The sequence below is a fragment of the Dipodomys merriami genome, unplaced genomic scaffold, assembly GCF_024711535.1.
Source record: "Dipodomys merriami isolate MVZ:Mamm:240054 unplaced genomic scaffold, mDipMer1.0.p SCAF_25, whole genome shotgun sequence".
Classification (NCBI taxonomy): domain Eukaryota; kingdom Metazoa; phylum Chordata; class Mammalia; order Rodentia; family Heteromyidae; genus Dipodomys; species Dipodomys merriami.
The window spans coordinates 4,487,445-4,559,533 of NW_027203937.1; positions in this window are offsets into that span (position 1 = coordinate 4,487,445).

Below are 72,089 nucleotides of genomic sequence, written 5' to 3' on the forward strand. Positions count from 1 at the left end.
AAAAAACTAGCCTCTTCAATAATTGGTGCCAGGAAAACAGGGCAGCCACATGCAGAAAAGTAAAAGTAGATCTCACTTTTTGCACTAATATCTGATTCAAAGTGGATCAAAGACCTCAATGTCAGACCCAAAACTTTGAAACTACTGCAGGAGAGAGTAAGACAAACATTAGAACTTACAGGTATAGGTAGAAATTTCTTGAATAGTCTCAGAGTCACAACAGATAGGAGAGTGACTTAACAAATGAGACATCGAAATAAAAAGTTTCTGCACAGCTAAGTACATAGTTGCTAAACAAGAAAGACAGCCAACCAACTGAGAAAAGATATATACCAGCAATACAAAGGCCTAATATCCATCATATACAAGGAACTCAAGAAACTAACCCCTCCCAAAGCTAATAAACCAGTCACTAAATGGGCAAGGAAGCTAAGGAGAGCATTCTTCAAAGAGGAGGTAAGAATAGTGAAGAAACACATTAAGAATTGCTCATCACCCCTGGCCATAAAGGAAATACAAATCAAAACAACTCTGTCTTACTCCAGTAAGATTAGCCAACATTGTGAATTTGAATAACAACAAATATTGGTGGGAATGTGGGGAAAAGAACTCTATCGCACTGTTGGTGGGAACAAAAACTAGTACAACCACTTTGGACAGCAGTCTGGAGGTTCCTCAGAAAACTAAACATAGATCATCCCTACAACTCAGCCATACCACTCCTGGGCAACTACTCTAAACATTATGGGCCAGGATATGATAAGGACACCTGCACATCCATGTTCATTGCCACACTATTCACAATAGCCAAGATATGCAAACAGCCCAGAATCCCTATAATAGATGAGTGGATCCAAAAAATTGTGGTTCTTATACACAATGGAATTTTACACAGCCATTTTCTAGAAAAAAATAGTGTCATCTGCAGAAAATGGATGGAAGTAGAACCAATCATGTTAAATGAGGTAAAACAAGATCAAAGAGACAAATGGTGCATATTTTCTGTGCTATGTGGAAATTAGACATAAAGTATCTTTGCCATCATTGGTGTCTCATGCCTGTAATCATAGCTACTTGGAAAGCTGAAATCTAGAGGATCATTATTTAAAGCCAGATGAGAAGAAAAGTCCATGACACTCTATCTCCAATTAAACACCAGAAAGCAACATGTGCAGGGCACTGATGGTTCACAACTATAATCCTAGCTACTCTGGAGGCTTAGATCCAAGGAGCAGGATTCAAAGCTGATCCAGCAGAAAAGTAGCCCAAGCAGGAAATACATGATGCTCTAATCTCCAATTAAGCATCAAAAAAAGCCAGAAGTGGAGTTGTAAGACAAGTGGTAGTGCTAGTCTTCAGCACAAAAGCTCACTAAAGCAAGGAACAGTGTCCCGGGCCCTAAGTTCAAGCCCCAGAATCAGCGTACCTGTGTGTGTGTGCACACACACTGCACATGAAAAAGCAGCATGAATTACAATGTAAAGTACCCAGCGTCTGGAACATAGTAAGAGCTTTACAGATGTGGGTTCCTGGTTCTAGCCAAAATTTCATAAACAATCCTGTTTATTATATGATCAGACGATTGGCTTCCTGTGAGAAGACCTTATTGCTCTGACTATTGTTGTTGCTGTTGTTCTTTGTCTTTTGAGGGATTGATAGATTTGTGAATTTCTCCATGTGCAATGCATTCTACCCATCTGTGAAAACTAACTAGATTCTGTCTGTAATCTCCTGGACTCATTTCCATCGCAACTAACAAAAAGGCAATCCAATAGCAAAACAAGAAATTAAATAATATTTATTAATAATAGTAATAGTAATAATAAAATGAAATATGCTTCAAAGCATGATGAGAAAAATGACAATTGACAAGGGAATGCAAACATGAGAGGGGCTATGATGCTGTGAGTGCTGTTAGAGGAGAGCCTTGATCATCAGATTCATGTAAGGGCTGAGGTCTGCTTTGGGCAGGACTTAGCTCTTACAAGATTTTAACTGCCTAGAGTATCATTGCTTAATTTCTGAACTTCCAAATAACCAACTGAGCTTAGCTTAGATATGGTAGTTCATAATATTCTTTACATTTTGACTTAAAAAATAAAAATCATCACTTTTAGTCGTTTTCTAAGATACTTAACTTTTACTCATTGAAAAGGAATCCATGAAAAGAGAGTAAGTCAGAGATCTTATAGAAGAAAAGAGTGACCTTTAGAAGACACCTAGCCAATTTTCTTATACCTTTGAATGAGTCTGGCAGGTGAGTTACTTTTGCATATTCAATTTCAACTCTCCTTCACAATCCGAATATATGCCCACGCCACAGTATCACACAGGAGAGATGTTACTGAGCTCATCTAGGGGCAGAGACAGAATGCTAAATTTTCAGCTCATATAGACCTTCAAAATAGGATTGAGGGAAGAGGGTACATATTATCAAGCTTCCTCTAGGACCAAAAGCATCTGGATCACCAAAAGCAGATTAGAAATCCAGAATCTCAGCTGCCTTCACACAACCATCAAATTTGACACTGAAGTCACTACTTATATGTACCCTAGAGTTTGAGCGTATCTGAATTAATAAGGAGAAACTATTAAGTCTCTCTACTGTAATTATGCCTGGTACTTTACTTTGCTCACTGTTTTAATTTCTTTTTTTTTTTGTCAGTCAGAGGGTTTGAACTCTGGGCCTGGGCACTGTCTCTCAGCTCTTTAGCTCAAGGCGAGTGCTCTACTACTTGAGCCACAGTGTCACTTCCAGTTTTCTGGTGGTTAATTGGAGAAAAGAGTCTCAGGACACCGAAACAAGAACACAAGATGACCCATTGCAACAATGATACCCAAAAGGTAGTATATTGGAAATGAACTTTACAACTTCAGGTTGGAGGGGAGGAGTGAAGGAAGTGGGAGAGAAAAGGGATAGTGGGAGAACAACAATGCTCAGTGAGAAATGTACTCATTGCCTTACTCATATAACTGTAACCCCTCTGTACAGCATCTTTACAACATTTTTTAAAACCTCTCACGAAACTTACTGCCTGGGCTGTCTTTGAACCAGGAGCCTCAGATCTCAGTCTCCTGAATAGCTAGGATTTCAGGTGTGAACCACTGGCACCTGGCTGTCTTAATTTCTTAATAGCAATGAAAGTCCAATTAAAGGAGTGGTTTTCCAAGTTTGATAACCACAGTATAGGAGAGAAAAAAAATCTGGAGGTTCACCTGGTACCACTTATGACATGATGAAAATACTTATTTTCTAAGTTTTGGTTTCTGCTTCTTCACAAGAGATAACAAATGGAATTGTGTAATTATGCTGGGAGACAGAGTATAACCATGTTCCAACTCTTTTTCAAAGCTTTGATGGCTCTTCAAAGACAGATAATTTTAATGCATTTCAAAGTTCTTCACTTCACCCAATCCTACTTTTCCAACTTGATTGTCCATTATATTTATTTTTTGTGAACCCAATGCATCTGTGCTTTCCACAAACATAAACCTCACTTTTTTATTTTTTATTGTGAAAATACTGTACAGAGGGGTTACAATTACATGGGCAAGATAATGAGTACATTTCTTATCAAGCATTGTAGCCTCCTCCTTTGTTTCCCCGTCCCATCCCTTCCAATCCTCCCCCTGCACCCCCATCCAATCCTCCCAGCTCCCCCTCCCCCCACCACCAAAGTTGTAAAGTTCGTTTTCGACATAACGACTTGTACATCTCATTGTTGCAATGGGTCCACCTGTATCCCTATTTAAATGATTTTAAACCTCACTTTTAATAGCCATATCCATTCTGGTTCTTCTGGCATGAAAGGGCTATTCTCTTTCTCTGACTATCAAAATCCTACTCACACTGGAAAACTTAGTTCAAAAGCATATGCTTCACTAAAGAGCTATAGTAATGAAAACTATTTGGTACTGGCACAAAATCAGGCCTGAAGACTAATGGAATAGAATAAAAGACCCAGAAATAAACACACAGATCTACAGATATCTAATATTCAATAAGTAAACCAAAAACAGTGTGGAAGAAAGATCACCTCTTCAACAAATGGTGCTGGGGAAACTGTAGAAAACTGAAACTCAACCCTTGCACTAACATCAATTCTAAATTGATCAAAGACCCCAATAAATTATTACAGGAAGGAGTGGGAGAAGCATTAGGACTCCTTGGCACAGGAAAGAACTTTCTGAGTAAAGATGCAGAAGCACAGAAAATCTAAGAAAGACTTGATAAATGGGACTGCATTTCTCAAACTAAAAATTTCTACATTTTGAAGGACATAGCCAACAAGCTAAAAAGATAGCTTAGAGAATGGGAGATTTTTGCCACATACTCATCATAAAATGGCCTAATATCCTAAATATACAGAGAACTTACAAAATTAAATCTTCACAAAACCAACAGCCTAATTAATAAGTGGGCTAATGAGCTAAAGAGAATCTTTTCAGAAGAATTCAAAATGATACATGAAGAAATACTCAACATTTCTAGTCATAAAGGAAATGCAAGTCAAAACAACATTGTGATTCCACCTAACCCCAGTTAGAATGGCCATTATCAAGAAAACAAGCAATAACAGATGCTGATGAGTGTGGAGTCAAAATGGTTCCCTAATACACAGTCAATGGGAATGTAAGCTTGCTCAACCACTTTGGAAAAATTATACGTAGAACTATCCTATAATCCAGCAATCCTGGGCATTTATCCAAAAGATCACAAACCAGGATACAATAAAGTCACCAGCACAACCATATTCATTGCAGCCCTATTCACAATAGCAAAAATATGGAATCAACCCAGAAGCTCCTCAACAGACAAATGGATCAAGAAAATGTGGCATATGTACACCATGAAATTTTACTCATCCATTAGAATGATAGTGTACCATTTGGAAAGACATGGAAAAATATGTTAAATGAAGTAAGTTCAGCAAAATAAACACCAGGAAGTAGGTATTTGAAAGGGGTGGAGTGGAGTCAAGGGGAAAGAGGAAGATGAATGAGGAGGGGGAGAATGCATAATTCAATGTATAATCTTAAAAACCTAAGAAAAGTGTGAGAAGAGATGAGAAGAAGAGATATGGATGAAAATGTTGCTAAAGATGACATTGAGCAAAATGCATTATATCCACAAACTGCTTGGTTAAATAAACTGCTTTGTAAAACTACTTAAAGGTAATTTTAAAACAAAGCACTGATTCATAATGGACAGATAGCAATGGAGATAGATAGAAATAGATATATACATATAAATACACACTTAGGAATTGTGGACTGCTTTGGGGGGAAAAGGGGAAAGGAGAGAGGAAAATAAGCTGGGTGCCAAGGGCTCACACCTGTAACCCTAGATACTCAGGAGGCTGAGATCTGAGGACCACAGTCTGAAGCCAGCCTGGGCAGAAAAGTCCCTATGAGACTCTTATGTCCAATTAGCCACTCAAAAACTGGAAGTGGCACAGTGGCTCAAGAGGTATAGAGCTAGCCTTGAGCACAAAGAGGCTCAGGGACTGTGCCCAGGTCCTGAGTTCAAGCCCCACAACTGACAAAGAAGGGGGGAGAAAATGGGGGGGAGAGAATGATGGCATGTGAACAATATCAATATTAATATTGTTAAATAATTTTATTTTTCTTTCAAAATCATTTAATTTTACAAAATTTTTCTTCAAAGCTAATTATCTTCTACTATAATCAAGTAGATGACTATTGCTTGTCTTTTTATAATCAATATATTGGGTGGAACAACTCACATCCAGGGTGTCACTGATAAATTCAGCTAACAGGACTAGGTTATACTTGTAATAACTACATTGCAAAATCATGAACTCTTGGGCATAAGAAGATAATTTAAAGCCATTACTCCTTCTGTTGTGAAGAATGAGAGGTCAAAAAGTGACAGCTTACCTATTCTTTTACCTACCTTGGCCCCAAATGATGTTCCTATTTCATCCATCAGGATCAGCAGGACATGAGCTTCTTCGTCTATACTCTGCTGAGTTATTGGAGAGACATCACTGTAAGAGAGAGGCAAAATAGCTTCTAAAATGGCTTAAGGACAGAAAACCAAAAGCAAAGACACCTTCAAGATAAAAGATCTAGACTGTGATTTTCCCTCCCAAAAAAATGTTTTCAACAAAAAGTTTTATAAGGGAAATGAGGCAAAATTATTTTACTCTACTTACATAACTTTACCTTCAAACACACACTTTGTAACATAAAAGACAATGGTAAAGAATATGGATTTTGGAGTCTGACTGATTAAAGTTTGAATCTAGCTTCTGTCAAGACCTATGAAAAGTTGAGATTTGTCTCCTACCTACAAGCAAATAAATTAGCCTGCTATGCATTCACGGATGCTGGTATGAGATATGGGACTCCTGGGAGAGAGGCATAGAGTAGTTTATTACTCACAGCAGTTGCAGTAGATAGGGTATCAGCATTTCTGTCAGATCTACAAGTTCCAATTCCACAGACATATGAGTGTACATCTGCACACACCATGGGTTTTGATAAAGAAGAGAAACTCTGAGTTTGGGGAACAGAACTTATTTATAATAGGTAACAGGCTAAGTTCCAAAGGGAGATCACATCTTATTATATATACTATACTAGACATTAAGCATCCCTGCCTTTTGCTCCAGAGGGAAATCACCATTCATATTTTGAAGCTCTTCACTAAACAGGCATCATTGAAATGAGGCCCCAGTACAAACCTGCCCAAACCTCTGATCAGGGACAGGAGTCCCAGAGAAAATTCTCTCCCAGTAGGTTCTGTAACTTACTGGAGATGACAACAAATAAAATATTGATCCAATCTGTGCACAAAGTTATGGAATTTTTCTCCCTCTGTACAAAGTAGGCAAAAGTAGCATTTAACTCACAAAAATAAATACAAAAATATGTATTAAAGAGTGCTTAGATTACACTGCCTAGTATGTCAATAATAGGTAGTTCATAGCAACAGAATTATAGTTGATATATGTATAGATATTTCTTCAAATCTATTCATAACTTATTTCATTTATATCATAGTTGATTCTAGTTGATTAGCTGACACAGCCTGACTCAATGTACTTCCCAGCCTAAGTATATATGAAGAAGCATGGTACTGAAGAGTATTCTCAACTCTGTAATCTCTCACATGTCCTTAACCAAGTAGTATTTAACTTACCAGTTTCTTGTGTTATTTCAATGACACAAATGTGAGATAAACAGCGTTTGGCACATGACAATGAATGCACAGTAAACCGGGGTCTACTATTAAGTATGGGAATTGTCCAAGTCACTTGGCTTAAGGTAACATGAAATTTGCTTTTAGACAACTTTCACACCCTCCAACACTTTTTCAACAACTGGATCCCCATCCAAAAAGGCCTGATGAGCCATCATGGCATTACAGACCCTTCTAGGTACACAGAAAACACAGTGGTATTTTCATAAGCACATGGGATGTCTCACCGAAAGTCCCATCTTAAAAGTAGACTAAAGATCTACTTATCTTAGAACTCTAGAATTTGAGCAGTGGCTGGGATGAGAATTTTCATTTCTTCATGATATACTTCTTTTTCCACAGAATTGAGTTGTACAACCTCAGCATTCTATAATAGACTTGGAAGCATTAGGAGGTCCTTTCTTCTTCCCCATCAATGCATACACTGCTTGGATCATCTCCTTCTCCTTCCTATCCCTTAATCCATCTATCCACCCATCTATCCACTATATCCATCTTACTCCCATCTCTCCTTTTTAATCTCTTGATCAGTCTTTGCTATATACATGAAATGAGAATTTCCACAGTTTCTTGTATAAAATGTGCAACTCAGGGTACTCCAGGAAAGTCGGTTAAAAAACTCCAAAAGTTGTTTTATGAATGTGAGTCAAGTTCCATGAAGAACACCAACCTAGCTGAGAGCGCAGACATTTATGTAGGAATTTTTTAAAGAAACAGACAAAATCATAATACCATACAAAAGTCATACACAATCAACATGGAGTCAAATGCTGCAGGTGTCACTGCTATAAACCTTGGTCACTAATATTAGCACATGGAATATATCAAGAAGGCAAAGAGATACTATCATGCAGTTTAGACTAAATGAAAGACACATTATAAACAGATACATTTGCTGGTACTTCTATTTGAGGTTGCATAAATAAGGGCAAAGAGCAGTGAACAAATGAATCATTTGATTTTCATTGTCAAGATTGTCTATTGGAGAACAACAAACACCTCAGTGGACCTGGTTATGTTTTTAACACTCAACTCCATAAATGGTGTCAGTCAATGCTAAGTACTTGTTGAATGAAGCTTGGAGTCACTGTGTAGTCTCATTGTCACAGAAACTTTGCTATTTCTTCTTCTTGGCCACTGGCAGAGTCAGGGCAAACAGCCCACAATCAAATGCAAATTGTCCTGTTTCCAATTATGTCTATATTCTGAGTCATGAACATATTTATAAACTGCATGATACAGAATTTATCTGTCTAGATAAATTCTGGAAAATAAGGGAAAGCTGGGGTCAGCTCCAGAGACTCGATATAAAACTAGGCGCCCAAGCATTGTGAGTTATAAAATACCAAGAAAAAAATAGAAGGTTTTTCAGGGTGCTAGATCCATGATTTCTTTTCTCCCTACAAGTTTCTTCTTTTTGGAGATTTGACTGCCTGTCTTGGAAGTTTTCACTAAAGACAGAAGCATTTAACTTCAAAGAAGGAGGCAGATGTTCTGGGGAAAACGGAAAAGAGAATCTGCTTTGATCATGAATCCAACTTGCAAATTTTCTGCAGTACAACTAAGTATTGTGCTTTGTTGTCATGCGAAAGATCCATCAATATCTAGGACGGTGCTCTGCACAGTTGATCATTTATAGACTTCCTTAACAAATACTTAAAGATTTTTTAGAGTTATCAAAATTCTTCTTACTTATTTTACATACACTGTAAACTTCAAAACATCCCTGAAAGCTTTCTAGTATGACTATTACTACAGATATATTTCAGGAGAAAAATGTGAGTTAAAACTCACAAATTGCAGAGTTGGATCTTCAACCTGGGACTATCTAACTCTAAAGGTTTTTTGCCTTGTGTGGAAACACTAGCATTAACTCTAGTGCCTTGGTGTTCTTGCTGTATGTCTCTGAAAACCAAGAAAAGAGTAAGGTTAGGTGAGGAATCATTGAACCTCCATTTAAGCCACTGTTGAGAGAACTCTCAGAGAAGATTGAAAAAACACAATCAGAGGAAAAGAAAACCCAAGGGGATAGGCTATCATAGAAACAAATAATCTTGTTCAGAATTTCTGATTGCTGCTGAGGCCTAGTGGCTCAAGCCTGTTACCCTGCCTACTCAGGAGGTTGAGATCTGAGGATCACAATTTGAAGCCAACTGTGGAAGACACATCTGAAAAACTGTTATCTCTAATTAACCAGCGTAATCCAGAAATGGGGCTGTGGCTCAAGTGGTAGAGTACCAGCCTTGAGAGAAAAAGCTGAGAAGTAATACTGAGGCCTGAGTTTTAAGACAGTACAGCCACCAAAACAAAAAACAGTATTGCTAGCCAGTAACCAACCATTAATGTCTTTCAATCATCTCTAAATGAGAATTTCTCTAGTTCCTTCATACCTTGAACTGTGCAAGTGCACACTGAGTCTTTGTCATCATCTCTCTACCACTCTGACCTAATTTTTTCTGTTCTAACCTTGGCTTACTCTGTTCAAGCTATCACATATTATTCCGCCTGCCTTGAACACATTTTCCCCAAACATCTACATGGCTCCCTCCCTCACCACGTTGAGCCATTTACTCCATTATTCTCTATTTTCAGTGAGGACTTCCTTGTCTAAAATCTAAAATCTAAAATCTAAAATCTTAGAGCTTCAGACTCCAGATCATTTCTCTTTCATGCCTTAGTTTCTTTTTCACATTTGTGATGTCAAGGGTAAAGAACTTATCAACATGTCATCTATTTTGTTTCTTCTGTGAAATGTTGCTTATTCCCATTTGTATTGAAATTGAAGTAATCATTTCTCCATTACCCAAAAAGTATCTTTTTTAATTTTTATTTATTTTTTATTGTGAAAATACTGTACAGAGGGGTTACAATTACATGGGCAAGATAGTGAGTACATTTCTTATCAAGCATTGTAGCCTCCTCCTTTGTTTACCCTTCCCATCCCTTCCCATCCTCCGCCCCTCCCTACCCAATCCCCCCCTCACCAAAGTTGTAAAGTTCGTTTTCGACATGACAACTTGTACTTCTCATTGTTGCAACGGGTCCACCTGTATCCTTATTTAAACGACTTGTTTTTCCCCTTCCCCTCCACAAATTATACCGACATCAAATACAGTGAAAGCAGGGGTTATACTGTGGGGGAGGGACATACAAAGCAACAAAGAAATAATCTTATAAATGCGTTAGAAACAATCGCATGAAAGAAAAAAAACATTTGAATACATATCTTAGGGTTCATTTTCCTAACATCACCTTATCTGACCTTTTCTGCTTGACTGATACATATACTAGATATTGCAAATAAGGGAAACCATGGGACCTATGTTTCTTTGGGCTTGGCTTACTTCACTTAATATAATTTTTTCCAAGTCTTTCCATTTTCTAACAAATGGGCCAATGTCATTCTTTCTGATGGAGGCATAGAATTCCATTGTGTATATATAGCACATTTTCTTGATCCATTCATCTACTGAGGGGCATCTGGGTTGGTTCCATATCCAAAAAGTATCATATATAGAAGATGCTCAGTAAATATTTGCTTAATAAATTCATCAAAGAACTTCCATTATTGACCAGTTATTTTTTATTTATTGCTGTTCCCAGACATCCTCTGTTTCCAAAAAGTTTTATAAGATAATTTTTATCAAAGCTGTCTGATCATTTATTGAGCTTTTCAGAGAGTTTGTCTATCAACTCTTAATATGAAGGATTTACTTATAAATGCCCTGTAATTAAATCATCTCTCACTCTTGAGATAAATGCTACTGACAGGATGATTTGCTAAGTGTGCTTTCAAATTCAATTTGCTACTTTTCAAGTCCTTTCAAATTTTGTTTTTTTTCTTTTATACATGTGTTAAGTTTGTCAGACTTGTGAATAAGCATATACTACCCTTTTAAAAGTGATGAGGATATTTTTGGGAAAAATCCCTAAACGTTTAAACAGCTTATGTAATAAAGATATGTTGCAAAAGAATAATTTGTTCCTTCAAAGTTTTAAGCTATCTAAAATTTTCGATGCTATTCTTTGACAATGTTTGTCCATTTGATTCTTGGTTAATGATATATTCAAGTTTCCTACCTGTTTAGTGTGTGTGTGTGTGTGTGTGTGTGTGTGTGTGTGTGTGTGTGTGTGTGTGTGTGTGTGTGTGTGTGTGTATTTTTTAGAAGTATTACTCAGACAAAATCCATCCATTTCACCAGTGCTTTACAGTTATGGACTTTTGTTATGGGAATGTTTTTCAAACTCTGAATCCATCTTTGTTATTATAAACTTTCATTTCAGTTTTTGTCCAGGCAGGTATTTTTCTTTTTTCCTTATTAGCTTTGAACAAAATTTAACTTTAGATACTATTCAAAGTTATACTTCTTAGACAATTCTGTTGTTGTACAATTGCTACCTTATTGTGTATCATTATTGCTTTTTAAAGAAGTATACATTTCATTGTTGTACATTTTAATCGTGTCACCTCCCCTTCTCCCACTTCTTATTGACATACATAAGAGACAGAGGAATTTCATTTTGGTGTTTCCATATATGCATAGATAATATGTCCTAATCAAATCCACGTCCTCTTTTACTCCTCTTCTGTCCTCCCTTCTTGGAATAACTTCAAAAGGTTTCATTGTTTATTTTCATACATGTGTATACAGTACTTCAACCATATTTTCTTCCTGTATATCCTCTCATTTTTCCCTTTCCCCTCCTTCTGAAACCTAGACAAAAACAGGACCTGGTTTTATCCCAGATATTAATGTTTAAGGCATAGATTTCTCTTTTGTCTTCTTATCTTCTTCATTGGTCTGAATTATCATTTCAGTCATCTTATGGGACATGTTGGCAGAGTCTCCCTTCTAGATTTTTGTTTCTGTTTCATAAAAGCTTGACCTTATTACTTCTTCTAGCTCTTCACACATCTTTCAAACATTCTGGAGACTTCTATTGAAGTCATTAAAGGGATATATTCATCCTTTGAGGCTATAGGTTGCTTTCATATTTTTCTGCTTTCATAAATTTGAATGGGCTTTACTTGCTTTCTTGGTTGAGATTATTTCTTACATAGGCTCATATTTAGAATCTTCTAGAAAAGATTCATAGGTGGTGCCTCCATCTTACACATGGCCACTCAAGAACTAGTGGAATTGTCTTTTCACATTATCAAGAGGAACACTGCTCCACTCATAATTTTTTTAGGTTTTGTAAATTTTTATTTCATTGTCAAGATGGCCTACAGAGGGGTTACAGTTATACATGTAAAGTAATGAGTACATTTCTTGTTGAACATTGTTACCTCCTCCCTCACTTTCTCCCACTTCCCCAATTCCCGCTCTTGGGCTCCCTCCCCTTCCCATCATAATTCTTGTTTCTGGCCTGCTCAATTCTGTTGTTTTTCTATCAGAAAAAATAGGATCCCATGTGTATTTGTGCTATACTACTCAGTACTTTTTTCCACAATATATGTTAACATGTGTGTTCCTCCCATCTCAGACCACGTCTATATAAAAGAGTATTACGTGGCCAACATCTCTTGGAATCATTCATTCCACAAATATTGACTGACCAGTGTGAATTACTGAAGCAAGCATTGTCCTCACCTGGCATCTGAGAGGTATTTTCTGAGTCTTTTTTATCTAGAAGAGTAGTAAAAAATATTTGAGGAGAAAAAGACAATAAGGTGTTTTCTTATGGAGTAAATTGGCCTTTTCCCACTAGAACTTCTGGAGGTATTTGGGCCTGTACTTCCTGAGGACTGAGATTCAGCTGGTTCAGCAAATCCACGTACTCATGTACTACCTGAAGTAACCCTGTATGTGACCTTGGGAATGGGTGCACATGAGTAGCCTTGTGTGACCATCCTGAAGCTGTGCCACTTTTGACTAAAAAAGGTATAAACGGGTACCACTAAAGCCAGGGAAAAGGCAATGGAGTAATACCACTGTTGAACAGGGAACTGCCACTGAGAGACAGGACACAATGGGTACGGTTGCTGGTGAACAGAATGAAACTGCTACTACCATGAAGAGTCTGTGAGCCTATGCCGAGATGAACCAGTGAACACTGTGCTCTTACACTAGGGGATGCTGCTATTGCTCCTGCCAATGATGAGACTGTAGACAGAGAACTGTGAATAAAACCTGACCACTATCCATACCATGCCCCATATCTTCTGCCTGCCTGAATCTTATTTTATTCTACCTGGAACTGAAAACCTGCAACACAATGTGTTTATGCTCCAGAATGAAACAAAGATTAAAGGAGTTCCCTACCTCTTCCAGAGCAGTAGCATGCTTCATTTTACAAGATGACACAAGATTATGACAATAGTTATCATGACTAGTCCATGTTCATCAGGCTTCAAAGTAATAGAAATCAAAGTGAATACTAGATTCTTGCCATAGGATGCCTATTTTGTTTGCTTTTGTTTGTTTAGAGAACAGTCAAATACTTTTCAAACTATAAGCCAAAGCTTTGCTGAGTATCTCCATGAAGGAAGTGTTTGGCATATCCCTGGATGAAAGTAAATTCCTCATCTGTATTCCATCTTGCTAGGAAAATAATGAAAGCATCAGCCAATGATCATGGTCCAAAGCCAGTCTGCATAGACAGTCCATGAGACTCTTATCTTCAATTAACTACCAAAAAGCCAGAAGTGAAATTATAGCTCAAGTGGTAGAACCCTAGCCTAAAATAAAAGCTAAGGGACAGAGCCCAAGCCCTGAGTTCAAACCCCAGTACAAGCACAAATAAATAAACAAACAAACCAAAAGCACCAGTGTCATTGAGCTCTGAAACATTTAAATAAATGGATTAGCTATAGAATCAGTTTTGCCAGAGCAAAAATCTAGTTGTGAACCATCAAACAAATATTTGGCTAAAAATTCACATGGATACCCAATATCTATATGGGTAACAGCAGAGAGGTTACCATAGAGACCTGTATCCCTCTTGTCCTTTGCTATTAGTGAGGAAATTGTAGCTAAGATCTGGCATTTTCCTTCTACTTGCTGTGAAGTAAGAAGCAGAGCAGGGCATGTAAATTCTCTGTTGACCATGTAGTATATCTGGCACAAGCATGCAGGGGATAGATTGAAAACTGCCCATTACAGACACCAACCTATGTGGAGAAATGAGGTCAGGTGTGGGTGGCACTGAGAGAAGAGAAGCATTTAGAAGTGCCAGGCCTCCGGAGTGGGAGAGGATATACTTTAGTCACACCTGCCATGTTAGCTGTGAGGCCTTTGGCAAGCAGTTCTTCTCCCAGCATGTTTTGTCATGTGCAAAGCTTAGAGAATAATAGCTATGTCTAGATGGAATATAAAGAGAACTGAGTATTATAGTATCCATTCAATCCCAGGACTGGGGTGAAGCCAACAAGCTACTCAGCATGGGTATGAATTTAAGAGGTACAAAAAACCTCAGTAGGTGATATGAATAATATTTCATGTAATATTAAAAAAATAAAGCATTAAAATAATAAAGGACAAAACTGTTGTTGCAGAATCTTATCCATATACTTGACCACAGTCTTGTTTAACTCAGTTTAATTCTGGCTATGCCAACAAAGCTTTATTTACAAAGACAGGCACCAACCAGTTGGCCACAGAATGTTGATTTCACTATTTTCAATGCTCTATTAAAATAACATTTATATTGATTACTGTTTTTCCTTCCTCTTTCTCCTCCTCCTCCTTCTCCTCCTCCCCTTCTCCTCCTCCTTCCTTCTTCTCCCCCTACTCTTCCTCCTCCTTTTTCCCCTCCTCTTCCTACCCCTCCTTTCCTTCCTTCTCCTCCCCTTCCTCCTCCTCTAACCCCTCCTCCTCTTCCTTCTCCCCCTCCTCTTCCTCCTTTTCTTCCCTGCTCGCTCCTCCCCTCCTCCTACTCCCCCTTGTCCTCCCCCTCATCCTTACCCCTCTTCCTCCTCCCCATCACACTCCCCCTCTTCCTCCTCCCCCTCCTCTCCCTCCTCCTCTCCCTCCTTCTCTTCCCCCTCCTCTTCCTCCTCTTCTTCCTCCTGCTCTGTTTGATACCTAATGCAGCTTCTTTACTTTGCCCCAGTCCAGGCTCTGGTTCTATTTCCTTGTTTCTTAGCAATTTATGATTTCAGATTTTTAATCTCAGTGATAAAATTTATAAATTTTCTCTTCTCTATCTTGAAACATCTTTCCAACCTATTCTCTACTTACCCCTGAGGATTCTTACCCTACACGGCTACATTATAGGAATGTCTAAAAACCTAATGATGTTTTGCCACTTGATATACAGAAGAAAGTTTAAAAAGTTTCCTACAGTATTTCTACAATGTCTATGGTTCTCAAAAGTACAATCCAAATGACCCCAGGCTTCAATATATCCCAATAAAAAGCCACAATGAGAGAAAGAGTTTTGAATTCTGTTGAAAATACAGAGATATGTACATCCCTCTACATTAAAGGAACTAAATGATGAAATCAAGGAGAAATGTCTAAAACTATAATTCTTCTTTAAAGTCATAAATTCTCTTTTAATATTATTTTTATTATTGTATGTTAATTTACAAAGTGAGAGTTTTAATAATGTTTCTGTACATTCGTATCATACACTTCGATTGTAGTCATATCTATTATCTCAACTACTCCCAACTCTACTCTCAGAAACTTTTAAATGGGTTTCATCATGTATTTTTCTTATCTCTTATTGAATATTTTATTAGAATCTATATTATATATGTTTATCTCATTTAATCCTATAAAAAAGGCCAGAAGTATGTTTTTATGTTTTTATCATCCTTGTGTTACTATTAAGTAAACTGAAGCAGAGAAAATCAGTGTGCATATTCAGCTTGTAACTAGTATTTCTAGTGTCTTTTTTACTTTTATAAAATGAATTATATATATATATATATATTTAAGCTGAGAATGGATTTTCACATATATTCTCCTCTTTGATCCTTTCCCCAGCCCTATGAAGTAGATAAATACCATTTCCAATTTGCCTCAAGATGAGTCTGAGTACCATAGCTATAAAGTAACAAAAAATAATTTTCTGACTCAAGCACTGAATTCATAACAATTTGATTATTCTCATCTACTTTTTAAAATCTAATAGCATTTAAAATCTATAACACTGTACATAAATTTTATTATTATTATTATTATTATTATTATTATTATTATTATTATTATTATTACCCAGGTGATGTATAGAGGGGTTACAGTTACATAAGAATAGTAGTAAGTACATTTCTTGTCATACAAAACTCTGTTTCTTGCCTGCATTCATTGGCACTATTGTATTCCATCCTCAAGGTTAAACCTAAGGGTTACCTTCTGTGCTGGAGTAGACATGCACCCTTTGATTCCCACTCTTTTCCTGCACATCACCCTAAAAGGCAACAAATACTAACTCAAGTATTCTCACCAACAAATACCAGTATTCTTCTCCAGGTAAACTAAACTTCATATTGCTTCTCAGACCCAAAGACAAATATGTAACTCTATTTCAGATCACTAACGCCTTTGCAAATAGTCTCTGCATAAACCCTCATTTAAATGAGTCCTTCTCCTATTTGGACCCTGACTCATGTAGCTTCAATTATAGACCTAAATAAAGATTTTTAGAATTGTTGGGTCAAACTTTCAGTTCAAATCCACAACACAAATGCTGAGAGGGACCACCAGCCCCTCTCCTACGCAAGGAAAGCTCACCAAGAATTCTTGGTTCCTCATCATACACTGAAGAGAGTGCCATTTACCCTCCACTGTGTGCTGCAGAGACACTGCACCAGAAGGAAGGAAGCCTACTGTGACTTTACGTTCCACCCGGCACGTGTGGATGTAATAGCGCTGTGGAAATCCTCCAAGGGAATTTGCTGCCTCTGACCAAGAATGGAGGGGGTAAACACTTGTGAAACATGTTCAAGAAACAATGATAAATGAAATGAGACCTGAGGGCTTAAAAAGCTGTCCCAAAGACTTCTCTTATAAAACATGCCCAAATCCTAAACATTTTCCTCTTACTTGTATAAGAGACAAACCCAGGAAGCATTCCTAGCCAGTCTCTCTACCTCACTCCCCATAGAAAATCAATCACCACCTTTTCATAATTACCTCTTAAAATACTCTTAAAATCTGAACAGCTCCTCCTACTCTCCTTAGGATCAAATTCAAAATTTAGTGATCACTCACTGGAATTGCAGTGTCTTTTTACACGTGCCTCTTCCACCACCCTTTTTTTTGCCATTCTGTGGCACAGCCAATGTGGTTTTTTAAATTTATTTTATTTTATTGTAAAGGTGATGTACAGAGGGGTTATAGTTACATAAGTAAGGCAATGAGTATATTTCTTATTGAACAGTGTGAACCTCTCCACCATTTTCTTTTTTTATAAAGATAAAACTTTCAACCTAGGTCCAGTGACGTTCCTTTAATTTCAAATTAAAGATAGAATTAATTCATGAAGAGTCAGCTCTCTGGTGCAGTTTGGCTGCTGCCTTTCAGATCCACAGGTCCTGCACTTGCTCTCACCTGGGCTGCCATTACTTTCCTTCTTTCAGATCCTGATTACTGCTCATGCCCTGTGCTATGACAAGACCACTTGGCCCAGTAAATACAGTTCCCTCCATCCATAAAGCTCTCATCCTGTCTCTTCTTCATCTAGTCCTTCAGCTCATTCATCAGATTTCCTGAGTTCTGATTATTAAATCCCTTTATTCACATAGCATGAAGTCTCTTACTTTCATTGCACATTTAGCCATTTATGTATTCCAGTGGATAAACATTCTTCCATAAACTAATTACTATTATAATTACTTTCATATTAAAGTATTATAACAAATGGACAAGAACCACATATTATTCCATTCATCACTGGATCCCCAGCCCATATCAAAATGCCTGACATATACAATGAGCACATAAAATGTTTGTCAAAAATGGAAGCAGAAAGAATGACATTGCCCCATTTGTTAAGAAATGGAAAGACTTGGAAAACATTATATTAAGTGAAGTAAGCCAGGCCCAAAGAAACATAGGTCCCATGGTTTCCCTTACTTGCAATAACTAGTATATGTCTGAGTCAAGCAGAAAAGGTCAGATAAGTTGATGTTAGGGGAATGAATGCCAAGATAAGTATTCAATTTTTTTTTCTTTCATGCAATTGTTTCTATCATATTTATAAGATAATTTCTATGTTGCTTTGTATGTCCCTCCCCCACAGTATAACCCGTACTTTCACTGTATTTGATATTGGTATAATTTGTGGAGGGGAAGGGGAAAAAAACCAAATTGTTTAACTAGGGATACAGGTGGACCCATTGCAACAATGAGATGTACAAGTCCTTATGTGGAAAAATGAACTTAACAACTTTGGTGGGGGGGGGGGAGGATCGGGATGGGGGAGGGGAGGAGTTTGGAAGGGATGTGAAGGAGAAACAAGTAGGAGGCAACAATGCTTGATAAGAAATGTACTCATTATCTTGCCCATGTAATTGTAACTCCTCTGTACGGTATTCTTACAATAAAAAAAAGATGGAAGCAGCTGTGGAGGCAATAATTCACATCTGCCATCCTAGCTACTCAGGAGGCTAAGATTTGAGGATCACAGTTTGTAGTGTTCACAGTTTGTAGTATTCCCAGCAGGAGAGTCATAAGACTCTTATCTCCAATTAACTAGCAAAAAGCCAAAAGGAGCTTTGCTTCAAGACATAGAGTCCTAGCCTTGAGCAAGAAAAATCTCAGGGACAGCATCTAGGCCCTGAGTTTAAGCCTTAGTACTGGTACACACACACACACAGAAAAACTAAAGGAAGGAAAACTGACAATGACTTTAGCCTCCTCTCCATTTCTGCACATTGCTTTGCTTCTTTTTTTCATCTTTTTTATCTTCTTTCTTCTCCTTCATTTTTTTTACAAGTCCCAGGGCTTGAACTCAGGGCCTGGGCACTATTCCTGAGCTTCTTTTTTTGTTTTTAAATAAGTTTCTTACTGTGAAAATACTATACAGACAGGTTACAATTACATGAGCAAGGTAATGAGTACATTTCTTTTTTGGGGGGGGTCCGGTCGTGAGGCCTGAACTCTGGGCCTGGGCACTGTCCCTCAGCTCTTCAGCTCAAGGCTAGTACTCTACCACTTGAGCCACAGCTCCACTTCCAGCTTTTTTTTTTTGCTTATGTGGTGCTGAGGAATCGAACCCAGGGCCTCAGGCATGCAAGACAAGTGCTCTACCACTGAGCCACCTTCCCAGCCCTAATGAGTACATTTCTTATCAAGCATTGTTGCCTCCTCCTTTGTTTTTCCCTTACCATACCTTCTGTCCCATATCCACAACTACACTCCCGTCCCCCCGCCCTGCCTAAATTGTAAAGTTCATTTTTCAACATAGCGTCTTGTACATCTCATTGTTGCAATGGGTCAACCTTTATCCTTATTTAAACAATTTGTTTTTTCCCTTCCCATCCCCAAATTATACCAACACCAAGTACAGTGAAAACAAGGGTTATACTCTGCAGGAGGAACATACAAAGCACCAAAAAAAAAATCACATGGTACATTGTAAATACATTAGAAACAATAGCAAGAAAGAAAAAACTACTTGTGTCCTTATCTTATGGTTCATTTCGCTTAACATCCTCTTATCTGACCTTTTCTGCTTGTTGTAGACATATAATAGTTATTGCAAATAAGGGAAACCATGAGACCTATGTTTCTTTGGGCCTAGCTTACTTCACTTAATATAATTTTTTCTAAGTTTTTCCATTTCCTAACAAATGGACCAATGTCATTCTTTCTGATGGAGGCATAGAATTTCATTGTGTACATAAACCACATTTTCTTGATCCATTCATCTACTGAGGGGCATCTGGGTTGGTTCCATATCTTAGCTATGGTAAATAATGCTGCAATAAACATAGTTGTGCTGGTAGCTTTAGTATGCTCTTGTTTGTGATCATTCTGGTAAATGCCCAAAGGTGGGATTGCTGGGTCATAGGGGAGCTCTATGTGGAGTCTTTTGAGGAACCTCCTGAGCTTCTTTTGCTCAAGGCTAATACTACATTTGAGCCACAGTGCCCCTTCCAGCTTTTTCTGTTTATGTGGTACTAAGGAATCAAACCCAGGGCTTCATGCATGCTAGGCAAGCACTCCACCACTGTGCTACACTCCCAACCCCTTCTTCATATTTTTTTATATGGCCTTCTATGAACTAATAGGAATTTCCCTTACCACCTTCAGTAGCAAAATAATGGATGTAATATTTAGGCTTTTGATGTTTTTTTATTTTTCAGGTTTTAGGTATCCAGTGATGTAAATAATCTACTTTGTTTCCCAATTTGATACGGAAGAGCAGAAAAATTGAAGGAGTTTTCTTTGGATAAATTAGATTTTACTTAGAGGAAACTGATGCCAAAGGTATCAAGCTATTGTTTGAAGTGTGTGACACTGTTAGCTGACCGAACAAGCCCTCATCAAGCGATCATGACCTTATTCCCTGTTTACTCCCAAAGATTGTCCCTCTTAAAATTCAATTAGAATAATATTAATTACTTCCAACCTGGGTCAAAGAGGAGCAGTGGGGAGTCAAGCTACCAATTATAAACCGGAGAAGTATTTTGCTGCTTGTGAGGAGATACCAAAGCAAATAAGAGACTTGTGTAGGCAATGTGACAAGTAATAAGCAAAGGAGAGCAACAATTCTCATTACTATCTTGAATTTGAGCACTTATCTCTTTCAACTTGATTGCATGTGCATTAAGGGAAACCAAAATGATGAGGAAAATAAAATTTGGAGTTAAAAGATTCCCTACAAGCTGAGAATCAAACTTTGCTTCTCTTTGCAAATTTTTAAAGACTTGGTCTAACACTTGGCTATTTTACAACTACAAAGAATTTGCTTTGCTGTGATACATATGTGGTATTTATCAGGTCAGATTCAAAAGTTAACAAGAAGTTGATGACCACATATTAAAATCTGTTGAAGTTTTTGAGACATTATTGTAGAAATAGAAATGCTCTTATTTCAATTCCTATAACTTGTAATAGTTTATTTACTTTTTTATTAATGTAAGATTGTTTTTAGCTCTATCCGTCCTACCTGTAAATATTTTCTACTTGTATTTATATTCCTCAAGAGTTTTATCCTCAATATTTTAAAATTTGAGCCTAATCCTCATTTTATATTGCCATATATAAAACAATATATTATTATAACAACATATATTATATTATTGTACAAGAAAAACAAAAGAATGTCAGCATCCAGCCTGGTACTTGTGGCTCATGCCTCTAATCCTCTCAGGAGACTGAGATCTGAGGATCACAGTTTGAAGTCAGCAAAGCATAAAGTCTCTAAGTTTCTTATCTCCAATTAACTACCAAATAGCCAGAAATGGAGCTGTGACTTAAGTGGGAGAGTGCCAGTCTTGAGTGAGTAAAAACTAAAGGATAACACACAGGCCTTTGAGTTAAAGCCCCAGTACCAACACACACACGCACACACATACACACACACGCACACACACACACACACGCACACAAACACACACATACACACACACACACACACACACACACACACACACGTGGAGCCCCAACCACTTACAACCGTCATTACCTCAATTTTCTATACCCTAGGAAAAAGTTAAAGGCTCCCTACATGTTCAGAGCTGGAAGATTTTCTGAGCAGAAATGAAAAGGCTGGCTGACATCCCGCAGTTGAGCTCATCAAGCAGCTGAACTGAGCAGGGCCTCAGAATTGGACCTACTGATTGAAGGGAGGTCCTGTCCTCTTGCATTTGTGGAAGAATTAGAAACCATACAGAGACTCTAAGTACAATCCATTGAGGGTAATTTTCCTCCCAGGTATATTTTAAAACTGTTTTTCACATAAAGTGCTTATTTGGCTCTGTTTTAGAATGGGTTTGAAAATTCAGCTTTTGTAAGAGGCTGCCTTTATAATGGACAATATAGGGTGTTCCAGAAGTAGAAGATGTGAGATGCAGAACCCAGGGGGAAAGTCAGGAGACACCATGTTCCTTTCATCCTGCATTGCTGCATTCACAAATCAGCTCTGCACCTCTCCAGGTCCTGAAACTTCTGATCCACAGGCATTCAACTTTAAGTGACAAGATTTAACAATACCACTTCTAAGCTTATGTCCAACTTATTATATAACTATGATTTATTAAGGATTTTCTGAACACAGAGTTTACATTTATCATGATGTTGTATGTTAGGGAGGGCAGTAGACAGCAGAAATACAAGCACAAAATGTACTAGGGTTGAAGTAATAAGGAATATTTGAATTCCTGAAATCTCAGTTTCTATTTCTGAAAAAAATTAGCTTTAAGAATGGACTTCTGGTGGCTAACACTTCTAACCCTAGCTACTCAGGAGGCTGTAATCTGAGAATCTCAGTTTGAAGCCCTCCTAAGCAGGGAAGTCTATGAGACTCTTATGTTTAATACTACTCAGAAAAACCTGGAAGTGGTGTTGTGATTCAAGTGGTAGAATGCTAGCCTTGAGCACAAAGAGGATCAGAGATAGGACAAAGGTTATAAGTTCAAGACCCAGGACCAGCAAAAAGAAATGGCCTTTACAAGATTGTTGAATAGCTTAAATAAAATAAAAATATTTATCTAAACTATTTCCACAGATCTTCTAAAACATCATATTCCATCTCAAGGACCTTGCAATTTGTTGAGTAGGTGGAAAAGGCCAACAGTGACACATAATACAAATCAGCAAGACAACAACTTGTTTAAAATCCAGATTGTTTAAACAACTTGTTTTAAATGGCTGACTGGTTCAAGCCTGTAATTCTAGCTACTCAGGAGTCTGAGATCTGAAATCCAAGTCAGCGCAGATAGACAAATCATAAAATTCTTATTTCCAATTAATTGGTGAAAAGCTGAAAGTGGAAATGTGGTTCAAGTGGTAGAGCACCAGCACTGGGCAAAAAAAGCCAAGCTTTGGTACTCTCTCTGTCTCTCTCTCTGTCTCTCTCTGTCTCTCTCTGTCTCTCTCTGTCTCTCTCTGTCTCTCTCTCTCTCTCTCTCTCTCTCTTTCTCTCTCTCTCTGTCATACACACACACACACACACACACACACACACACACACACACAATGCAGACACTGGGATAAAGCCCACAACGGTGCATTTCTAAGCTACTCCCAGGGAGATGCACTAATCCCTAATGATATTTTCCATAGAAAGGCTTCAGAATGCATATGTTTAAAGTAATGTTATGGAATGATGTTCTGTGCAGACACTTACCATTAGTAAAAGCCTCTATTCCTTTCTATACCTGAATATATACCAAATATCTGTAAAATGAATCAATGAACTAAGATAATGCCACATTTGGCTGACGATCACCTTAATTTCATTTCTCCTGCCCCATTGAACCAGAAACAATAGAGCACAGACTTAGTGTTAAGTTCTGGAGAATTCGTCTAAGTGAGAATCCTGGGTCTGCCCCTCACTACCTACACAACCTTAGACAGGCTTCACAGCCTCTCGGTCCTTTTTCAGTTCCCTCCTCTGAATGAGACAGATTACAGAGAGTATGGTTTAAAAAGTGCCTGGTGAATACTAACACTTAATAGTGGATAACTGTTGTTACATTCAATCATAGACCTGGTCAGATCAACAAATTTTCTCCAGTATTCAAGCAATAGATGTTGCCGAAGTAGCATCTTCAGTCTAAAAACAGAAAACTGTTATGAGAGATATAGGACTGAGCAGAGTGTAACGTGACTGCTTTTACAGAATTATCAAGCAGGTAAGGTATATAAACTGAACAAATTACTTCAAAGCTCTGTGTGTGTGCACATGCATGCAAATTCATGAATGCACACTTATGCCAGTACTGGGGTTTGAACTTACAGTCATATATTCTCTCTCTGCATTTTTTTCAAGGATGCTTTTCTGCCACACTTCCAGTTCTAGATTTTTGTTAATTAATTGGAAATATGAGTGTCATGGGATTTCTGAACTTGCTATCTCTCTCTACTTCTCTCTCTTTATTTTTTCCCTTTGTACACAAATATTCCTTTATTCATAGGAAATTAAACAAAAATTAGAAAGTGGAAAAAACCTCCCATGCTCCTGGATTGGAAGGATCAACATCGTGAAAAATGCAATACTTCCCAAGGCTATCTACAAATTCAATACAATACCTACCAATATTCCAACCTCATTCTTCAAGGAAATAGAAGAGGCAATCCAAAAATTCATGTGCAACAATAAAAGACCCTGAATAGCAAAAATGATCATTAACAGAAAAAATAGTGCAGGAGGAATAACAATACCAAATGTCAAACTCTACCACAAAGCCATAGTCATCAAAACAGCTTGGTACTGGCACAAGAACAGAACTCAGGACCAATGGAATAGAATTGTAAACCCAGAAATGAACCTAAAGACCTATAGCCATCTAATCTTTGATAATGGAGCTAAAAAATAGAATAGAAGAAAGAGAGCCTCTTTAGTAAATGGTGCTGGCAAAATTGGTTAATCACTTGTAGAAAACTAAAGCTAGATCCTCATATATCACCCTGTACAGGAATCAACTCCAAGTGTATCAAAGCAGACATCCTGAAAACATTACAGGATGGAATAGGAGAAACCCTAGGTCTCCTTGGCACAGGCCAAAATTTTCTTAATAGAGACCCAGAAATCAAAGAAAGGTTGGACAAATGGGATTGCATGAAATTGCAGAGTTTCTGCACGACAAAGGACATAGCTAGCACGGTCAATAGAAATCCCACAGATTGGGAGAAGATCTTCACTAGCCATACAAACAGATAAGGGTCTCATATCTAAAATACACTTGGAACTCAAAAAATTAAATCCCACAACAACAAATCCTCAAAGAAACAACTGCCCTATAAATAAGTGGGCTAAAGACTTAAAGAGAAGCTTCTCTGAAGAGGACATAAGAATAGCCAATAGACACATGAAGAAATGCTCAACCTCTCTAGTCATAAAAGAAATGCAAATTAAAACAACAGTGAGATTCCACCTCACTCCAGTTAGAATGGCTATAATCAAGAACTCTAATAACAACAGATGCTGGAGGGGATGAGGACAGAAGGGAACCCTACTACATTGTTGGTGGGAGTGTAAACTTGTTCAACCACTTTGGAAAGGAGAATGGAGATTCCTCAAAAGACTGCACATAGAGCTCCCCTATAACCCAGCAATCCCACCTTTGGGCATTTATCCAAATGATCACAAACAAGACCATACTAAAGCTACCAGCACAACTATGTTCATTGCAGCATTGTTTACCATAGCTAAGATATGGAACCAACCCAGATGCCCTTCAGTAGATGAATGGATCAAGAAAATGTGGTATATATACACAATGGAATTCTGTGCCTCCATCAGAAAGAATGACATTGGCCTATTTGTTAGGAAATGGAAAGACTTGGAAAAAATTATATTAAGTGAAGTAAGCCAGGCCCAAAGAAACATAGGTTCCATGGTTTCCCTTATTTGCAATAACTAGTATATATCTGAGACAAGCAGAAATGTTCAGATAAGTTGATGTTAAGTGAAATGAAACCCAAGGTAGGGACACAAGTGGTTTTTTTTTATTTCTTGCTATTGTATCTAACGTATTTATTTATAAGGTACCATGTGATTTTTTTTTGTTGCTTTGTATGTCCCTTCCCTCCTCCCCCAGTATAACCCCTGTTTTCACTATATTTGATGTTGGTATAATTTGTGGAGGGGAAGGGAAAAAACAAATTGTTTGAATAGGGATACAGGTTGACCCACTGCAAAAATGAGATGTACAAGATGCTATGCAGAAAAATGAACTTTATAATTTCGGCTGGGGCAGGGGAGTGTAGTTGTGGAGATGGGAAGGAAGGGATGATAGGGGGAAAACAAAGGAGGAGGCAACAATGCTTGATAAGAAATGTACTCATTACCTTGCTTGTGTGATTGTAACCCCTCTGTACAGCATTTTCACAATAAAAACTTATTTTAAAAAAATGAAAACAAAAACCCAAATATTCCTTTATTCATTTCATTATTTCTCTTCCAAAATATGAACACAGGATGGAAAGTGTATCACAAAGAAATACTATATCCCAGACATAAAATAATTTTGAAGGATTAACCCTCACACCCTTTATGGGCTATAATATACAAAGTTCCATTTCCTTATGTGTAATATGAGTTAAGAATTTGTCTTTGTTGGAGTTCTTCAGAGAAACAGACACAATAAGTTTCATATAGAGGGTATGCTATGTGTACATTATACATATTCTCTCTCCTTTTTTCTCCCCATCTTCTTTCCCTCCTTTCTTTCTCCCCATCTTCTTTCCCTCCATCTCCTTTCTTCTCATTCTCCCTTTTCCTCTCTCTCCACATCTGCATGCATCTTATTGGTTCTGTTTTGCAAAAGAACAGAGATCATTTGTTTATTAGAGAGAGAAGGGATAGAGAGAAAATGTCTAGAAAGAACATATGTATATATTTTTGTCTATCTATTCATGTCTGTCTATCTAGAGAGAAAGAAGGGAAGATTAAGGAATTGGCTTATGTGAACAAATCTAAAAGACAGGTTGGCTGGAGGTTCAGAAGGTGTTGATGTTCTTTAGGTGCCCTCACTCTTTTTCTCTTAAGATCTTCAAATGAAGAAGTGGAAGAAATGGATGAACACATACATATACACACATACACATACACACATTATGAGAAACAAACTGATTTCTTCAATGTCTACTGATACAAATGTTAATCACATCTTTAAAATACTCTTAAAACAACACCCAGACTACTGTTTGCAACATCTAAGCACAAGAGCTTAGCCATGTTGACACATAAAATTAACCAGTATACTATCTTTTTACTTACACTGAAAGATGCTATGTATATCATACTAATTAATCCACAGTGTATCCCTGAGTTGCAGTTTCTTTATCTGTAAAATGCAGATAAGACTACCTATTTCTTAGAGACACATCACAATGAAGATAATACAAATAAAAAACTAAACACAATACCCAACACAATAAATTCCCAAATAACATTTCTTTTTATAGTATTATCATCATGCTTTTTGCAATCATTTTAAATGCTCTCTGTAGTCAGTGACTATCATACATTAAAATACCAAGAGAAAACTCATTCATTATTTCTTGCAAATTGACTTTTGGTTTATCTTTTTGTTTTGTGATAACTAAAATTTCAATCTTACAAAACAGCCTGTTTGCTTAGAATGAAGTGTGATGATTTTTCCCCCTGGGAAATCTAACCTCCAAAATTATATCCCACCAATACATTCTGCAAAGCCCAAATCAATCCTTCTAAACTCAGTCTGATTTATGTAGTCATTGCACAAATATTTACAGAATGACAGGCTTGATAGATATGGGCTACGTGCATGCAAACATCCAAAACACTGCGCTAGCCCTAATGGAAGTCAATAAGCTGGGAGAGGAAATGGCAAACCATCATAGCTACTCCTTATTGAAGCCCTACTAAGTTCCAGGCACACTGGATCAATTGTGTCCATTTATCTTCACTCTGACTTTCTGCTATGGCAATGGCATTCAGAGAAGTTAAGCTACGAGGACATTCGATTTTCTGTGTTTTTCTGACTACAATTTATGTATGCTTGTCTTCTTTCTAGTTACAAAACAGTAAGTAGCAATTTCAAAGATAATGGAGGTAGCCGAGATTTGTGGAAGCTTCAGTGAAATATTGGGAATGGGCCCCTTATCTCTGCAGCCCTAAAGGCACAACAGCTTCACAAAGGTCAGGGCGACCTTCTGCTGGCAGTCCAGCTTTTCAGGAATAACAGTTCCCCAAGCTCCTGAGGGCTCTGCAGTAGTCCTCCTGCATTCCAAACTGTGCGTTGAGTGCCTCTCCCTTTCTTACCTGTCAACCTTGCATGTCCTTCCACACAAACTTCCACTTTACTGAATTCTATTTCTCTTCTACAAATTCATTCGAATATAACTAATAAATAAAAATTGCCTATTTTCAAGGTATCCAATAGAATGAAGATATATGGTACATGCCTAGTGATTATCCCCAAAGTAATCAGCATGAAAATAATTGTCATTCTGAGTGTGTCAAGAACACTTGAGATTTGCTCCACCAGGACATGTCAAGGGCTCTATGGTCACATGCTGTACTAACCCTCCCCAGAACTTGTCGATCTTACAACTGAAAGTAAGGACCTATTCAGCAGCATCTAAACATTTCTTCAGCTTCCAAACCCTGGAAGTCTTCTCTCTGATTTATATGTTTTCAGGATTAAAACTAAATATTTGTCTTTCTGGGTCAGCTTATTTCATTTTGCATGATGTCCCTAAGTGAATTCACATCATTACAAGAATCAGCATTTTCTTCATTTTAAAGCTGAAGAGCAAACACACACACACACACACACACACACACACACACACACACACACACACACACACACACACACACACACACACACACACAATATCTCTGCCCATCAGAGAAGTATTTCTTGGTTACTGTGAATAATACCATAATAAAATATAGAAGTATAGATACCTGTTCTTGGTATTGATTTAATTTCTCCTGAAATGAATCCTAAGAGTACAGAGGGGTTCCAGTTACATAAGTCAGGTAATGAGTACATTTCTTTTTGAACAGTGTCATCCCTTCCCTTGTTTTCTCCCAGAGTAATCAGTTTTAATATTACTGCATTTGAATAACTTACTGGCAAATAATACAGTGAGTTGCTTAATAGTTCTGAACCTTATTGACCCCCACGAGTAAAATAGGGTCAACACAGGTAAGGAAGCTGTGGATAAAATGAATTCTTAATTCACGTTTGTTCCCTGCTATTTGTCAAGGGCCTTAGCTGGGCAGGCTACCTACTGAAGAAAATAGAAGCCAAGATTTATGATCCTTCAAGATGCAGCAGATGCTTTTCTTGCTCAGTTAACAGAGAAGTCAGACAAATTAGTGAGTAGCTGTCCTCCATGAAGCCCATGGATGAAATAGAACCAGAGAACACATGCCTGGAAGAACCCAAGCTAAGGTGGTCCTGCCAACTTCAAAATGTGACTTCCAAGGTCATCCTGAATATTGTCCCATCCATCCAGCTCAAATGGGAATGAACACAAGGGGATGTGCAGTAGGTTCCTAGGAGCCAGGACTGGGAGAGAAGACTCTCACATACACCTGATATTTAGGATTACAAAAACATAAAAATAAAAATAGACTCCCCCATGGTATAACCCCTGCTTTCACTGTATTTGATGTCAGTATAATTTGTGGAGGGGAAGGGGGAAAAAACCAAATCGTTTAACTAGGGATACAGGTGGATCCATTGCACCAATGAGATGTACAATTCGTTATATCGAGAACGAACTTTACAACTTTGGTGGGGGGGAGGAGAATTGGGTGGGGGAGCCGGGGGAAGATGGGAAGGGATGGGAAGGGGAAACAAAGGAGGAGACTACAATGCTTGATAAGAAATGTACTCATATACCACCTCACCCCAGTTAGAATGGCAAAAATCAAGAACTCTAATAACAACAGATGCTGGAGGGGATGTGGACAGAAGGGAACCTTACTTCATTGTTGGTGGGAGTGTAAACTTGTTCAACCACTTTGGAAAGTAGTATGGAGGTTACTCAAAAGACTCCACATAGAGCTCCCCTATGACCCAGCAGTCCCACTTTTGGGCATTTACCAAAATGTTTACAAACAAGACCACACTAAAGCTACCAGCACAACTATGTTTATTGCAGCATTATTTACCATAGCTAAGATATGGAACCAACCCAATGCCCCTCAGTAGATGAATGGATCAAGAAAATGTGGTATATATACACAATGGAATTCTGTGCCTCCATCAGAAAGAATGACATTGGCCCATTTGTTAGGAAATGGAAAGACTTGGAAAAAAATTATATTAAGTGAAGTAAGCCAAGCCCAAAGAAACATAGGTCCCATGATTTCCCTTATTTGCAATATCTAGTATATGTATGTGTCAAGCAGAAAAAGTCAGATAAGGTGATGTTAGGAAAATGAACCCTAAGATATGTATTTTAAATGTTTTTTTTCTTTCATGCATTTGTTTCTAACACAATTATAAGATTATTTCTTTGTTGCTTTGTATGTCCCTCCCCCACAGTATAACCCCTGCTTTCACTGTACTTGATGTCGGTATAATTTGTGGAGGGGAAGGGGAAAAACAAGTCATTTAAATAAGGATACAGGTGGACCTGTTACAACAATGAGAAGTACAAGTTGTCATGTCGAAAACGAACTTTACAACTTGGGGGGGGGAGGATGGGAAGGGATGGGAAGGGTAAACAAAGGAGGAGGCAACAATGCTTGATAAGAAATGTACTCACTATCTTGCCCATGTAATTGTAACCCCTCTGTACAGTATTTTCACAATAAAAAATAAAAATAAAACAAAAAAAGAAATGTACTCATTATCTTGCCCATGTAATTGTAACCCCTCTGTACAGTATTTTCACAATAAAAAAACTTACTAATATTAAAAATAAATAAATAAGTATTAAAAATAGAGACCATCATCCTACACCCTGTCAGATTATACATTTAAATTTCAAACAATAATTTATTTTTAGTCTATGTGTGCCCCATGCAGTATATGGGACATTGTTATACTAAGATTTTTATTTAATTTAAAATGTAAATTTAACTAGACAGTTTATAGGCCTACAGATAATTAAAAGAGGCTGGGAAATATAATCAAGGTGTTTTTCAGAGGGAAATTAATATGGATTTAGTTTGCTGTAATTGAGAAGAGCTATTGTCATCTTGGCTTGTTCAGTCTGGTTCATCCATGACTGCATGAGGAAGAGTCAGATGGGCAGGCTTCTTAGAACAGAAGTTAGGACCTGTCCTAGGGAATGAAGCACCTTTGAGTTTGGCATATTGGAATGCTAGAGAACAACTCTGATCTCTTTTCCTGGCCTTAGTAGTTCTGAATGCTTGTGAGTCTTGGGTCTTGGTGTTTCTTCATAAACGTGTCCAGAGAACTCAAACGCAGTTGGTTGAGGAATACATTTAGAGCAAACTGATGGTACGATAATAATCAAGTCAAATGGTTTGAAATGAAGCAGTCTAGATGAGGCAAAATCCTTGGGTTTGCAGCATGGCAAAAAGGGGTGTGGAACCCCTATATGTTGGAAGCCCTCCTAGAGCATTCACTTCAAATCTTGGGCACAAAAATACAATTGACAAAACAGGCTTACTAACAAGTCCTCCATAGACTATAAAAATAAAATAACTAGTAGACAGTGATACAATGCCAGAGTCATTTATCAAAGTCATTTATCAAAGACAGTGCTGGCATGGCCTGGCCTGCCTTCCACATCTGTGTCAGACTTTCAGGGCAGGAGGAACGTCCCATGTGGATTCTAACAAGCTGTCTCCTAGGAGGATTTGACTGGAGATGCTGATGACTGTCTAAGGCAATTCAAACAACTTGAGAAATTCTTTTAAACAAACTCTTTAGTAATGGTGGAAATCTCAGCCTTCACTGATATTCATTTTGGAAGTCAGCACCTATAACTCTCAAGACTGGTAATAAAATTGACAATCTACTGCAGTAGAACTCACGCAAGTATTATTAACTTTAACTGAATTGATCTCAACTAGATCACTGTCAGGAACATTATAGTTGCAATTGATTTTTCTAGCTCTGAGAGAATTCTCAGCTTGCTTATTTTCATTTCTCCAAAGGTTTTTTTTTAAATCTTACTTGAAGGCAGCCTTTCTTTCTTCCTGCCCTCTAACTTCAGTGTGTAAACAGTATGTTTTTAAGCAAAGTATTTAGGAAAGAAAGGCAATGGGACTTCACTGACTCTAAACAACTCATCCATGCTCATAAACAATCATAAAAGTTGTTTAAATAAGCACTGAGTTTTAAAAAGAGGGTCATATTTATTATGAACACAATGCAGTTCAACTATGTATAACCCACAGTTTTAAGGTGAGTGTGTAATGCAAAATTCTTATGTTGAACCCTAGCCTCCAATGTGATTATATTTGGAAATAGAACCTTTCAAGATATTAAGATTTTTAAGAATAGCCTCCTAAGCTGGGCATAAGGGCCTCAGACCTGTAATTGTAGCTACTCAAGAGGCTGAGATCCAGAGAAATACAGTTGAAAATCAGTCCAACAGAAAAAATATATCTCTAAAATAGTAAGCAAAAAACAGGAATGGAGGCATGGCTCAAGTTATAGAGAACCAGCCAAGAGCAGGCAAGGCCCTATATAAAAAAATACTACCAAAAAATAAATAAACGGAAAGAAAGACAAGAGTTGGATCCTAATCCAATAAGACTGGTGTCCTTATGAGAAGATGAAAGGGAAAATGGAGAGGGAAAGGGTATAGGAAAAGAAGAGTGGGAAGGGAGGGGAGGTAAAGAGTAATGGAGAGAGGGAGAATGGAAAAAGAGGGTAGGGGAGAATACTAGGAGAAATACAAGGGATGAATGGACACAAGACAACAAAAAGACCCTGGGGAACTAGAGTAGGAAGCCAAGGAGAAAAGTCTTCAGGAGAAATTCAGCACACAAACACCTTGATCTTGGACTTCCACCGTGAAACTATAAGAAAACAAACTTAAACTTGTTGTTTATCCAGAGTTTTGGTATTTAAGACCAACCAAAGCTGAGTAATATAACCACCAGTGCCCTTTGAGAAGTACTGTGCCATCGCATCTCCTGAAAGGCTTGAGAAAGATGCTGTGCATCAACACCAGGGGGGAATTGAGGCAGCAAGATGCACATTTAAGGCATGTACCTCCTGTTTCCCATCCCCAGCACATGTGCCTCCCTCACTCCATGCCTACACTTGCATCAGGAGCCAGAACAGAATCACAGACCTGATAGAGGTGGATAGAGACACAATTGGCTATGACTGGCCCATCCCTGCAATTTCCTAGAAATCATGACCTTGTCTACTACAACCTTGGTCAGAGAAGTGTTTTATACCTCAGTGTTATTATCTGAGCAATAGGGATGATGACTCCTACCTCTGAGGGTTGTTATAAGGATCCAATAGAACGATATATGATGGGGGTTGTATAAAGGAAATAAACAAAACAAACAGATTAACTAGCAACTGGTAGGAAGTGCTACAGTACTCCAACAGCAGCAGGCAACAAAACTCACTGTATTCTCTCAGAAAAATATTTTAGCAATTCATTTTAAAACCACTGAATATCTGGAGTTAAAAAAATAGCCCTTTTATAGCCAGAAGTGATATATTGCATTGTGAAGACATATTTACAAATACAGTACAATAGTGTACTGTGCCAACAGAATGTGTAGATTACAATGAATCATTTAGATGTAAAAACAGGAAAATATAAACAACTGAAGTTATGAGGGAGTATCAGGAGAGTGGAGAAATGATCTATGCAAAATAAGCTAATGAAGTCCTATGTCCATGCATGCTTCTTCTTTCTCTTACAGACCATGTACTGTAGTCAAGTAACCTAATCTTTCTCTAAGTGCATGAGGTTCACTAAGAAGTAAACAAAATAACATATGTATATAGGAGTAGGAGAGTTCTTTCATGTATAAGTATATTAGGACCTGTGGCTTACTCGTGTAGTCATAGTTACTCAGCTGAGATCCAGATTATGATTTAAAGCCAAACCCAGGCAGAAAAGTTTGGGAGATTCCATCTCCAAGATAACTAGCAAAAAACTGGGCTGGAGGAGTGCCTGAGCAAAGCAAGGAGGAGACTATGAGTGCAAACCCAGTATTGGCAGAAAGTAAAGAAAGAGAAGGGTGGAGAGAGAGAAAAGAAAGAAAAAAAGAAGAAAGGACAGAGGGAAGAAAGGAAGGAAGGAAGGAAGGAAGGAAGGAAGGAAGGAAGGAAGGAAGGAAGGAAGGAAGGAAGGAAGGAAGGAAGGAAGGAAGGGGTGTGTTGGGATTTCTTGTCCTGGATTTACAATAACCCATTTGTGACCTCTAATCACTCTTTCTAAGCCCCTCTTTTCTTCTCAAAATGTTAGAACTTCCTTCTCTTCTCACATGCTTCAATTTGAAACTAATAAATATTATAGCTCTGTTGCAAGGCTGATAAATAATTCAGGTTTCTTATGTAACTATGAAATAAAACTTACAAATCGAGACTAAAAGAACGTTGGAACTGTCTCTCCATAAAACTGTTATACAGCAGTATAAATAGAATTATTGTATCTCTTGGATCTTTCTCCTTCAGACTATTTGCTTATTGAGAAAATGCTTACTGTGGTCCTACTGTGTGCATGGTAGGAGTCTTGTTGGTGATGCAGCCTGGGCAAAGACAGAAGACAGAAAGGAGCACACGTATGGTAGAACTGTAAAGAAGTGAAGATGTTGGTCTCTGTGCAGATGCAGAGGACTGAAAGAATTGTCAGGGTAAATAAGCAACAAGAGGAGCTCAAAGATGACAGGTTGGATGCTGGTAACTAATTTTATGAGCAGGAACAATTTCCAATGATCCCAACTCTACTTACATTTGAATCTGTCAGGAGAGCAGTCAAAAACACTTCAGCCTCTGTCCACAGGAGGAGGTAGATACACCCCTCGCTGTCCCAGGCCATACATGCTAACAAAGATTATTGAAAGTTCTCCTGTACTTAGAATTCCATAAAGCCATAACTAGGTGAAGAGGTCACAGTCAACCAATTTGAACCCTTTGAGTAGACTTTCTATAAAATGGAATCTATTTCATGGGGCTTTTGTAGAAATGTGTGTGCATATATACATATATGTCCACTTATATATAAATATGCATTATATATAGATTATATAAAGTCATATATCATATCTATGTATATATCATATATATATGAATATGTGAATAGTTTTAAAAGTGACCCAAGCATGAGTCTTCATAATTGCTGCCATCACTTGTCTCAGAGAGAATGGCCATGAGAAACAATCCACTTCTCTCTGATTTTGCAGCAGATGGCTGCCAGAAATATCAATAGCAGCAATTTTTCGAGTCATTCTTCAAATCCTGCTTAGTGTTCATTATCACCTTTATTGACTTAGCCCAGCTGCACACATCAGCCCAGCTCCATCATTCTGTCACCAAAACTCTGTTGGGTAATTTGTGGTTTCCAAAGCAGGAAGGAGGGTGAGGACAAATGACAGAGCGATTCAATAGCTGGCACAGGTTGAGGACAACATTCGGCCCACATCGCCTTTATATATGAGATATGATGAAAGATGTAAAATATATACTATATAATACAGGAAAGTGTAATTCTATAAAACTTAGAGAAATAATTGGGACCCATATACAGTGTGAAATATTAGCATGGATTATGATTTGCATTATCCACATACCATAATTTTTGTGCCTTAAAACAATACTGATTATTTTACAGTTCTAGAGGTCAGAAGTCCTAGAGTCAGGTGTCAGCAGAGCTGACCTTCAGCAGACTCCAGAGGAGAGCTGGTTTCCAGTTTCCAAATGTCACCTGCATTCCTTAGTCTGTGGGCTCTTCCTTGCTTCTCAGATCTGCTGGTCTTCTTATAAGGATCCCTGTGATTATATCAGAGCAAACAACAATTCAAGATCCCTAACACAATCACATCTGCAAAGTCCCCTTTGCCAGACAAGGTGATAACTTCACAGTTTCTGATAACAAAGGCATAAACATCTTGTGGGAGCCACTTTCCTACTAAGTTATAAAATAGCTCTGGGCCACCAAAAGGCTCTAGTGAGAGAATATATGTAATGATGCCTTAAATCATAGGTGTAAGGCATCCTGTCCGACCTGAAAGTTTCCAATGAGGGAGCCAGGGTTCAAGGCATGGGCAGGCCAGACAAGGCAAACACACTAAGCTCAAGAAAGGAGTAGGATCTCATTCAGGGTCCTTTTGCTCCCAGAACAATTCTGGAAATGATAGACTGTAGAGTCACTACCAAAGAACTATGCTGTCTGTGATTTTCAAATTGTGCTCATAAGGAATACCTTTCACTATTTTCATGTACAGAACAGAAAGTACATCTATTCAATCATATTTTATAAATGAAATTTCTGGACTCTCAACATAGACAGGGATGGGATAGAAAATCTGGGACTGCCACATAACAATGGCTGGGAAAGTTTAGACTCTTCAGGAAGGAAAGTGGAAGTCTTGTCAAGATCAGGATCAAAATCTATCATTGTGACTATCCTGCTCATACAGAACCTACTCTTCACATAATCTAATAGAAAATTACAGAAAAGGGTTGGGGATAGAGCTTAATTGTACAAGTCTAATAAGGATTATGGGCAAAGGCCTTGGTTTAACCACCAGCACTGAGGAAAGAAAAAGAAAGATCATGTCTTTCCTAGAACTGGAAATGTAGTTCAAGTGGCAGAGAACCTACCTAGCAATTCAAAGGCCCTGAGTTCAAAACTTCAGTACCTAAAAATAGTTATTTATAAGCAAATAAATTAGGCTTTTCTTATTACAAAATAGTGGATGGCAAACTTAACAAATACATTTCTTCATTTTTATCTTAGAGAATGCCACAGACTGAAAAATATAGCTGTCTGAATTGGGAGCAGTTTGAATGAAAGGACTAGATATGTTGTCCGAGTCCCACAAGGGGCTAAACACTGGCTTGTCTCTGCAGTTGGCACCAGTGGAGAATGAAATGTGATGGCCTAGAGATGGGATATAGACCTGACAGGTAAGAGCAAATGCTCAATCTGTTTGCTATCCTGGATAAATCCTTCCCTTCCCCGAGCTCAACTTCTGATCTATTACTACATTACCGATGCATACTCCTCAGTCGCTAGTAGAAAGAAGGACATAAAAATCCATCTGGAAATAACTTAGTATACAATATCCTTTCACGTGATAACTGCAGGGCATCTGACCCAAACCTACCAGCCTTCTGTGAAATGTTAAACTCTGTGGAATGCAAGGAGTTTTCTACATGCTTATTCCAAACGTTGTTACAGTAAAGAAAAGAAAGAGAAATAAACCACAATGATGATAGTTAACACTGATTAAACTACTCTGATGCTCCAGACACTCTTTTTTTTTTTTTTTTTTTTTTTTTTTTGTCGGTCGTGGGGCTTGAACTCTGGGCCTGGGCGCTGTCCCTCAGCTCTTCAGCTCAAGGCAAGCGCTCTACCACTTGAGCTACAGCGCCACTTCCGGTTTTCTGGTGGTTTATTGGAGATAGGAGTCTCACGGTTTCTCCTGCCCGGGCTGGCTTTGAACCGCGATCCTCAGATCTCAGCCTCCTGAGTAGCTAGGATTACAGGCGTGAGCCACCAGCGCCCGGCTTCCAGACACTCTTTTGATGTGTATAGTGGATATTAATAACTTAATCCACACACAATCCAGAAATAAGCTTAGTATAAGTCTGTTTTGGAAATTATGTGACTAAAGAATGGGGTGATTGCCCACAAAAGTTAAAACTGGGATGAAACAGGCAGTGTGATTACAGATTCTAAACTTCGTGTGTGTGTGTGTGTGTGTGTGTGTGTGTGTGTGTGTGTACACACTCAGGTCCTGGGGCTTGAACTAACTGCTCAAAGTTAGTGCTCTACCATTTGAGCCACAGTTCCACTTTAGGCTTTTTTGGTGATTAATTTGAGATACGAGTCTCATAGGTTTTCCTGCACAGGCTGGCTTCAAACCCTAATCCTCAGATCTCAGCCTCCTAAATTGCTGGGATTACAGGCTTGAACCATTGGAGACATGAACCATTGGAGACTTATACTTTTTAAATACATCAATTCAGCCACATAGCTTAGCATCAAAACCAAGATAGTCCTCATTGTTAGCAACAGTCTATAAGGCCCCATAGTCCACCCTGTCAAACCTCTAGCCACAAGCCACCACTGTCACACTGTCTCACCTGTTCTCATGGTGCATTGGTTTGTGCTCCATTCCCTCGATGTCCTCATTGCCTCCATGTCAACCTTCTGCAAGTGGTCTTTCTTCTGCTGAGCAGCCTGCAGTGCCCTGCTACCTCCATACCCTTTATCCTGATCTTCATAACTTCTACTTGCCCAAGAGGGAGGCACTGCTTCACTGATCTCAGAATACAGAGAACTTCTACTTCAACTTTTCTTTCTACCCATTGCTTTTATAGTCCCTTCCTACAACATTCTCTAATCTGATTGATGTAAGCCTAAGTGCATATGGATACATTTCTTTGGGGGTCAGGGGACATCTGTGACATGACACAGTGTACTCTGTCCTGCTTCTGGCATTTGGCTGAAAGAGAGGTGGCCACCTCCTTGTTCACTTACAACACCCAAATCTCTACCACCAAGTGGCATAGGCACAATATTGGCAGGGCCTCAATTATACTTCTACTCCCAACAGCTCCAACATGTGTTTACTTTGCATGCCACAGGCAGACTTTGCCGTAGCTTAACTGTTATGTAAGGAAAAGACAAAACACCTGCTCATAAACTGTGTGCTCTCACACAGACTACCAGAGAAGTCCTGCAGTAAAGAAATACCAGACTACTATCCAGCAACCAGAAGAACTGGTACTTCATTCTTTATTTCACTACTCCTCTTTGGAAGCCTGGCCCCTGCCACAGGAAATGTCTTCTTGGACTATAAGATAGTTCATTCTCCAGAGTTCAATCTAATAATCAGATTCTACTACTGTCTTTATGGCTTCAGATAATATTCATTCCTCAAGGGATAGAAGGAGGAAAACAAAGGAGGGGATAACAGTGTCTGACAAGAAATGTACTCATTAACTTATTCATGTAACTGTAACCCCTCTGTAGATCTTTACAATAAAATAAAATTTAAAAAATATTCACTCCTCATACAGTCTTTCCCAGATCTTACTCAAAATTACAATTATGTGCTTTGAAGGACAATGATTTAAATCAAAGTTTTATCTCTTCTGCACTATAAACTCTGCAAAGGAGGGAAAAGTGTCTCTCCCTCCACCTGTCCAAGTTCACAGTGAATACCCCTGTAATCAGAAAGAACACAAATGTATTTGTACAAGTTTTATATGACATAACATCCTTCATAAGGGGGCTGGGAAGGTGGCTCAGTGGTAGAATGCTTGCCTTGCATGCATGAGGCCCTGGGTTCGATTCCTCAGTACCACATAAACAGAAAAAGCCGAAAGTGGCGCTATGGCTCAAGGGGTAGAGTCTTAGCCTTGAGCTGAAGACCTGAGGGACAGCGCCCAGGCCCAGAGTTTAGGCCCCATGACCGGCAAAAAAAAACAAAACAAAACAAAAAAAATCCTTCATAAGTTAAACTTGAATGTTTTCATTTACATTTTATGAAGAGTAGATAGTATGAAATATGAGAAGGCAAAAAATAATCCAATAGGGCTGGGAAGGTGGCTCAGTTGTAGAGCACTTGCCTTGCATGCCTGAGGCCCTGGGTTCGATTCCTCAGCACCACATAAGCAAAAATTAAAAAAAAAAGCTGGAAGTGATGCTGTGGCTCAAGTGGTAGAGTGCTAGCCTTGAGCTGAAGAGCTGAGAGACAGCACCCAGGCCCAGAGTTCAGGCCCCACGACTGGACAAAAAAAAGAAAGAAGAATCCAATAGTACTAAATTAGGAAGCAGAAAAGCCTGTTGATTTGAGGTTCTTCTGGTGTCCTATATCTTCAGAGAAGAGGGTTCCTTTCTTCTGGGGTTAAGGAGAGGCCCTCTCAGAATGTGAGGGTCCTGCCAGCTGCTTTAAGAGAGAAAGATAAGAGAAAAGGCAAAGCTACCTTTTGGCTTCTTCCAGATTTTAAAACTCTTTCTGCTTGGATACTCAATATAGCAAGGTATGATATTTCGGGCAAGTTTGTCCCGTACAGGGATTCTTGGTCACAAAATCTCTCACAAGCCATTCTATTTGAAATTGTTATTCACATAGAATATTCTACCTAGATAAACAATTTAGGATATGGGAGTTTGCTTTCCTGCTGAAGAGGAGGTATTTCCATCCAGATGCCAAAGGAAGAGGAAGGTTCATAAGCTATGACAGCAAAGCAAACTTGCATGACTTCCTCCCACTAAAAGGCTACACAGGGTGATATCAGAGCAATCAAATGAATATTAGTCTGGAGATAATCCTTAATCATCCTTGGAGTTCCTCCAGATACAGCAAATCAAGCTAAAAATAAACACTCAAAGTGAGCTCATTACAGCAAGCAATAAGATAGAACACATCGCCCTGTGTGGTGTCTTCCACTTCCCAAAAGGATCATCACATGTAGGTGACTGAGGTAAACACTTCTACTACTGCTTGCCAGTGTGTTAGATGCAAACATACCAGAAAGGAAAGTAAGCCCAGGTGATACCAGAGTGATCAGAAGATAGGAGGAACTATGGACACATGCAAATGTGCCTGTGGACATAGAATGCCCAATGCATAGAACTAGGGATTGTGATTTGTAGCATTTGCTCCGTAAAAACTTCTAAGCCTGACTTCATGCCATCAGCAAGATCATTATGCACAAACTTAGCAAGAGGTAAGAATAATTTACTCTTACAACTTATTGTTCACTTGTCCTAAAGATGGCTTCTCAGAAGAACTACAAATACTTTCATATGTGTTTGATCTTCAGCTAAGAATTTTTCTAAATAGAAAGTATCTTAAAAAGGCTAGACAACACAGAGCCAACAATATTTATTAAATTCCAAGCAGGGAGTCTGAAACAACCTAGATTTTAATTCTCTGTCACTTAGGGCTAATATGCCTGACCACTGGGTTCCAGATCTGTTTACCTGTGCCTGAAAGCACATTGAGCATTCTGGAGTAGTATCTGTTCAAATTACGAGCAGAACACTCTGAGAATACTGATGTAGGACACATACTGTCACAGAAACTTCCCCCATGGTGGCGAGATGGAATCAATGTCTTGGGTAGAATGCAGTTAAATCAATAAGCAGTGATGTTTTAACACAGCTCAGATGCTGCCAGGAAACCTGACCTGACTTCAAGAACCTCATAAAAGCAAAACTTTCCCTGTTTTATATGGTAATTCAAGGATAATCTAGGAGACAGTCACACAACTTAGTTCCTTTGGTGAGTAGTTTAACTTTTTGATCAAACAATCTATAAGTGGTGCAGAACCTTTTACATTTTCTAGTAAGTTTTTGTTAAGTATATCTTTCAGAGTAATAGGTAGGTGGGATAATAGGTGAGAAATGCAAAGGAATAAATTATTCATGGTCCAATCTCCTGAGAAATTCTGACTTTACATTGGGTGGGTTTCTCTTTCTGGGTATCTTGGAGCCTTTATTCTGTATCAATTATGGTTACATAATTGATCTGCATTAAGCTTATATCAAACAATGTAGCAAGCACTTTGAAATGTTAGCTCATTTAATTTTTTTCATGTACTTTTTGATAGACATTATAGACATGTCGGCATTATAATCAGCAACAACTGTCAAAAGATGAAATGCGTAAGTTTTAAGATAATTTAAGGCTTATGGGATTTAGATGTTTTATCCAAGATCTTAAGCCCAATGAACCCTGACCCCAAATTTCCTAAACCTTAGAACCTGTGTCCTTAAGTTCTGTCTTGTCTTCTGCCTACACTGAGATTCTTAGCAGAACATGCACTATTTCTAGACATATTTAAGGATGAAATGTTCTTCTACGGAGCAATGTTGCTATGCCAGTGTTCAACTAATGTTTTGGGTGTGAAGAGCTTCACCATGAAATTATAACACTAATTTTTGTGGATAGAACAAAAAAGTATCAGCAAGAGAGAAAGTATTGTTTAATAATTTTAAATTGGGCAGCTATAAAGAAATAAGTGACAAAGCCAGGCACTGGTGGTTCACATCTGTAATCCTACCTACTCAGGAGGCTGAGATCTGAGGATCATGGTTCAAAGCCACCCGAGGCAAGTAAGTCTGTAAGACTCTTAGCTCCAATTAACCACCAGAAAACCAGAAGTGAAGTAGCACTGTGGCTCAAGTGGTAGAGCACTAGCCTTAAGCTGAAGAGCTGAGGGACAGCACCCAAGCCCAGAGTTCAAACCCCACAACAGACCAAAAAAAGAAAAGAAAAGAAAGAAGTGACAAAAAGTCATATGAAGAAGTCAGGGAAACCATGGAGACTAGGAATAGTCTTAGCAGAGGATCATAATTCACAATAGTTCAATAGCTATGTATACATGACCATATTAAATGATACTAATCAAAATGAACTCCAAGATATAGAAACAAGAGATTTTTGTTGTTGTTTTTAATGCATTATGTGAAGTTGTTTCCTTTTTTCCCTTTCTTTTTTTTCTTTTCCTTTGGTTTATGCCCTGTTGTCACTACTTCTGATTTTGGTATCCTGTGTCTTGTATATAGGTTTATATGATTTGGGGAAGGGAAGGAGAATAACAAAATAGTGAGACAAAGAACAAAGGGTGAACCAATGCAAGATCAATACTCACAAGACACTATGCTGGAAATGAACTTTTACAATGTGGGGTGGAGGGACCAAGGGGGAAGGAAAGTGGGAGAAAAATAAGAGAGGAGGTAACAATGTTCAACAAGAAATGTACTCATTGCCTTACTTACGTAACTGTAACCTCTCTGTACAACACTTTTACAATTTTTTTTTAAAAAGAAGCAAGGGTGGGGTTGTGGAAACAATGCCAGATTTATCATGAGGATAACTGTACCTCTGTTCTGGGAACATCAGAAGCCATCAATACAACATTAAATGAGCCATTCCAGAAGCTCAGTCTTCCTGAAAAGTAACTACATCACATCAAAGTGTCTCCCAGCTCCAAGATGGGGATTGGGGGGCTGCCTGCTATGAGTTCCCATATTCCTAACATGTCTTGATGAATAGGCTGAATTACAAGAGTCTGTCTCTTCCCTTACATCTGGGAAAGCACCTTTATACTACCTCATAGTTTGGTTTTGTGGGTGGTGATATAGTAGTTCGTTTTTATAACACTATAAATCTACGCCATGATACATTTCCCTTCCATCAAAATGACGTTTCTTGCTGCTTTTTGTGAAGCAGTGGATCCCTTAAACGCAGGGCTCCTCTCTTACAGTCTACTCTACCAAGCATAAGGATTCTACCTTGTCTTTTTTTATTTCCCTTGTGAATTTGTGGCTTGCAGAACTACTGCAGCTATAAGAACACCTGCCACTGATTTTCTGCTAAGTAAGACCTTTCTCAGACCCATGAGCCTTGTATTTTCTGTGAGCCACTCACCAGGGAACACATCAAGCCCACCTTGATTCTCCAGCTTTTGCCTTCATCTTCCATTCTCAAACTTATCTAACTAGAGTAAGATCATTACAAATGGTATCACAGTCTCTCTAATGTAGGAGAAATTTAGCAGAGACTGTAAATTAACTTTTCAATGAGACATCATCTCACTCTAGTAAGACTAACTTTTTATCAAAAAGACAAATAATAACACATGATTGTGAAGATGTGCCAAAAAGGGAACGCTTGCATACATACCTATGGAAAACAGCATGGAGAGTCCTCAAAATTAAATGTAGAACTACCATATGATACATCAATCCTCCTACTGGCTATATATCAAAAAGAAGACAAATCAGTGTATTAGATGTCTGCATTCCTATGTATATTGCACCAGTATTCATAAAAAAGCAAGAAATAAAAACAACTTAAATGTCCATCAATGGACGAATGGATAAAGAAAATCTGCTACATCCACACAATGGAAATACTACTCAGCCATTAAAATGAATGGAATCCCGTCCATATGTGTGGATTGGAGATTGTAATGTTAAGTGAAGTAAGCCAAGCACAATAGAACAAGTATTGCTTGTCTAAAATAATCTAAAATGCTTACTTTAGAGAGATTGAGCATAGAATGGTGGTTACCAGGGGCTAGGCAGAGCAGTGGGGAGGGAAAGGAGAAAGTTATAAACAGCAAAACAGAATGATTGTGAAATACCGATAACATACAGATTATTTCGAAAGGCTGAATGAAATGTTTTTACCATAACAAAATAAGAAATGCTCGAAGAGACAGACATGTTTACCTAATTTAAACATTATTGTATGCAATATAAACATGTATAAAAACATCGCAAACCTTGTTTGTATTATTTGTTTATTTAATTGGGCATTATTGGGGTTTTACCTCAGAGCTTCATACCTGTGTGCATGAACCATGCACACCTCCATCCCTGCTTCAGTCATATTTCACACAGGGTCTTGTTCTAATGCCCAGGTTGGATGGGACCGTGATCCTCTTATTTATATTTCCTAACACATAGCTGGAATGACAAGTGTATACTGCCATGCTTAGCTCTTAAAGGTCAAGATAGAAGTCTTCAGAACTTGTTTTGTCCAAGAAAAATTGTGATTTGACTAGCCATATCACAGATCTCCCAGTATCTGCCTCCCAAGTAACTAGAACTATAGGTATGAAGTCACGATGCCAATCTTGATTTTTATGGGTCATTCGAAAATAAATTCTCTCTATCAGGAGTATGGAGAAGGAGAGCGACAGCAAATTCTATCTTGCCACACTTAGAATGTATTCAACACAATCAGTGCTCAGAAAATAATGGCCACGGAAGCTCATCATGTACCCATGAAATAGTGTATCATCATTATGTATGTGAGATCTCACATGTGTGAAGTGGTAGAGGTAATTCACATACTCAGATGTAATTGATGCAAAGAGAGAACAGTTCCCAATGTCCAAGGACATAGTCCAGTGGCTCTGGAGGAGGTAGTCAGGAAGCATGCTTGGATTGATGTCATGTGAACGCTGTCATGGTGATTTCTGTGCCTTGTTAATCCTGCACCTTGTCTTTGTCATCTCTTCCCTCTCCACTTCTCCACCTTTCCACCTCCCCATCACTTCACACTGTCTCAAACTCAGACTCCTTTCCCAAATTAAGCTTTGTTCAGCAATCAACACAGGGCACAGAAACTCCTAAAATAGAAACAAATAGTTACCCTGAATATATATCTCACGATGAGAATATTCAGCTGACACAATGGAATCACCAAGCGCTCAGAAAGAAAATCCTGGCTTTGAGACTTTCAGCAGAGGGTTAGGACTAATCCTTGCTAACTCAGCTACTTCTAGTCAACTCCCATACAAACCTAGAAAGAAACTTGATACTCAAACTTCATGTTATTTGAAATTTAATTAAACTGGGCATCACTTTCTAAATCAGTGAACTTAAGTACCCAAAGTTGAATAAACACCATGGGCTTCTCTTCCTAAAAAAAAATGCCATGGAGAAGTGACCTACTGAATCCTCACAGGGGTCAACTGAGTGCGCTTGATTCTGGGCTGGTTAACAGCCCCACATGGCAATAGCTCAGCCCAGCCAGGCAGGTGACAAATAGCTTTTCACAGCTGGCCTTAGAAACAGAGCCCAAAGTGTAATCACATTTACTGCTACCAAAAAAAAAAAGTCATCTCCACAATTAAATGTACTGGTCATTAAATAGTTATTGCTTTGCTTGTACCAGTGGTGTCAAATTGCAACTTTTGCTTTATTGGCTCTTTTTATTTCTTCTAATGGCTAAGCATACTTTACTTGGCATAGAATTTTAACTATAGCATTATGAACCCAGTTAGTTAATTGTTTTAAAACTTCTAAAAAGGAAAGGAAGTCTTGCAATGATACTGCGGGGCTTAGCATTGCATCAGGCTGCAGAGTTATTTCAGAATGGCCTGTCAGCTGAATGGCCTGTCATTTACACACAACCACATTATGGCCTCTTATGTGTTTCATGAGGATGCCTATGATGAATAAAACACTAACTTCACAGTAACGTGGCAATTTGTTCTAATTTTGTGGTTGTTTTTCTTTTACTGGGATTTGAATACAGGGCCTCATTCCTATTCATCTTTCTTGCTTATGGCTGGAGTTTTACCACTTGAGCAACATCTCCAGCCCAAGCTTTTTTTGCTAATTCTTTTGAAGAAGGAGCCTCTTGGAGATTTTGCCCTGGCTGCCTTCAAACTGCAATCTTCTCAGCCTTCTCAGTAGCTATGAATATAGGCTTGGCACCCAGCTAAGACCCTCATTCTTGAACTCATGGATTATTCTGCCCTTGGCACAATTTAACATAATAAAAAAAGTAGCAAAGAATTGCCTTTATGGCTAGGTGCAATGGCTCATAGCTTTAATCCTAGCTACCACTGAGCTATACTTCCAGCTTGTGCAAAAATCAGTGGGATCCCATTTCAATGGAAAAGCACTGTGTGAGATATGTGGGATGCATAATTAGGTGCATCTTATTCCAAGCAAATATTGCAAGACTCTACCTGAAAAAAATGTCTTAAAAAAAAAAAGGTGCTAGAGGTGTGCATTTGGTGCTAGAGCCCCTGCCTAGAGAATATAAGACCCAAATTCATACCTGAATACTACAAAACAAAACAAAAAGATTTGTCTTCAATAATAGTAGCTTATCAGGAAAATAACTGTTCTCAGAACAATAGTCACTTCAACATATACTTTTCACCCCTTCAGGACTTTATGTATAGTAACTGTATCTCTTAGAGGTTGAAACTAAAGTGTAAATAAATTCTGATTATATCATAAATCCACAAACTTTTTGGAAGAAATGATTATAGATAAAGAATAATCTTATAAATAGAAACTTAAATCAATTTAAGAATAGCAAATAACATTAACAAATAATGCCAACCAATTCAAGCTTCTGAATTAAAAAGAAGATGTTTCCTCATATTCATTTCATTAATTCACAATCTGGGATTGCAAAATTCCCTTGAGTATCAGCTCTAGCAAAAGGCCAGTGCATCCAAGACAAACCAACCAACCATATCCACCATCAGCCACAACATCCAAAAGGAAAGAACAAGGTCATGATATTTCTATCTCTGGGACAAAGAGAGTATGTATTCTGTGTAGAGCAAGTTCACACATGAATTATATTTATACATAGTTATATTTATACATAGTTCATTTTCTTTTTCTAATACCTAAAGGAAACAAAGCTTAATTTGGTTTAATCATACTACATACAAAGCAGCATCAAACTATCTGTAAATAGCTCAAGAACATTAGCAAGAATTATGTCCTATTAAATGGGATTGCATGAAACTGCAGAGCTTCTGCATGGCAAAAGACATAGCTAGCAAGATCAATAGAAAGCCCATAGATTGGGAGAAGATCTTCACTAGCCATACAAATAGATAAGGGTCTCATATCTAAAATATACTTGGAACTCAAAAAATTAAATGCCCCAACAACAAATCCTCAAAGAAACAACTGCCTGATAAATAAATGGGCTAATGACTTAATGAGAAACTTCTCTGAAGAGAACATAAGAATGGCCAATACACACATAAAGAAATGCTCAACCTCTCTAGTCATAAAAGAAATGCAAATCAGCCATTAGAAATGACAAAATAATGGCATTTGCAGGGAAATGAACGGAGCTAGAAGAAATCATGTTGAGCGAGGTAAGCCAAGAGCAAAGAGACAAACGGTACATGGTCTCTCTGATAAGTGAATGTTAAATCCAAAATGTTAGGTGATAGGACAAAATTAACAGGACTTAAGAAACAAAGAACTTCCACTCATCTGGTCGAACCACTACTAAATATCCCCATGCTGCTGATCACATGTATGGTGTATATGTGTACACCGTTATATGTTATAGACCGTGATAGACAATTTGCTCCAGGAAAGTTAGAATGAGCTTGTGACTTTAAAGGAGCATCATTATTCCACAATACCGTGAAATTTGGGAAATTATTTAATCACTTAATCACAATTAAAAAACAAAAAGAACCTCTGGGAAGGTAGGGAGGGAAGGGATAGTAGGGGGAAAACAATGGAGGGGGTAACAATGCTCAATAGGAAGTGTACTCATTACCTCACTCATGTAACTGTAACCCTCTGTATAGTATCTTTACAATAAAAAATTAAAACAACAACAACAGTGAGATTCCACCTCACCCCAGTTAGAATGGCTAGAATCAAGAACTCTAATAACAACAGATGCTGGAGGGGATGTGGCCAGAAGGGAACCCTACTGCATTGTTGGTGGGAGTGTAAACTTGTTCAACCACTTTGGAAAGCAGTATGGAGGTTCCTCAAAAGACTCCACATAGAGCTCCCCTATGACCCAGCAATCCCACTTTTGGGCATTTACCAGAATGATCACAAACAAGACCAAACTAAAGCTACCAGCACAACTATGTTTATTGTAGCATTATTACCATAGCTAAGATATGGAACCAATCCAGATGCCCCTCAGTAGATGAATGGATCAAGAAAATGTGGTACATATACACAATGGAATTCTATGCCTCCATCAGAAAGAATGACATTGCCCCATTTGTTAAGAAATGGAAAGACTTGGAAAAAAGTATATTAAGTGAAGTAAGCCAGGCCCAAAGAAACATAGGTCTCATGGTTTCCCTTATTTGCAATAACTAGTATATGTCTGAGATAAGCAGAAAAGGTCTGATAAGATGATGTTACGCAAAATGAACACTAAGATAGGGACGCAAGTGTTTTTTTTCTTTCTTGCTATTGTTTCTCACGTATTTATAATGTACCATGTGATTTTTTTTGTTGCTTTGTATGTCCCTCCCCCCATGGTATAACCCCTGTTTTCACTGTATTTGATGTTGGTATAATTTGGGGAGGGGAAGGGAAAAAACAAGTTGTTTAAATAGGGATACAGGTTGACCCATTGCAAAAATGAGATGTACTAGACACTATGTTGAAAAACGACAATTTAGATGGGGGTGAGGGGGGAGTTGGGGGGAGGGGAGAGTGTAGTTGAAGAGGTGGGAGGGAAGGGATGGTAGGGGAAAACAAAGGAGGAGGCAACAATGCTTCATTAGAAATATACTCATGACCTTGCTGAATTAACTGTAACCCCTCTGTACAATATTTTCACAATTAAAAATTTATTAAAAAAATAAATAAAATATTTTCCCTCCACCCAAAAAAAGAATTACGTCCTACCGCTTAACAGTGTGCCTGGATTACTAGAAAAATTCAATAAACACATGTGATATTATTCATTTCTTTACTCATTTATTTATTTATTTAGTATTAGAGTATGAACTGAAGACCTTATACTTGCTAGGCAAATGCTCTACCAGTTGACCTCAGCTCTTTGCACTTTAGTTATTTTTCTAATAATGTCTTGTATTTATGTCCTGGCCAGCCTTGACTGGTTCTCCTACTTATCTCTTCCCACATAGCTGGGATAATAGGTATAGACCGCCATACACTTAATTTTATTTATTAGTTGAGATGGAGTTTTATAAAATTTTTGCTTCAGCTGGCCTCAAGCTTTGATCTTTCCAATATTCTCTTCCCAGATAACAAAAGCAAACCACAACACTCAACAAAACCACTAAACTCCCAAGTAATGTTCTTAATGCCAACTGGACCTCTGATTTGCCCCTTTTCCTGTTTCACTGAAAACTGATGGTTTTATTTTTATATGAGGTTAGTATACAAAGTAAGAATGTTAAGCAGTTTCTCAAACAGAATGGTGGTTCCAAGAGGAGAACTCCTTTATAACTACAAAAATTAACAATGGTATTGTTTACTTTTCCAAGTACATGCATTCAAGTTATAAGCTTAAAAAACTTGCCAGACCTATTTGTGGATCTAAGTTTCTGAAAGCATGAAACATTTCTGAAAACCATTAAAGTTTAAGATAGGTTTTGCTACTCAAATGTCTGTCTAGAACTTAAATTTCTACCTATGAAAATAAAATGATCATTAAAAGGATGATGTCTGAGAGATAAACAGCTGTGAAACATAATTAAAAAATTATTAGCACCAATTAATTGTACAGAAGGTTTCATTGTGGTACATGCATGTATATCATACACTTTGATCAAATTCCTCCATCTGAATTATTCTCTTTTAATACTTCTCCTTCCTTCTTTCTTAAGAGTATTTAGTGGGTTTCATTATGCTCTTTTCTTTTGTATGGGTAATATGTCTTGATACTCTTTACTCTCTAATCACCTATCTGCTGGTCCCTCTTCTTGAACAGTTCCCTTTTTACGACAATGTTATGTTATTTTTTGGAGGTATAGATTGTTCATGTGAATGAAAATACTAGGCATATTTCACTTAATCTGATGACCTCTAGTCATATTCATTTCCTTACAATGACATAATTTCATTCTTACTTATATTTTATTTATTATCTATCATCTACTATTAACATATTTATTACCTATAAATTATCACTCTAAATAGATATTTACTTGGTGGTAATACGGCTTGATTTTAGAGCCTCACACTTGTGAGGCAGGTGCTCCACCACTTGAGCTAGTTCTCAATTCTTTAATTGTTAGTGGCTTTTTAGAAAGGATTTTATGTTTTTGCCCAAACTGGCCACAAAATGTGATCCTCCTACTTTTGTCATGGAGTAATTGGGATTCTATTCAGGTGCTACCAAACCCTGGCCTTTATTGTTCTTCTATTATTTATACAATGAAGGCAGAAATAAAAACAAAATTTAGTCTGTGTCCAGCACATACCTGCCCATAAATTTAATCCTAGCCCTCTTATTTCTTATTTTTGTGCTTTCCTCTTTACGGGATTATTAGCTCTTGAGGATGATAATGGCTGTATGTGTATATGTGTATCTGTATGTATGTCTGTGTCTCTGTGTGTGTCTCTGTATGTGTGTATGTGTGAGAGACAGAGACAGAGACAATGACATAGACAGACAGAGAGATAATTCTGGAGCTTTAACTCAGGGCCTGCCAGTCAATGTCCCTGAGATTTTGTGCTCAAGGCTAGCACTCTGTCACTTGAGCTACAGTCCCCACTTTCAGCTTTTTGGTGATGAATTGGATATGAGTCTCACAAATTTTCCTGCCTGGACTAGCTTCAAACCACAATCCTCAGAATTCAGCCTTCTGAGTAGCTAGGATTACAGGCATGAGCCACCAGCGCCCAGTGGAAATATCATTTAAATATTCTCAGTGCCTACATCCAACACAAGGGCTGACTAGGATGGGTTCAGTGCCCGCTAAATATTTCCTGGATATCACTGAACTCATTTTCTTTCTCAGTGAATGCTTCCATGAAAGCTCAAATAAAATTCTTTTATCACTTCTATGATTTGGAGACCAGCTCTGTACCTCACGCGCCCTTATTCTTTCCCTTCTTTCATTTCCTTTACTTGATAAGGACCATACAATCAAAGTAGTAATGGTTGCCAGCTTTGAAGGCAGGAGTAAGACAAGCAAAGTAACCCCACAGGCATGCCTTCCTATGGCCCTGCTCTGACCCTCCAGCTAACTCTCACTCAACTCCAGTCAGTTTTGAAGTGGTAATAGTCACACCTCATGCTCAATCAAGCCTTAATAATATTTTACGTTTCTCTTCCAACCATGCTTCATCTTCTCCATCTTTGTTATCATTAATTAAAGACTTATGGTCTGCCACATTTCCAAGTTTTATTAACAGCACTATAATGTATATACATACAAAGTTTATATACATGTCACTTTTAGGTAGATACATAATTTTACACCAATTTTCAAACAAGAAATTTCACAATTTAGAAAATGAAGACAAATCCAATTTTTTAGCTAAGCGCTGATGGCTCCTGCCTGTAATCCTAACTATTTGAAAAGCAGGCAAACAAGTCCAAGATACTCTTAGCTCCAATTAAACACCCAAAAGTTGGAAGTGAAGGTGTGGCACAAGTGAGAAAGTGCCAGCCTTGAGCAAAAAATGCCCTTTGTACAAGTTCTACCACAAGCACACGCAAAAAGTGCAATTTTCTAATCTACCACACTGTACAACTGTGAACAAATTACTCAGTCCTTTGTTTTCCTCTATTATTTCCCCTTCTATTAGCAGTTTTATTTTTGTCAGAAAGAATAATCCTACTAACCAGATTAGCCTAAAATTGATTGTAATCAAATAAGACTAATGATTCCGACGGCTGATATGGTCCTCAGTGATTGTGAGTCTCTAACCTCCTTTTCTTGCTGCTTAGCTGCAAGGGTGCCAGCATAACACCTGCATACATTTATGGTAATTCACTCAATTCCCCCTTTGTGTACAAATGTCACCTTTGAAGAAAGCCAACCAGGATCTAAAACTTACATCTGCTTTTGCCCTCACTTCAGCACAGCGGGAACCACTTTCCCTAATTCTGTTTCTTTTCTGCATGGCATTTGTCACCTTTTAACACACCCTGTAATTGAGTGATATCATTATGCCTATCATTCATCCTTTCATTATCTGCCTTGCCTTTCCAAGCAGCCAGAAATATCTCTTGTTTTGTTCCCTAATGTATACCAAGTGCCTATCAGCCATCCTGGCTCACTAAAGATAATACATATACGTTAAATGCTTGGCATATACAGCTCAAGGAATTGTTCAAATGAATCCCCTTTCTTGAATTGTGATCTAATTTTTTTAAAACCTCAATTGAAAGACATTTTTAAAAGACATGTTTTTATTGCAAAGTTTTTTTCTCTCTAACAAAGCTCTTTTCAATTTGACTGACACTTCTGTTTTTCTCACACACAGCATGTACTTTTTCTGCATGAAGGATTTTTCTAGAGAATGATTCTGTTCATGCTGGGCTTTTTTTTTTTCAATTTTGCTATATGCTGAGCAGGAGCTAGTTAGAAGAAGCTATCTATCTTTGACATCTGGCTCCTCTGAGAGCATTCTTGGCCATCCATATAGAAATCATTGGAAATTAATTGTTTTTCTGTATGAGGCGTTGAACTCAGTCTCACATCTGCTGGCCAGGTGTACTAACAGTTGAACCACTCTACAAACCCCCTTTTATGTTCGTTGCTTTTAAGATGAGGTCTCTTATTGTGCCTAAGCCATCCTGGACTGTGATCCTCCTGTTTGTGATTTTTTTTTTATTACTTGGAAGTCAGACACACGTGCCACTGTACTCAGGCATTGGTTGAGATGGAGTCTCATACAACTTAACCACCCAAGTTGGCATAAAATGGCAAGTTCTCAGTCTCTGCTTAAAGGTTTGATCCCCTGTGTCAAGAAGAAATTGAAACTTCTTTCATTCCTATCATATGCTTTGCTCTAGTCATATATTCTGACTATATGAAAAAAGGATCCAACGAGATACATAAACAAAGAGAATGAGGGCATGGAATGGATAGTAGTATCAAGGAGTATTTAATATACTATGATATATATTGCCTAAGGCCAAGCAAAGTGACACACAACTATGATCCCAGCACTCAGGAGACTGAGGCAGGAGAATGAAGAGTTGAGGCCAGCCTGGGCTATGAATCCCCTCTAATCTTATTATAACCCCTCTAATCATATTATAATATATTTTAACAGTGTATTGATAACTCTTAACTTCTTATTTCTTGGTCAAGACTCTCCGTTGAAATGAAGATTTGTCTACCTAATTGCTTTCTATAAGTGGCTACTTGGATATTTAATAGACATCTACTCTATACCTATTCTACCATGGGTTTCCCTCTATCAGTTACTCACAAAAACCTCAGAGTAAGTTTCTAACCTTCTATTTCTCTCATTTCCATATCCAGTTCATCAGGAAATACTGTCAGTTCTACCTTCAAGCTATCCCATAAAACAAAATGTACCAAGTTCTAATTCATTTATTTACTAGTTATACTAGTCTAACTCGTTATCATCTCTCACCTAAATTTTGGCAGCTGCCTTCTAAACTGGTCCCCTATTTCCAGCCTTTACCACCTTCAGGCAAGGATCCACATAGGAATCAAAGTGACCCTTTAAAAGTATAATTTAGACAATGTCTCTCTTTGGCCTAAGAAACTCACAAGGCTCTTTCATATTCCAAGTCAAAAAATATACAGTAACTATGAAGACCCTAAAGAATACAACCTTTATTATTTCCTTGTCCATCAATGCTTATTCTCTCTACTGTTCCCTGTAGTGTTTTTCTAGAAGTAATTCATACATAAGAGCTTTTATTGAACTTTTTTTCAGTATTTATTGCTTGTACAAAGGGAGTTCATTTTGGTATTTCCCCAATATATATAGTATCTCCTCATTAAATTCATCCCCCATCACTCTCCCTCATTAAGCTACTTCTTAAAACAAGTTCAACGTGATTCATTGCTCTATTTCCATACATACATATAAAGCATTTCAATCATATTTACCCTTTGCATTCACCCCTCTCCTCTCTCGTTGATATACTCCCTCATAAAGAGCATGTTGTACTTTCCTGCCATTCATTTTCTGCAGTGTATACTGAAATACAAAAGGCATTCATGTGCTATTTTCTATATGCATATATGATACTTTAGTCTCTTTCCATGGACCTTACCATCCTATCATACCAAAGCTTTCAGTGAGTTTCCTTACATCATCTTCCACTCAAAGGCACAACGAATTTTGATAGTATTCACTTTCCATCATTCTCTCACCCAGTTTCCCCTCTTTCCCCTCTTTCTCTTCTCTCATATTGACCCCAAAAGTCCCACAGATACAATCATGTTTTATATGTAATATATGTAGATGTATATGTGTGAATAACGTGTATTATCTTTATGCATATGTGTAGTCATATATCATGTACATATGCATGAGTATATGTGTATGTGTGTACATGTATGATCACAGATGTGTGCAAGTTCGCATCTCTGTGTGTGCATATGTGTATACATATGTGTGCATATGCTTGTGTGTATCTTCTGGGACTAGATTCCATGAGTGTCTCTGTGGTCACATCCTGTGACCTGTCTCCTAGCTCCTGGCTGGTTTCCAGTCATCATGGCATCCCAGTTCAGCTCTCTCCATGGGAGCTGAATTGGGTTGTTGGTATTATTTTCTTTGTTCTTTCTTTCCTCTCTGGCCTGTTTCTTAACCATGTTATGTATATTTGGGAGCTTCAGGCCTTTGTAACAATGGGCTGCCTACAGCCTACTAACTTTGTAATAAAGACCCCAATATTTCATCTACCTAAATGTGGCTTCTGGGATAATTTACCTTACAACAGAAGAAACATGAGGATATGTTATGGTGTGGTAGATTCCCAGCATGTGGCCCTCAATGCTTACTACAATGAAGTTAGTATTACTGGCAATCATTATTACAACATGTTTACTTGTGAAAGTGATACAGTAACAGGGACTGAGTTTATCCCTTCATCTGTAAACAAAAAATCCAGAAAAATTTATGAAACCATAGCTTCAGACACTGGACAACAGTTTTAGCAAGACACTGCTCTCTGAGGGAAGAAAAACTGTAGTTAGAGTTAATCTAGTAAGAATCAGGTAGGCAGAGGGAGACTGATCAGTGGGAAAGAAATATGGAGTAGGCTGAATACACAGGACTGCGGGGAAGTAGCCCTGAGGATGTGAAAATAAACTGGTTTCTACATCCAAATCAAATTAACAAGGGCCAAACACCATTGGACAAAAAAGGTACATATGGGATGAATTCCAAACAATTTCCAGGGAGAGTCACAACCTACTCTTTGGTTCTTGATTTCAAATAGATAAAACCAACAAAAGGTACAATTAATAATTGGCCTGCCACTATGGAAATCACTTCAAGATAAAAGCAAACAAAACAGAGAAATTAGAGGAAGTGGAAAGCAGACTCTGAAAGCATAAAACTTGGTGACAACCAAATCTCAACTATGACAACAAATCCAACCCAGTAAACATATCTAATTTTATTAAAGGAAATAAAAAAATATTTTTCTGCCTACGGAAGGAAAACCACAGTAGATTTGCAAATTTTATATTAAAACAGTGATTGCCCAAAAGAAGAGTGGAATTGTGTTTTTGTAGATCCTTCTCCATGGATCCTATAAAATTGTTGCCTAAAGGCGGAACAACTGATTAACTGACTCCCCAAAGTTCCATCTGTGATGGCAGCAAAATAGATGGATCATAAACAATTAAAACCAACACCATTACTTCAGAGATAGTGTGTCACATTTCTACCAGAAATAAATCTGAGAAAGAATATCCTTTTGAAAGATTGATTGTATTGGAGAAAATATCCATCACATGCAAAGACAAGAATACATCTATCTGAGGTAAACACCAAATGAATAACAATAGGAAAAAAGTCAACTATAATAATAAATAATCCTGCAGCATCACATGCCAACTATTTGCACATTTTAGAATATGTTTGCTGAGGATAAATAAATTTCCCTAAAACAAATTCCTAACCCTCTAATAGAAACAAATATAGTCAATTTGTTCTTCTGTGGTTTGCATGCACATTAATGAAAACATTAAAATAAAAAACCAAGGGCTGGGAATGTGTCTTAGTGGTAGAGTGCTTGCCTAACATGCATGAATCCTGGGTTTGATTCCTCAGTACCACATAAACAGAAAACGTCAGAAGTGGCAATATGACTCAAGTGGTAGAGTGCTAGCCTTGAGCAAAAGAAAGCTCAGGAACAGCACCCAGACTCTGAGTTCAAGTCCAGGACTGGAAAAAAAAAGTCAAGTTGTTTTCATTGTATATTTCATAGGGTCAAAAGAAATAGCACAAGAATTTTCTATCTCACTTCAGAATATATAGCAGTATGAAAGAAAGGGAAAGATGGGAGGAAAAAAGAACCAGTTTAAACACATTGTTTCATTAAAAAATAAATAAATAAAGTTCCTATGGAAGAAGCAACATAGAATCCTGAGTTAGCAAGTAACATAATCACACATAAGTCCTTCTGTCCTCAAGGGCATGTGGTTTAAGATGAGTATAGAAGCTATTTACCTTTAGGATGGATAGTCCTAACCTCCTGGGATTCTCTAATGTTAAGAATCACAGTACTCCTAAACAATAAGGAAACATTGTTCGGCCACTATGAAGGTTTCTGTGGTTTTATCCTTAGGAAATAAACTTTCAAATTTTGAACTGAATTATATACAAGGCAAATATATGAAGCAGCATGACTGTAACTTATTTTACTAGAATCCAAGCTTTTTAGAAATTAAAAAATTGCTTCCAGAATATAAGATAACAATAGCAATGTTAGAGCTTGAATCTGTTTTCCCACTCCATCTTCCCAACTCCTTAGCTACAAAAGTTTTATTCTGCACCATACCCATCAAAATGATATGCATGCAGTTGTTATTGATCAGAACAAGTCACCTGTGACAGGTGCCAGAAAAGCAAGTTGGGAGAATCTGTGTGAAGAGCAGTAGTAGTTCAGGCATGCACCTACAAATCTGTTCTCAAATCAATAAAGGAGCAAAGTTTCATTTGCAGAGTAATTAAAAAACTAAAGGTCTGATCTAAAAGTGGCCATGTAGTTTTAGATGTATCGTGAGTGAAGCCAAGAAACTTCCCAGAGCTCAGGAGAGCAAGCCCAAGAATAAGAGGTTTTCCCATGTTACTTTAATGGACATGTTGCCACTTATTTCAGGAGGAAACTGTAGTGAGGTGGGGTTAAGTGAACTATCTCTGATCAGCCAGTCAAAAACTGAACAGGGAACAGAATTCAAAAAGAAAAATTTTGAAAGATCAAAGTATATATTAGTCTTTGCATTAGTATATTCCAACAATACAAAATAATGGGTTTTCTTATGACAATTTCATGCTTGTGAATAATGTACTTTGATTGTATTTACCTCCATTTCCCTCTCCTCTTCCTCTTTCCCAATAAACCCCTTTCTACTTTCATGTGTTTGCTTTTAAATCCAGAATCTGCATATAAGAGAAAATAGGAACCATTTGTAAGTTAGTCCACCCACTATTCAAATCAATATGGAGGTTCCTTGGAAAACTAAAAACAGAACTATAAAATGGTTATCTGTGTGGTTCAAGTGTTAGTGCCCAATAGAGTAAGCAAGGCCTTGGGCTCAATCCACAATACTAAAGAAATAAAATTTAAAATAGAACTACTATATGACTCTATCATACCACTTCTGGTCATATCAGCAAGACTCTAAAACAGCATACAATAGAAATACCTGAGCACCTCTGCTTATTGCAATACCATTCATAATACCCACAATATGGGATCAACCTAGCTGCTCATGTTGAATGAATAAGGAAATTGTAATACATATCCACAGCAGAGTATTATTCAACCATAATGAAGAACCAAATTATTTTATTTGCAGGAAAAAAACTGGACAGATATGGAGATCATAACATTTGAGGAAATAAGTCAGACTTCTAAAGACAAATAAAAATAGATTTTAAAAAATAAGACCTATCTATCCTTTGAATGTGATCCCAGATATAAAAGGAGTCAAAATAAAGTTGAAAGTTGTATTTCATTACTTTAGTAAAGTCTTTTTAAAAATGTCATTTCAGAGATGTTGATAATTTTCTACTTGATTATTTCAAATGGATTTAAACACAATTGCCCAAAGGTTTGCTATTGTTACTTTCCATGGTTGGTAAAGGGAAACTCGGGAAGACGAGGGGGAAAAAATATCTTCAAGGATAAGGGTGGGCTCATAGGACCCTTCTGAAGATGAAGCTGAATTACCTTTGCCTACAGTTTTTAGAGAAAAACATCTTAAGAAGAAATGCTCTTCTCCATATGGGAATAATTACAGTAGCAAAGAAAGGAGACAAAGTAAGGAAACAAAATTAAGCAGGCTGACCACCAAGAGAAAGGACAACAAAGAGAATACATTGAAATTAAAGGAACCCCACCGCTCGAGTAATAAAACCAAAGACATCATCCTATAGAGAATATACCTGAGGTACTGGAGGTGAATAAAAACAGCCAGTCTAAGGATGCTCAGCTTTCTTATGGAAAAATCACAAAGAACAAAGCAGCTCTACCTGAGTGTAAATATATTCTGCATAAATGATCTGTAGCACTGATGTTGTCCTAAATTGAAAAATCAGTTCAAAGTGCCCTCATTTCCTCTGGTGGCTTGAGCAATGGTCTGTTACTCGCCTGGCATTTTGTAGTGGATATTTGAGTTCAACAGAAATGTCACAGCGTCCGCATTTCTTCCTAGTCAGTCACTCTTCTTACTGATAATCACTGACACAACAAAAATAAATCACTAGGCAATACTTAAGGGGCTCCAATGGTTCCCACTATTTATTGCAAAGATGGAAAAAGCTCTTGAGTCCGAACTCACTTCCATCCTTTTTTTGTTTATGTGTGATCTTGACAAGTTACTCTCACTGAAGTTTAGTTTTATTCTGTAAAATAGGTATAAAAATCTTTCTCTGAAGTTCATTGTGAAGAATAAATGAGATACTAATGAATTTCTTTAAGAATTAACATAGTACTTGGAAAACATATACCACAAAAACTCTTCCTAAATATTATTGGCAATAATGATGAACATTAAAATGATACAACTTCTGATATGAAGGATTCAAGGGAGATTTGAGAGAAAATAGAAAATGCTTTCTAGTTCCTGGGACTAAGAATTAAAATGGAAATGTATTCAGATCTCAGTGTTTCAAGGTTCTCAAGGACTGTTGAGTTTTCACATACAGAAAGATTATATAGCATTCAAGTATTTTCTGCCCACAAGCATTTTAAGAAACAAAGCGAAGAGATTAGAAACTTAGAAAGTTTACTCTTTTTTGTGCCAGTCCTGGGGCTTCAACTTAAGGCCTGGATGCTGTCCCTGACCTTTTGTTTTTCCTTTTATAAAAAATTGTACAGAGGGGTTACAGTTACATAAGTAAGGTAATAAGTACTTTTCTTGTTGAACTTGTTACCACTTCCCTCACTTTTCTCCCTCCAATCCCCCCAAGTAGTACAGATCATTTACAACATATTGTCTTGTTGAGTATCAATGTTGCACTGGTAGCTTTAGTATGGTCTTGTTTGTGATCCTTTGGGTAAATGCCCAAAAGTGGGATTGCTGGGTCATGGGGGTAGGGGGGTGTCTATGAGGGGGTGTCTTTTAGGAACCTCCATACTGCTTTCCAAGATGTTGGTGGAAGTGTAAACTTGTTCCTTCCAACTCTTTTGATGCTAATTGGAGGTAAGAGTTTTATGGTCTTTCCTGCCTGGACTAGCTTTGTTACTCAGATCTCAACCTCCTGAGTAGCTAGTATTACAGCCATGAGTTACCAGTTTCAAGCAGAGATATTCTTTATGTGTGTACAGGTAAAAGAAAGATGAGGTGTGTTTTCTCTTCCCCTTAAAATCCTGGTTATAGTCTGTAACATTAATCAGTATCAATTTGTATGCTTTGTTACAGAAAAGTATGAGTTTTATGCAAAGAGAAAGAATTTAGTAAACAGAAAATGAACAGTTAAATCTCAAGCAGGTTCACTACAAAACAAATAATTAACTTTTCCTTGACTAATTCACAGAGATTATAACAATGTGATAATATATATGAGAATGCTTTGTAATAATGTCAAAATATTAACAAAAATAATGTCAAAATATTACTATACAAAATTGTATTTCCGAGTAGAGCAAAGATTATTCTTTATAAATAAAACAAAAATAGTTCTAACATGGTGGGCTTTACATGAGAAAGGAGTCTGACATTCTACCATCCATGACACAGAGCCCTGCCCTTTGGGAAGCCATCACCCACCAACATAATAAAACTATTGTATGTAGAAAAAAAGCCAAGCTATAATTCCATGAAAAAATCGCCATTGCCTAGAAGATAACCCAATAATATTATGGCTCAAAATAACATGGAACTTGTGATATTTCTTGTCTGAGCTTCTGAAATGTTAACATTACAAGTGTGCACCACCATACCTAAAAATACAAGGTAATTTTTTATCAATAAATATATCATCTCTCTCCTAACACCAGTTAAATTACCTTCTTGAGATACAGTTTCCCATTTATATATTCACTTAAATATTCCTAATGTATAAAAATAACTTCCTTTTCTTTTCTTTTAATTATCACAACTGCCTAGATCCCTTATTACTTAAACAGAATCCTTTAAGGCAGTTTCATTGCTATGTGTGTATGACAATAACTTATTTGTTTGGAGGTAAGGGATTTTCTTTTTCTTTTTCTTTTTCTTTTGGAGAGGGGTATCCGGTCGTGAGGCCTGAACTATGGGCCTTGGTGCTGTCCCTCAGCTCTTCAGCTCAAAGCTAGCGCTCTACCACTTGAACCACAGCGCCACTTCTGGCTTTTTTTTCCTGCTTAGGTGGTGCTGAGGAATCGAACCCAGGGCCTCATGCATGCAAGGCAAGCGCTCTACCACTGAGCCACCTTCCCAGCCCGAGATTTTCTTTAAATGGTTAATTATTCATCCTGTATCTCACAAATATTTTGTGAACATACAGCTCTGTGCAGAGATTTATACCTAAAGAAGAAAGTCATGAGGAAATGGGGCACTACTGTGTAATTGTGAATCTGTTTTCCTGTGCTCCATCCTGACACCCTTCATCTAACATACTGAATTATTATACTATCTACTGATTCTGCTGTTCCTATGAGTATCCACCATCAAAAATGGTACAGTCTATCATCACACTTGGTAGATATGGGAGCCAAGGCATGGCAGATATAAAATCCCAATAGAATTTATAGCTTTTCTTCAACTAAATAACCCCTTCCTACAACTAAAGCAGTAACTGGAATAGTGAATCTTTAATATCTCCTTTTTTTGGGGGGGTCCAGTTGTGGGGCCTGAACTCTGGGCCTGGATGCTGTCCCTCAGTTCTTCAGCTCAAAGCTAGCGCTCTACCACTTGAGCCACAGCACCACTTCCACCTTTTTTCTTTTTGCTTATGTGGTGCTGAGGAATCAAACCCAGGGCCTCAGGCATGCAAGGCAAGCGCTCTACCACTGAGCCACCTTCCCAGCCCTAATATCTCCTTTTAAATGATTAGATGTACCGTACAGAAAAGAAAATTTATTCTCCAAGTTTTCATGTTAATTTTTCCTCTTACACAAGGAATTAGATATTTAACATTATTTGCCGATGTTGATTTCATCCAGGATCCACTGGCATTCAATTACTTTTCAATTACTATCCAATTACCGCCAATCACGAGCCTGAGTTAATTTTTGCTTGTCAGATAGGTACTAATGTCACCCTGTAATGGAACATAATACCTTCACAGCATAGTGTGTACAAACCCCAAAAAACAAATGCAGCCAATAAATAAATAAAAGTAGAGAAAGATATACGTACACCAGAAAAGGAGAGCATGGCAGTTACTTCCACAGCAATGCCCTCTTCAAATAAAAGAAGTGTGGGATTTCATTCAAGGAGTCTAAACACAGCTCATAAAGGAACAGGTAGATTCCTAAGCATGCTCACTTGAAGGTTATAGTTTAAGAAGGAAAGATGACCAACACATTTTGGAATATGCTTAGTTCAGGCTTAAAATGTTGAACTGGTAAACCGGGATGGTGTGGCACGTGCTCAGCTGAACATCTTCGGGCATGCTCAGCTTTCTCCAAAAATATTTAGTTGAAGAAAGGACAAACTTCAAGGTGTTTATACAGGAGTTTATCCCCACACATTATTTCCTGGTCCCATGGCTAAGATTCTTTATCTCCCAGCCACTTACAAGAACATCAACATGGCCATGAGTTTCTTTGTGAAAATGGAAACAAAAAAAGAATTATGTGACAAGTTTTCTAGATTCTTTACAGAGTGAGAAAAATCTATGGCTGGCACAGTTAATTTAGTAGAGAAGTTCAGATATAAATCTTATCAGAAAGAACAAAGAAAAATAAAAGAAACTACATATTGAAAATATAGTGCAAATCACTATTTTCCAATAAAGTCTGGTATAGACCTTGAAAAGGCTTATTAATAATGTCCACATCTTTCCCCCAAACCTTCTCAAATTAATGGGCAAGAATGTTTTTTCACTGACCACACTGTAAATACAGAGGTGGGAGAGGGAGTTTTATTGTCTCCGAATGACTGGAGCTACTGTACACATGATTGTTCCAAGAACTCTAGGAAGTTTAATCAATGTCACTGCTCTTCAAGTTCTCAGTAAGGTAGCTGAGATCTAGGTTTGAAGTCAGCCCTGGGCCTGGGCAGGAAAGTCTATGAGATGTCAATCTCCAATTAACTACCAAAAGAAACAACAACAACAACAACAAACAGAAGTAGAGCTGTAGCTCAAGTCATAGAGTGCTAGTTTTGAGCACAAAAGCTCATGTAGAGTTGCTAGGTCCTGATTTCAATCCCCCAAAACTGGTACAAAAAAGGGAAGATGTACTAATGTACAGGTTAATATTTCACAACCAATGTAACCATTCCAATATTTTTTCAGTTATCAGTGAAAGTGAATCAAGTGTGATTACTTAATTCAGACAATTGAAAGATGTCCGTGAAAACAAACGTGGGTATTAACAAAGGCAAAGCCAAATCATGCCATCAGAGGTCACAGAATTGTCAGAGGAGACTGAGCTTTGAGCATAAATGAGTAGGTATGTGACTGTACGTGGAAAATGCTAAGTAAAACAGGGAAAAATAAATATGTCCAGAAAAGGGCAAGGGCATTCCATGAACAGAGCACAACTCTAATAAACAGATAAAAGACAAAAGGACTCATAGATGGGAAATAAATAATCTCTACTTAGGTAATCAACATTTTCAGGAAAAACATATTGCAAAAACACAAAGCTGCAAAGGCAGTTTGGGTCCAGTTGGTAAAAGCCTCAGACCATTCCATATCCCTATGTGTGTGGCATTTTGATGGTTTTCTCCTTGTTCATAAAATCTGAGACCAAGGAGGGGGGAGACTAAAAAAGGAGGGGGAAGATGTATAAAAAGAAGAATTGTGGGTAAATATAGATACAATGTTAAATGTACATACTTGAAAACTGAAGAACAATACTTGTGGAAATGGGTAAGGTGGGATAGATGGAGGAGAAGAATGATAAAAGAGAAGATTGATCAGGTGCATTGTACACAGAAATTGACATGCTAAATCGAAATGCTTTTGTACAATTATTCCAAAACAAATGACCCAAACCTCCACATACTGGGAACTATACTAGGTCACATGATTGCAAGTAATCAGATATGAAATGACTTGGGGCATCAACAGAAAATAGAAAAGGTCTTATTTTTTAACTTTTTGTAGAGGAGTGATGGTTTTTAAACTTTATAAATCCTTGATGTTGTGATGTAGCCAGCAGGAATCCTTACTGAACAGATGGGGTTGCCTGATTTTAGATTTCAGTTCCCATAAATGAGAAGTAAATGATCCTAATTTCCTTATATAGTACCCAGCCTTAGGTATTTTGTTACAGAAAGGCAAAATAGACTGATACTTCTAGAAAACAGAAAAAACTTCCCATCAGAGTCCTAAGCACACTGTATTATTTGAGAAAGAAATTAGTTCTGATTCACTTAAAACTTTGTTGTAGCCATAAAAATTATGGTCGGAGAATGTTTAATTTCCACATTTGAAGAAGAATCAAAGCAAACAGAAAATACTATTAACAGAAAATAGGAAAGAAAGAAGAGAAACAAAAACTTGAAATAATTGGCAATGAGCAATGTAGAACGCCATGGTAGCTTCAATAAAAGTACTACTAACCAATTGTAGTAAAGTTTTCTTGGAGGTATATGCCTTTACCTGCAATGAGAAAGGCATTTGCATGGTAATGGTGCAGACTCATATGAAGAAGTGGGACAAAAATCATGTGTTCAAAAGAGAACAAATGATGGACAAGTGAGAGAGACAGGAAGTCAGCCAAAGATGTTGCAGGTATTACTCAACTTTTGAAATCAGGATTCCTTTAAACCAATCCTTGGGTTCTGTTAAGAGGGCTATAGTCATTTATTTGGAAATAATTTCCTTTACTGAGAACTAATTTTCCTCTAATTTGTCTCATAAGTTATGTTGAGATAATTAAGGACTTGGATATTTGAACATCATCCATTAGCCATTTTAACTCACAGAATCTAAGCATGACCATCTAGGCACTAATTCCTGTGTGAAGTAGATCCTGGATGTAAAAACAATGAAAAGCGCTTCAGATGGCATGAAATGAAAATATCTATTCTGTAGAAAGACAAATATAAAGAGATGACTTGCTCCATGTTCTGAAAGAAGAGAAGCGAGAGACACGAGGGGAAGGAAGCTGAAGGACAGGGAAGGAGGGCAGAGGTGAGGAGAAAGGAAAGGAGAAAAGAAAAGAGATAAAGGTACAATTTTCTTTTCCTTGTGAGCAACAGAAACACAAGAGGTGGCAGGGCAGGAAAAAAGTGTGCTCACCAAGTGCTAACTCCCACCTGGAAAATGAGATCAGAACCTCAGGGCTGGGCATCTGTCTAGGTATGGAGGTAGTAAACTCACTCCTGTTAATTCAGATCCTGTCCTGGTGACCTTTCTGCTCTTGTGGTGCTTGTCAATAAACTCCAGATATCCTCCTAGTTCAGAGTCTTTCAAGGACTCCTGTAGATACCTAGAAACTGGACTACAGCTCAATCCTATAGCACCAAACCATTCCAATACGCTGATCGATGTTATACTATAGTGCAAAGGTCTCAGGTGGACACACATAACTCATGTCAGCTTAAGTTCCCCTATTCCTGAGACTTAACAATTTTAGGGAAAGTCTTTCCTGCCTCCTTCTGAAAATATTCACCCTTTCCTCCCAACTTCCCTATGCTTCTGTCTCTTTGACAACCATGTTGGTCCACACCATGCTTTTGACCATCATACTAGGAATATACTGATTTTATGAAAGATTTGGATTTGACATATGAAAGAATTTCAATAGAAAATGCTCACATTTTATCATCTCAAAAGCTTTCTCCTCTGCTTTATTAAACTTACTCTTTTGATATTCATTTTTTACCTGCTTGGCTCCTGGACTATGAATTTCAGTTTGACTTCCTCCACTATGTCTCTCTTAGTAAAAAGCCTCCCAGGCATAAATTTTCTCTACCTTCTCTAGCAAGTTAGGCTTCTAACACAAAGGGTTGGAAGTCTGAGTTTTATTCTTTATACTTTCTGACTTATAATTTAGGTTTCAAAAACTTCCCCCACTAGCACCTTTTGAGAATTGGGCTGCCATTGATTACCCACCACTACCACACCATCAATCCAATGGCCCTCTTCCCAATAGTGGACCAAAGACAAGAGATGAAGATTTACCATGCACCAGGCATCAGTGGCTCATGGCTATAATTGTAGCTACTCAGCTTGTGCAGACAAATCTGAGTCTTACTTCCAGTTAACCAGCAAAAACTTGGAAGTGGAAGAGTGGCTCAAATGGTAGACCACCATTTTTGCTTTGGGCAAAAATGTCAAGCAAGATCCTGAGGCCTTGAGATCAAACCCTTGTATCAGTAAAAATAAAATAAAATAAAATAAAATAATAATAATAATAATAATAATAATAATAATAATAATAATGAAGTTCTAGTGCAAATAACTATCAATATGCTAAGTCAGAATTTCATTATAAGCATTTAAATGGGTAGCTAAGGGGTTGATTCCTTTCATAATAAGCAATGCTTCCACTCCTAAGCCCTGAGTAGGAGCATAGGTGAGAAAATACTCAGAAAAAATAAATAGTTGTCACCAGCAAGTGAGTACTTTACCACTAACATGATAATAAAAAGCAGAAATTATTCCACACTAAGGCATTATGAAGCCACAGTGATTTTTTTCATCCTTATGTTATAATTACCCCTCACTACAACCTTTTAATGATAAATTACCACCTATTGGCTTCTTGTTTCTTTTTGTAGAATTTGTTTCACCATCCAGGCAGCATTTACTTATTGGAACCTAAAGTAAAAGAAAGTCAGGAAGCAGTATTCATTCCTTGGTAGTGCTTCAGCAGAGATATGCAATAATAACACCTTTAACTGAGCTGAGAAAATAGTCATTACCCACAATGGATATGTGCTCGATTGGGCCCAGCAGGTCCCCGGATCTTTGGGGGATTTGCCAAACTAAATTTGGCAAGATAACATGATAGGAGATAAAAGTGAGTTATTTCCTTTATTCTCTTCACACAGAAAAAAAATGCTTTTCCTCTTTCTATACCATAGAAACTTGGGACACTTAAGAAAAACAAGAGAAGATGAAATGTTAACTCATTTTATGTAACAGTAGAGAAGACAGTATATGAAAACCACAGGGCTCGGTGTCCTTTTTTAGAGAGGTGAATTTTACAATTATTACTTGATTCATACGGAAAGAGGAAAAAAATGAGTAGAAGCTGGTTGCAATTACAGATTCTCTTGTCAACCAGAGTACCCAGACACCTGTGTGATCATCCAAAATGTGGAAATACTGCATGATAGAAAATGATTCTAAACTCAGTCTGTGGGAGGATGTAGCAGGATTCCATTTTGAATCAAATTTGTACCATTCCCATGAATTAGCAACAACATCAATAAAGTAAGCTTAGATAAAGGTGGTTGTAAATATGTAAACCAATTTTTTGTGCAGATTGTGGGGAGGTGGGGACTAAACATATTCTCATCCCCAATAAGTCAACTTTAGAGTGAAGATTGGACTACAGAATGACATTCTTTTGAGGAACCCGCATACTGCTTTCCAGAGTGGCTGAACAAGTTTACATTCCCACTAACAGTGTAGTAAATAGTGTTTGCTTTGGGCCACATCCCTACTGACATCTGTTATTCTTGATAATGACCATTCTAACTGGGATGAGGTGAAATTTCAATGTTGTTTTGATTTGCACTTCTTTTATGGCTAGAAATGTTGAGAATTTCTTCATGTGTCTACTGGCCATTCTTATTTCCTCTTCAGAGAAGTCTTTCTTTAAGTCTTTAACCCACATATTAATGGGGTGGTTGTTTCTTTGTGGATTTGTTTTGGAGGGTTTAATTTTTTTAACTCTAGGTATATTTTAGATATGAGACCCTAGGCCATTGTATAGCTCTTCTCCCAATCTTTGGGCTTTCTATTGATCTTGGTAGTTAGGTTCATTGCCATGCAGAAACACTGTAGTTTAATGCAATCCCATTTATCCAGCCTTTCTTTGATCTGTTGTGTTTCTGGACCTTTACTTAGGAAGATTTGTCCTGTGCCAAGGAGCCCTAATGTATCCCCTATCCCTTCCTGTAATATTCTCAGGGTATCTGGTCTTACATTGAGATCTTTGATCCATTTGGAATTGACTCAGGTGCAGAGTGATATATAAGGATCCAACTTAAGTTGGAAATGAACTCCAAGAAATGGGAACAAGAGGGTTTTTTTCTTTTTCTTTTGTGTAATATCTGCAGTTCTCCCTTCCTTGCTTCCTTCCTTCCTTCTTTCCTTCCTTCCTTCCTTCCTTCCTTACTTACTTACTTACTTTCTTCCTTTCTTTGGTTTATTCCCTGTTGTCACTGTTTTGTATTTCTGTACCCTGGGTCTGGTGTATAAGTTTATCTGATTTGATGAAGAAAAGGGGAATCACAGAAACAGTAAAACAAGTGGTGAACCAATGCAACAGTGACACTCACTAGACACTATGTTGAAAATGAACTTTACAACTGTGGAAGTAGGGGAGTTTAGGTGAGGGGTCAGGAGAAAATGAGGAAAGGGGTAGCACTGTTCAAAAGAAATGTACTCATGACCTTACTTATGTAGCTATACCCCCTCTATACATACCTGTACAATTAAAAAATGGCATTTCTCTTTCTACACCCTTATTGCAGAAGGGGTTTTGCCCAATGCCCAGAAAGAAAGACTGCTACCGAGAGGTCAAGGAGAATCTCAAGAGTTAAGTCTTGCTTACTTCCCCCCTTCATTTTGTCCCCTTTTACATCATACCCTTTTGGCCTAATCTTATTTTATACAGCTGTCCATATTCCATCAAAGTTATTTAAAACTGCTAGCAAAAACACTGATTATTCTATTACTTTATTACCCAGTCTATGTCTATAGGGATGTCTACTGTAACTAAAATAAAGGTTCTATACTTCTCTGTCCTAGCAATAGCAAAGGGCCAAGAAAATGCATGAAACTGTGAAACTTGTGCAAGTTCAGAAATGGTCGTTGTAAAGTTCAATAAGGATTACTTACAGCAAGTTTGGTATTGGAGAAAAGAGAAGCACAATTTTCATGAAAACCCAAGGAACTTTATCATTTCATGGAGGAGAAATGATGCTATTTATTGTAGTTTACATGTGCCCGTTTCCAGTGTATAGTGTTTACGCCTCTGAAGAATCAAGCAGGCTTCATCAGACTTTGATCGCCCAGAATCCCTGACCCTACCCCACCCACAGAATCCAGAACTACAGGAGATATGACACCAGGTGGGGCCCAACCTTCACCATCATAGAGGAAAACTGATAAATTTCTTTTCTTTCCAGATATGGACAGTTAATCCTCCATAGGATTAAGAAATTAAATCCCCATTAAGAAATTAAATCCCCATAACTATGGTCACTCTGTGAGCATAATTGTAATGAGTCTCCTTCCTCCCTATTCATCCCGACTCCTCTCTGTTGTTTCTAGCATCATATTCCAAACAGACCACCTGCTCTCAAGCTCTTTGCTCAGATTTTTTTCTTTTCAGGGAAACTTTTCCTAAGGTAAAAAAAAACTTTTTCAAGAATCTAACCATTATGGATAGTCAATGATAAATTAAGTATTAATGAGTATGTATTTTCAACTATAAATTATTTGTGTCTATTTTGTATTTGAGACTTCCTATTTCCAATTCAGTGTCTTTCTGGACTTTATTGACCATTAACTGCTTTAAATACAACTGAACTAAGATGCCTTAAAATCAAAGTACCTATTTATTCTACTAGACTCCAGCACTAGAAACAAAATGCTCCCAAAGACTTTTCAGGAGAAAACAAACAATACTCTATTGATGAATTCACTTCACTAGTAGGTCCCATAGGACTTGAAAACACAAACATAATTACTGAGCTCGAAATATAGTAAGAGTGAAGAGAATAGAGAATAGATTCAAGAGACAGATAATCCATGTTGTGTGTGACAAGTGATATATTAAGTATATTTTCTTATATGATATATGTAATGTTGTTTTAGTCTATAGGGAATAAATACAGAAATAGTACAGTACTTAAAGCTACCATTCCCTGAAATATCTTATCTTCATAAGCATATTCTTGTTATTTTGAATGCATTACTTAATTTCTCTGAATCTTAGGAAAAGACAAAATGTTTAAATAAGGATACAGGTTGACCCATTGCAACAATGAGATGTAGAAGACACTATGTTGAAAAAACAACTTTACAATTTAGGCAGGGAAGGAGGGTGAGGGAAGGAGGGAGTTGTGGAGGTGGAAGGGAAGGAATGGTACAGGATAAACAAAGGAGGAGGCTACAATGCTTGATAAGAAATGTACTCATTACCTTGCTCATGTAACTGTAACCCCTTTGTACAGTATTTTCACAATAAAAAACTTTTTAAATTTTTTTAAAAAGAAACAATTATAGCTACTTCATGATGTTTTTGTGAAGATTCAAAAAACAGCAATATGTTAAGTGTTTGGGATTTAATATGTGAAAGCTACTATTTTTTGACATATTTTCTACTATTAAGAACAAAACTATACTTGCTTTAATTGATGTAAAATGGCCATGATCATTCATTCAAAAAAGTCTGAATACCTACCCAGTGCCAGGCGCAGTAATAACCAAGGACTCTAACAAGAAAGTAAAAATGGTGACAGGCAGTGAGTTGGGTTGTCTAGTGGAGAAAGAAGGGAAACAGGCTAGATAGAGTCATTGAATAGGATTTAAGTGTAAAGACAACGAGGCAGGAGTTCTAATCTTAAGATCCAGTAAGACAGGTGATTCATAGGTGTTCTGGGTCTTCTGAGTACATGGTACATCGCAAAGGAGAACTCAGAATTGTCATGTGAGCTTGTGATTTCCAGAGCCTGTCATTTGTAGAAGAGGAGCCATTTCCTATCACCCGCAAGTTCATGGCTATGATCCTGTCCTTGTTTTATTGGTTTCTTCCTTCCAGAAGGTGTTGAGTTATAACTCATTCTGACAGAACTCTTTACCTTCTCTTCTTCCATCGTCTATATTTTGTTGTCCTGTACATTCAATTAAGATTGATATCTATACTAAGGGAATCAGAGTTCTTACTAAGCCCTAAAGAGAAATTGCTCAAAGGTACCAGAGTACTGTGACTCTATTATGTTCTGGGGGCAAACAGCAGCTGCATGATAAATTACATACTCTGTTAGTTTGTTGTTGTAGTTAAATATCTTCCAAATGATAGTGTAAATGAGACTTGGCTAAAACATATCAGTAATGCAAGTAAGACTACTCCTTTTATTAATGGATGGAAATCCTTACTTCTTTTTCCATTGTATTTTATTCACAGTTATTTTCTCTAAGAACAAGAAAGATTAACTCTTATTTAGGCTTATTGGAATTAACAAGATTTATTTCCTCCTTGATAATTTGTGTTGAATTAATCCTTTTGGACAGCACTGAAAACAAAATATTGGATGAGCTACTTAATCATGAGCCTGTCAGAGCCCAAATCCACCCTGACTTACTAATGGGAAATTTTGAAAACCAAAGCCTGCTGACAGAAAAGATGAGCTATCCTCAAAGACACTTGAGAAATGCTCCCGCCTGCTGCATCACATACCCAGAGATGAAAGTCAGTGTTTGTTGTTACCAATTAACATAGTTTATTCAAAGTTACAAATCCAGGTTTGGGGGGAGGGCAAAAGCTCAGGAATTTGGAAGGTCATTTTGGAGAGAGAGAGAGAGAGAGAGAGAGAGAGAGAGAGAGAGAGAGAGAGAGAGAGAGAGAGAGAGAGAAACTTAAAAACATATATGTGACTGCTGGGTGCTAGTGGTTCATGCTTCTAAACCTCGCTACTCTGGAGGTGAGATCTGAGGATCAAGGTTTGAAGTCGTTCCAGGCAAAAAGGTCCATGAAACTCTGATCTTAAGTTGGAAGTAAAGGCAGTAGAGCACCAGTGTTAAGCATAAAAGCCAAGTAAGAGCAGGAGTCCTGAGTTCAATCTCACACACACACACACACACACACACACACACACACACACACACACACACACACACACACACACACACACACACACACACACACACACACACACCATGAAAATAGTTATAAAATC